This window comes from Coffea eugenioides, chromosome 1, assembly GCF_003713205.1.
Source record: "Coffea eugenioides isolate CCC68of chromosome 1, Ceug_1.0, whole genome shotgun sequence".
NCBI lineage: Eukaryota > Viridiplantae > Streptophyta > Magnoliopsida > Gentianales > Rubiaceae > Coffea > Coffea eugenioides.
Genome location: NC_040035.1, coordinates 31,439,483 through 31,511,571, shown reverse-complemented (window position 1 = coordinate 31,511,571; position 72,089 = coordinate 31,439,483).

Sequence of the window (72,089 nt, the reverse complement as noted above, 5' to 3'; positions counted from 1 at the left end):
CATGACACCTCCTTATATATGTACATCCTTTATCCCATATTCCCTTCTATTTATATCCCTTACTACGTATTCCCCCTTATATGTATATTACTTACCCCTTTGTATGAAACATGACATTAGATTTGCATTTCATCTAAGCATTAGATCTAGGGTAGTGCATCTGCTTGATTAGATAGGGAAATAATCCCTTGGATATGGGATATGGACGAGTTTGGCTTTTCTAGCCTTAGCACGCTCGTATTCCCTCTATTAAAGGGAACATCGAAAGTCACGATTATAGGTCCCCCGCACCCATTATAATGCATTCCTTTAGGTCATACACATTTGTATATTATTATTTTCTTTACTTTATTTTTTCTTTCTTTTGAGTCTCATGATTTGCATTATTCGTGACCTCTCCAGAGAGTCATTATTGGGCATTACAATTAATGTGATTGGCACCATTCAAGTTTTGAAGAGAAATTTTGCCCCGATACCCTCCTAGGTCTAGGGTTTGCATTCATATAGTATATTCCAAATGTGATAAATTCTTTGGTTAAAACAAGAAAATAAATCTTTGACTAAATCACGCAACTAGCCTTGGCTAGGTCGAAGGGGTGCCTTGGATTTCATCCTTGCCTTCCCCTTCGTCAAATGTGACTCCCGAACCTTTTTCTTTGATTTACGTAGACTAAGAGTCGTTTAAAAGGGGTTTTTTCTACTTTCTCCTTTGAAAACTCATTTTAGGTGACTTGGTACACCTTAACTCTATACCGAGTGGCGACTCCATTTTTCATTCAATAAACCCTTTTTAAACTATATTTTGGGTCAAATCGTCGCAATTTCATGTCCCATTTAGACCCATATTTTTTTCATTTTCTTTTTCAAATCAAAAAATTCATTTTTCAATTAAAAATTGAATCAAAAGCCATTTTCTAAACTCGTCTTTTATTTTCTTATTTTCAAAAAAATGGGGCGCGACAAGAATTGAGTTCCGTTTGTTGCATTTTAAACTAGGTAAATTTCAGACCCTGTTTCGGTCTGTGAAATTTATGGTGATTTTTCAAAGTTGACTGAAATATTGTACATGTTCTGTCTTCCACTGGATAAAGCAGCAACTTGAGGCTTGAATTTGACTGACTTGTGTTCCGAATCTTATGAGGGTATTCTCTGGAAAGTTATAGCCCTTTGAATTTATTTTCCAACGGTATAACTTTTATTAATTTTAGACTTACAAAACTTGAGATATGATTTTTCATATAGGGTTGCGCGAAACTGGAAAATCCTGTTTTTCTAGTATTGACCTTACTTTCATTTTCTACTTCAAATTTGGAGTTGGTCAATCATTGTAGGTAGAGTTTTGAGGTTATTCATGCCTTTAGGACTAATTGTTACCTTTTCACTCCGAAGTCACCTCTTTGCTTTGCATTAATGGTTCTTTTGACTAGGCATATGGCTCGTAACCGAGTCTCACTTGCGAATTCCATACTAGGTCTTGGAGTCGAGTCTTAAGTGTTTGCCTTGATTGTTCTAGGAGGTGCCGGCGAGTAAAGCCACACTTGGGAAGGAAACTTTTGAAATTATCCTTGTTTGATCAGGTGAGTGTACCACTCCCTTGCATTGTTGCTATTTGAGTTATCTGTACTTGAAATTTATGACATGAATGACTATGAATTCTGTTTAGATTGTATGAGACGAGGGTGTACTTTATCACACTCGTTCTCTTGCCTGTACTGAACACACTGGGCTCTACTACTTGTACTTGGACTTGTTACTTGCACTTGTTATGAGATCGTTTGGAAGTGTGTCCAACGATCGTCCTGTTAAACTAGATCGTCCTGTTACACTTGAGCTCAACCTCATGGGGAGTTAATTAAATCGAGCCAGTAAGGGCTTGGTCGAGATAATTGACAATCCATGGGTACCTGTTCCTGGGGAATCTTTGGGTATTGAGACTCTTGATTCCGGTATACTCGAGTATTACCATTCCTGTTCCTGTTTGGCGTTTGGGCCCGGTAAGGGGTATGTTTGGTGAACGGGGTTTTGGCGTTAAAGTGGTGTTCTACTGGACTGGTTTCTTTATTGAACGTTGACGGAGGGTCAACGATGCTGGATCAAGTATAGCAACGGGGATTTGGCTCCTGAGAGCCACCTGTATCCTTTACATTGTGATGTTCATTCATTTCTTGTATTTGATGTGAATATGTGCCTCCAAAGTGCTTTCTCATGGATTCTACTGTTTATACTGTTGGTACCTCATTGAGCTTTTAGCTCACCCCGTTCCGTTATCCTTGTTTTTCTTACAGGAAACCACCTTTTGGAGACTCTGATATTTTGAAGCATGAGTTGAGCTAGTTTTAATCTTCTTTTGTGTAGCTCCTCGATGTATGGAAAATCTTAAATGTATCTTGGTCCAACGTTTTCCTTTTGAATTGTAAATTTGCAAACATGTGTATATAAAAGTGTTTAAACATGTTCATGAGTTAGTTTGGTTTGGAAATGTTTTTTCTAGGGTTATCTAAAGTTGTTGTGCTTGTTTGGGTTTCAGACAGTGAATGTTATCTTTTCGAAGTTCTTTTGAGTGGTTGGTAGGGTTTACGCTCGTTCGGAATCCGTAGTCCCGGCGAGAGTTGGGCAAGCGGTCCGCCGAACCCTTTGGTTCGCCTTAGGGGGAGGTGGGGCTGTCACAGTATGCAAGGAAATGTGCGATTGACATCGTGTATGATGATTGACCCATTTCAATAGTACAACTACCTATTTTCATACAATAAATGGTCACAACTAATCCAAGAATAGCTATAGTTTGTCAGCACCATCTGCAAAGCTTTGTGGGATGCACAGTCTTTTACTATGTATTTCAAGCATTTGGACCTGTGATCGAGACATTCAGACACCTTAAACCCTGATTTGTATTAATGGCACATTTCTGAAGGAGACAAACAAAGCAAAATTATTAATAACAGTCAGATTTGATGCCAACAATCACCAATTCCTGCTTGCTTTTGTATGTGTGGATGAAAAGACTAATCAGAGTTGGTCATGATTTATGTCGCAATTGTGACATCACTTGTGCTGAGATGTCGAGAATATATACATAATTTCGGATCGGCACAAAGGGACAATGCATGCAATAAAGACCTTATTAGAGTGGAAGGAACCGATGGCCATGTATCGATATTATTTGGTACACGTGCAAAGCAATTTCCCACAGAAGTTTAGAAATCTGATGTAGAAATTAAATTCTTCGCTCTATTGGTTAGATTAATCAATGTTATGAAACCAAGTTTAAACGCTTTTACATTTTTCCTATACTTAAGGATTTTGTATGGACTGCCGGGACTACAAATCAAGCCAAAAAGTAAGAAGCATTCATGGAATAGATTTGGTTGTCAAACGAAGAGGCATATAAATAGATGAATGGCGAATTTGTTAAACCAAAATAAGGGGCATTATGCAAGGATAGCGGGATATCGATGGAGCCACAAGTCTACGAACATAGCGGAATGTTTCAACATCTGTTGCGCAATGCTCGATTATTATCAATCACAGCTTGCGTATAGTTCACTTTCAACCAAACCGTTGAGTTTTTCACACAATAAAATGAAAGAAGACTTTCAATACGATAACCTTTTTCCCAAGAAAATATAAGAAAAGATCGTAGCAAATGAGTTTAAGACAAGGACATATTCAGTGCAAGTCTACGATTACAAAAATAGAATTTACTACATAATGGGCTAGTGCGATAATGGGAAGGGGGCAACACACAAATTGACCACTTTTGGAATGACAAATGTACGTATGACAAGTGGATAGAACTTCAATTTTCATGCTCACACGTTATTGCATCTTGTTATCGATCGGGAACAAATTCATATCATCTAGCAGGTTCGGCACACATATTTTTAGCATGATAGGCTTCTCTGCAAGGGCAAATTTTTCCGTTGCAGGATACAACTTACTAGGTCGCTGTGAATTTGCAATTTAATTACGATTATCCCAAAATTAAGCAAAAGTGACTGAACCCTAAGGTCGTAGGCAAAATACATAACCAAGTGGATCATCAATACTTAGATGCTTCTCATTGATGTAACCATTGTCTGCAGACGGGACACAATGCCTCCAATTATCCTTACTCTAACCATTTTTATGTGTAGTAGAGGATTTTAAAAACTTTGAAACATAAGTTGCAGCTATGCATGATCGTTATGCATTATATTTGAATATTTATTGTAATGTTTATCCATTCCATGACACAAGAATAATGTTTTGATTTTATTTCACTTCAATCTATGCATTACCATTACCAAAATTCCATTTTCAAATGTAACTATTTTTAAACTTATCATTTGAATTTTTTTTATTTGCAGATGTTTGTAGATATGGACTGTAGACACCAAATTTTTAGTGTTAGTTTTGTATTGTTTTCTTGTATTTTCTTTAGTTTTTTATTTTATGTTATTTTATTTTGTTTTATTTTATTTTATTTTTGAGTAATTTTAGCGTAGGAATTTATTGAAAAGAAAAAGAAAAATCCTTCACAAAAATATATTTTATTCCTTTTCAAATGCAAGTTATTGTTTATCAATTAAAAAAAAAAGAGAAAAGAAAAAGAAAAGAAAATTAGCATTTCATTTTTATCTTAATTAGCATTTCTTCATTAGATATTTTTATTAATTAGTTATCTATATTAATTATTAATTAGTTATTATAATTTATTTTAAAAAAAAAAAAAAAGGGGGGGGGGCCACGGCACGCAAGCTGCATATTTTTGCAGCTTGCAAAGGACGATCACAGAGGCCCCATCGGAGGGCTGGATGTGGAGGGAAGGACAAACCTTTCATCCTCACCATTGGGGTGAGGGTTTAAGAGCCTGGAAGTTCATATAAAAGCAAAGGAATAAGCAGCAGCAAAAGGGTTTTTTTAGAGAATGGAGGGCTGTGAAAAAGGCTAGAGCTTTGAGAGAGGAAAAAGATGAGGAAAAAGAGAGCAGGGGGACGGACGGCAGAGGAAAACAAAAAGAAGGACGGCTGCAAAAATCTGGAAGAGGGAACCAAAAACAAAAAAAGGCAGCCGAGAGCAAGGGGAGGAGATAACCATTTTGAGAGATAGAAAACGGGGGAGGTTTTGGAGTTGACGGGAGAGAGTTTCTGAGGACGGCAAAAGAAAAACACAAAAGGCTGAGATTAGAGAGAGGGGAGTGAGAGTGAGGGACTGCATAGAGCAACCCGAAAAATAAGAAGAAGGAGAAGGTTTTTCTTTGGTAACAACTGCTGAGAGGAGTGGCGGCTGGGCAAAAGCTGCGATTTCTGGTCAAACCAAAAGAACAAGAGGGAGCTACGGAAGTTTGGTGGTTTCAGTCCAAGCTCAAGCTTTCTCTTTGCCATCGCTAACTCTACCGACATAGCATTGTAAGGTTCTTTTAACCCTGTCCTGTAGACAATCTCTGTTAATAACTCTTGCCTATGAGAGTTAAGGATTTACTTTACTTGATGTTTATCTTGGCTTTGAGTCGATGCGTATGGAAAAATCTGGTTGCAGTAGTTATCTCCTTACCGTTAGTTGTAAAGCTGCGGCCTTTTATTGTTGTGCTACATGATAAGCTTTGTTAGGGTGCCAAATCTGTTTGCCTTTGTTTTATTTTGTCCCCAAGCTGTGTTTTAGTGGCAAAGTTGTTAACTTTGAAAAGGAAATGACATTTCAGCAGCCTTGCACTTTCGGTTGGCTGAAGTTTTTGCATTGTTGAAGTGTGTGATTTGTTTGCCATGTGATTCGAATACCGTGTGCACGTATGCCATGAGGTAGAATCATGTTTTGAAGTAGAGTTCAGTTGCATGTTTGGGGCTGAAATGTTTGGACAAGGATCAATTGCTTGCTGGAAAATGAATTTCAGATTGCCGAAAGCTTCATAGCTTGCTGAAATTTTGTTGCAGCATGTTACGTTGCTTGGCATGAATATTTCCTTGATTTCGCATCATTTCTCTCTGCGTTTTACTGGTTTGAATATCAAAGCTGTGTAGTTGAATCGGAAATTTAAGTTTGAAATCAAAGTGCAGCAATTTTCATTTTTCGGTTGTTGAAGCTTAGAAGTCAGTTGCACAAGTTTCTTGTCCTCGTTCATTGTAAGTCTTCCAAGAGTCCTGTTGTTAATGGGTGGCTAGCTATGTTTGTTTGGAAATGGTTTAAAGTCTTGCATGTTTCTTTGTTTGCCGAGAGTCTGCATGTTAGCAGAAAATTGCAGCTGGCTTTGGTGCTAAAAGTCTTCATGAATTATCGAAGCTTACTGTTGCAGAAACTCTCTTCGAATCTTGCATAAAGGTCTCATTAGAATTTGCATGATTTTCTGCTATGCTTTCGGTTGTTGTTTGTGAAAGCTTTGGCTTTGCTGTTTAGTTTGAAGTTCGGCTAAACCTCCACTTGCGAGATGGAAAATGCAGTAGATGTTCATTTGGGTAGCAGGGACTGTGTCCGTAGCTTTTGCATGAAGATTGCATGGAAAAATCCTCAAAAATTGCCTTTTAATCCCCCAAGTCTCTCCTTGTTCCACTAGGACCCACTCAATTAAATAATTTCATCAATTTGGTCCTTGGTAATTTTAACTTGTGCAACTTCATTGCTTGTTTGCTTCAATTAACTACCATGCCTTGTTTCAATTGCGCTTAAGTCATGACTTTAGGGACTTTACGATCAAGTGAGCTTTGTTTTGCACATTTCTTTTAATTTTTCTTAAATAAAGTGGTACCTTGACCTTTTTATTGTTTTGAAGCCATTTTTACTTCATTTGGTTACAAACGGGGGGAGGTACAACTTCTTTTATCCCTTTTTGTCTCTCCTATGTGATCCTACGTGTTATGTGAATATGCATGTCTACTTTGCTTTCCTTGCCTTTCTTTAATTCCTTTCATTTATTTCATTTACTTTTGCTCTTTCTTTAAGTTATTCATTATGGGGTATGCGTACACCTCTTGGCTTGTAATTGATAGGGCTTGGAGAGCATTTTATCCATTTCCCCTTCCCCTTTTGTTTTAGTTAGCAAATGTAATGGGTTTATTGCTTGTTTTTGTTGCTACGTGTTTAATCGCTTTATTAGGCCCTTGCATCTAGTCGAGCATGCTAAGTGTTATGTGCTACGTGTTTATAGATGATTTGCATGTCTACTTGCTTTCTATAGTCATGAATGAATGTGATGGATGAATGGACGTCACCACACTAGTCCAATGCTAGTTGTGGCCCCCTTTCTCGTCACCACACTAGTCCAACGCTAGTTGTGGTTCATTGTCCCGTTTTCCACTAGTCCAACGCTAGTAGGAAATTCTTAGAAAGGGCTAGTCCAACACTAGACCCAATAGGCCGTCCCCCTTTCGTTAGTGCATATTTGCATGTTCACTACATTTCATGCATTTTTCTTAGTTTTTTATCATTTGGCATGCTCCTCGAACCCCTTTTCCCCTCATTTTAAGATTTTTGCACCTCATGCTAGTTATAGGGTACATTTGCTTGAAGAGTCCCCTTTCGACAAGGGAAACGAGCGAGTGTGGCTCCACAAATAGCCTTAGCACGCTAGTTCCCCCTTCTAATCAAAGGGAAGATTAAAGTCACAAAGTTAGGACTCCCCGTTCCCGTCTTGATGCATTCCTATAGGATTCATGCATTTTATTCATTCACTACCACATACGCCTACTTTATATTCTATCTCTTTTTCTACATTTCACTTCACACTACTTTAATTTTGCACGTTTTTTCATTCAACTACTTACACTTTATGTAATACCATTCGCACACATGCACTTTATGTGTAATGTGACAGCCCCACCTTACCCTAAGGCGAACCAAAGGGTTCGGCGGACCGCCTGCCCAGCTCTCGCCAGGACTACGGAGTCGAATCACACCAATCCGATATTACACGAGATAGGACCCAAAAGAATTGAATGATTGAAAACCGCTAAGCTTAACAGTAACTTACCAAAATCACATGGAAAAAAAAATATTTTCATATATACATGTCGCTAGGTTTACAATTCAGATGGAACCAGTGAAACGAAGTACATTTAGAGTTTGCTTCCCCTCGAGGAGCTATACAAAAGAACAAAAGATTATCTAACTAGCTCAACTCGCTTTTCAAAATCATGATTTCCAAAAGAGGTTCCTGTAAGGAAAACAAAAGGAACAGAAAGGGGTGCGCTTGCGCTCAATGAGGTACCAGACATATAGCAGAAAAATCATGGCATTTCACATTTAACAAATCAGATACACATGCTAGATGTAAAGTAAAGTAACTAATGATTCACATAGGAAGGATACAGGTGGCTCTCAGGAGCCAAATTCCCATTTGCGTCACCGAAGCTTGATCGAAGTTGACACTCCGCCAACGTATATAGAACCAACGTCCGTAGACCCCTCTTTACACCGAACCCCGTTCACCAAACACCCCTTTACCGGGCCCTCTCACTGCAAACGAACAGAAATGGTAATACTCGAGTATACCTGGAATCAAGGGTCTCATACCCAAAATCCCCGAACAGACTACCGTGGTTCGTTATCTAATCGTCCAGGCCCTTGCCGGCCCGACTCGAATAACTTAGCCACAGGATTGAGCTCATAGGTCATAGAAATCTGAACAGATGCAGACACAGATAACAGATTCAAATTTTGCATGGTAAATTGGCATATGAACAGACAAGAGAACGAGTGTGATAAAGTACACTCTCGTCTTAAACAAATTAAACAGAATGCAGAGCAGAAATCAAGTTAAACAGCAATGGAGGGGAGTGGTACACTCACCGGCTCAACTTCAAAAGTTTTCACTTCAGATTGGCCTTAATCGCCAAGAAACCCTAAAATATTCAAAATAAACCAATTGAAGGTTTCATATCCAAATCGAGCAAACGGAATGCACAAGTGAGGCTCGACTACACGTCGTATGCCTTGCCAAATAAATACTAATGCAAGGGTGCAAAAACATGATTTTCTTGGAAACAAAAAGGTAACATGAAGACTTAGGCGCAAACAACCCAAAAGCCTTTCATTTCTACCAAAAGGCAAATCCAACTTAAAGGAACCAAACGGCCTAGAAAATCGGGCAGCACTTCCCCTAAATTTCTTACTTTTCCAGCCCTTAAGGCTTCACTATTACCTCAAATCAGTCCCAACATCTCACACAAAAGTCATCTCATTTCCCAAAAGCCGTTCACTAGGCTCAAAGTAGTACAAGTACAAAAGTTAGCTAGGAAATGATCGGAATGAAAACAAGCCTTAAAATTATTCAAATAAACACAATAAGATACTTTTACAAGTCATAAACCAAGGCCAAGTATTACCAAAATAAGGTTCCATAAGAATATATAAGCATTAAAGGAAACCAGAAAATCCGGAAATGGAAATAAGCTTTAACCCAAGAAAACAATTTTTGACGTCATTTTGTGGTTTTGGCACCAAAGACACTACGATTGTCGGATGAGGGTGCAAGACCTACCATTTCGAAGCTAAAAGATGGGGCTACAACATCACAGAAGGTCACTCAGCCCAGTTTTGAGTGCAAACAGGCCAAAAATACAAGATACTTCATCAACAACGTAAAACAGATTCACCAAAACGCATTCAAGCGGAAACATCATAACTCAGGCTCTACAAGTCCAAATCCAGAAATTCCAAAACCAGTTGAAAGCTAAGAAACAGGGATAAATTTCATCAGAAGACCTCAACAACCAATTCGGAAGCAATTCCAGCCAAAACAACCAATTACAGTGTCAAATCCCAATTTCGGGTAAACCAGAACAGCAATAGTAATTTCAACTTTTCTCACTCTACACAACTCCGATTGACCTGAAATTTTGTAGGCACCTCTAAAATGTCATTCCCTACAAAGGATCATTATTGGGCATTACAATTAATGTGATTGGCACCACTCAAGCTTTGAAGAGAAATTTCCCCCCGATGTCCCCCTAGGTCTAGGTTTGTGCATTCATATAGTTCGTCCAACATGCGATACATACCTTGGGTAGAAGAAATTAGGAAAAGAGGGGCTAAATCACGCAACTAGCTCTTGCTAGGGTAAGGGAGTGCCTTAGGCTTTGCCTTTGCCTTCTCCCTTATCAAATGTGACCCCCGATCCCTGTTTTTTGGTTACGTAGACCTAAAAGTTCTTAAAAGGGTTTGTCTACTTTTTCGTTTAAAAATACTAAACTCATTTTTGGGTGACTTGGTACACCCTAACTCTATACCAAGTGGCGACTCCATTTTTCATTAAAAACCCTTTTTGAACTTTGTTTGGCCAAATCGTCGCATTCTCAAGTCCCATGGCCTTTTTACTTTTCATTTTACACACGTTCACATTCCACTACTCACACACCACACATTCATTTTCAAAAAGTGGGGCGCGACATGGACTATTGGCCTAGGCATATTGCCAATCCTATCCAGGGCCCATACATTGAATATATCTTATACTTGTAGGCCACACATAAATTGGGAACTGTATTTTTGGGCCACGAGAGAGATCTCAATATTAAACGAGCTAACAGATTTTTTTGGGACCTAGTCCACAATGACTTGAACCCGTGAATAGCACACCATCTGCGACAAGCAAGTTTCTAGGGTATCTTTTAAGCCCAAAAACAACCAAAGAGGGAGGGTGAATTAGGTTATCCACATAAATCAAATAAATAAAACAAGTTTTCACCCAATAAAAGTACGACAACTATTGGCACAAATTCACAATGGTAAAGCAAGTGTAGAGCAATAGAGATTGTACAATTAAGTAACAAAAATAAAAGCAAGAGATAGAATTCAAACCAAAACTTTCAAGTTTCCTCCAAACTTAAAAGTTAACTCCAATCCAATAGCCTGTTCAATTGATGGTGTTGCAAACCACCTTGTACATAAGAAGGATCACTTTTTGCTCACCCTAAATACTTTTCAGTTGAGTCAAAGAGTTTTACAACACTCTTAGTTAGCCCTCACTATGCAGCAATTGATTGCCACTAACCAACCAACTGAGAGCTATTATACAAGTGAGACTCACCTACACAAGGTTTTAGTTCTCCTCTTGACAGACTCACAAACACAACTTTTCCACACCCATACAACAATCAAATGATTTTCTACCCAAGAATCACTCTTAGGAAGTTTGTATTTTGTGTAGGCAAAGTTTTACATTCTTCTCATACTTGGGGGTATTTATAGATGGTGAAACTATACCCCAAAAGCTCCTCCAACTGATGCGACAAGGAAAATTAGCAACACCCTTCATGTGTCAATCAAAGTTTAATACTGATTTTGAATCTTTAAGGTGCTGTAATCCGAGTCTTTGATTCAAGTGTAGAAATTTGAGAGTTAGCTCGAGTGCTTGAAATTCAAAGTTAGTTGGTTTAATTGTTTAGCAAGTTAGGTCGTTTAATTGGTGTTGTTAAGCAAGGGTTTAATCATCAATTTTCCTTGCTAATTTAGTTGTTTATTGGAGCTAAATAATTCGGTCAGATTTTGTTCTTAAGTGGCCAAATTTCTAATGGTTACTTTTAGGAAAATAAATGATTCCAAATCACATTAGGATTTCTAGACAATTCCAAAACACATTAGAATTTTGAATCCATTGTAGACACCAAATTTTTGACTTTTAACTTTATTTGTTTAATTAATTTAATTTTAGCTTTATTTGTTTCAATTTTAGGTTTTTCAATTTTTTTATTATTTTTATTTTATTTTTGTTATTTATTTTATTTTTGTTCTAGTTTATTTTTGTCTTCATAATTAAATTTCAGAAAAAACAAAAAGAGTAAAAAAACAGAAAAAGAAGGAAAAGATTGGGGATGACCGGAAAAGGAAAAAAGTAAGAAAAGGGCAAGCGGATGAAAAGAAAAAAAGGGCAGAGAGCTACGGTTGAGGGAAAAAAGGAGAGAAAAGGGGAGAGGGAGCTTCAGCAGGCAAAAAAGAAGAAAAACAAGAGCAGAAAGCAAAAGGGGAGCTTCATCGGAGGGGAAAGGAAAAAAATGGAAAAAAGCTAAAGAAAAGGCAGAGAGGGCTTCGTGGGATAGAGGAGGAAGGAAACGAACAAGGAACAATAAAACAAAAGAGCAAAAAGAAGGGAAGGGGCGGCGGAGAAAGTGAAAGGCAAGGGGGTTTTACGGGTAAGAAGGAAAAATCAGAGGGGAAAGGGAGCCAAAAACAGAGGAAGAAAGGGAACCCATTTTTCTGGCTTCGAGAGATTGATGTAGAGCCAGAAGAAATTGATTGGAAAATTGATTTCATCGTGAAGAAGGGAGGAAACAAAAACAACAACGGGGAGAGCAAGAAAACTCCTGGTGGCGGCTAGGTTCTGAGGGTTGAGAGAAAGGAAAACGTAACTTTGAAGTGGAAGGAAGTAGACCGCGGCTAGGGAAGGAAACCAGAGAGGAGAGCTTCAGCAAGAGCAGAAAGAAATCTGGAAATTGGAGGGGTTTCCTTCAGAGGATCCGAACGAAAGCCATAGCAAGGAAAGGTCATAGCCGCTGCCACCACCAGAATTGTCCACCGCCACCACTGCAATTTGTCATTACCACCAGAATCTTCCAAGCAAGAGCATTGTAAGTTTTTTTGCCTCTTTAAATTTCTTATCCGTTTTTAGAACTGGGACTGCCGGGGCTTCATCTAGTGCAATTTTCCTGCTAATCGGCCTCAGTTTTCGAATATACATGTTCTATGTGTTGATTGGGTCGGATTTTTTTGGGTTCCTGATAAACTTGGGGCTAATTAACTTCAGATTGAACAAAGAATCGGTGAAATTTCTTATGCTCATTTGGTGTTCGACGAAATGTCTAGCTAAAAATTCTTATTGAAAGATGCTTTGTTTTTGCATTTTTTTTTCTCATGCGAAGACATCGGTTAAGTCGGCCAATTCCTTTTCTCACGTTTGAGAATTTTCAATGCATTGCTGCCTTACAATTTTGCTATTCCCTTCATTTCTATCGTATGAATTTGGATTAAGGTTGGGAGGGAAATTCTTGTGGGTTTCATTGTCTGATTGCAAAGGGTTGGAATTGAAACTAAATTTTGGTGTTGCTGATCGAAAGAAAGCTGAAATGTTAATGATTCTTTGCTCCTTTTTCTATTTAGTTGTTGTGATTGAATCTCATGGGATAGATGATCATGCTTGGATAATGTTATTTGACTGCGTTGAAACTTTGTTGATTGTTGATTGATAAATTAGAGAGTTTTGCTTGGTTTTTGCACTTAATCTACCTGGTAGAATAAGGAAGGAGGTTGCAGCAGAAAGTTGCAGCAAAACTTCATTTTTGTTTGTTGAATGTTTTGGATTGTTCGAAGAGTTTGATTTGCTTGTGGCTGGAGGTGCTTGGTATTTGAACCATAATTGGTTTACATACTACTACATTGGACATCATGAAGTTATGTCACAAGCTTTGCTAAGTTGCAGATGATCTAATAACAAGATGGCCAGTCATTTTTGCGCAATTTCCTTCTAAGTTCTGCTTGTTTGGATGTGGAATATGTGTGCGTTATTACTTAATTTCAGTTTTGAAGTCTAGACAAAAAGTTTTGATCAAAGTTTGTCTGGAATCCTCATTTGAGATGAAAGTGCCGCATAGCAGCAAGCCGTAACATGGCATTGGTTTCTTGCAGCAGCAGGCTTTGCCTGCAAGTTTTGAAACATTAGCTGAAGTTTTTTTTTTGTGTTCATAGGTAGTAGTTCTAGGTGTGGTTTCCACTTTGGATGTGCATAGCCTTTCCCCTTTCCTCACATTTTTGAATTCGATGCTTGAGTATGACTATGCTTGTAGCGTTGAAATAATTTTTCTTCCTTAATCAGAAATTCGTAAGGAACCTGGAATTTTGAAGCTACATTGTTCTTTCTATTGCTTTTCTGTCCTAGTCTTGGGTTTCATTCTTTTGTTCATTTCATGAGTTGAGTTGGGTCAAAGTTTTGCAGCAAGTGTTCATATCATTTTGTGGTGTTTTATCCTTCCCCTCTCCCTACCTCAAGAGCGTGCCTTTGGGTTCTTGCATTTGGGCTGCTCTACCTGAATCTATTTAGGCTGAATAAGGGGGATGCTGCAATAGAAAGTTGCAGAAGCTTTTCTCACGTTATTTTGTATAAAGCTGCATTAGTTTCATGTTTTTATTCCCGTAACAGCTCACAAGTTGGTTTCATCACTTTGTTTGTACATTTAAATCTTGTGTCAATGATGGTTGCAACTTCTCTAGTTTGTTCACAAGCTGCAACTTCGCAGCAGAAAATGGTAGAAGCAAAGCAAGCGTCAGTTTGCTGGAAGCTTTCATTGGCATGCATGGATAATTTCTGAAAAATTGTGTTTTGGCCCCTAAGTCTCCCTTTGTTTCTACTATGGCCCAAATAGATTAAAAATCAATCAAATTGCCCCCTCGAACTTTCTTTTTCCTTTCAATTGGATCCTAATCTTGTGAATATGGGCTGTTTAGGCATTTGAGTGCATTTAATGATTCAATTTCGTATTATTTGAGATGCCTTGACCTTTTCTTTTATTTTGGAGGGTAAATAAGTGATTTCACTCCACTAGGGCACCATTGCAAGGGAGGTAACCTCTATTTCCTTGATTTTATTTTTCCTATGTGCTCCTATATGTTTTGTGTGAATATGCATGCTTTAATTCGCTTTTCATTGTTTTTAATGATTTACTTGCTTGTTTCGCCTGCTTTTATATTGCTTTTATTAATTAAGCAAGTTATTCGTGGGCATTTGAACCCCAATTTGTAATAGTTAGGTATTTCTTTCAATCATTTATTATTTATTCCCCTTTTAGATTGTAGTAGGCTTCCTCCCAAGTGTAATAGTTAGGGGTTTCTTTGCTTTATTTGCCTCGTGTGTTTTTGCATGCCTATGTGTTATGTGTTACTCGCTTTCCTAGGGTCTTGCATCTAGACATTATGCTTAAGTGTTATGTGTTTTATGTGGTTTATGTGTTTATTTGCTTTATTATACCTTACATGATTTATTTGATTGTAATAAATGTGTGACGTCACCACACTAGTCCAACGCTAGTTGTGGTCTCTCTCTCGTCACCACACTAGTCCAATGCTAGTTGTGGCCCTTTGTTCTGATTTTTTTCACTAGTCCAATGCTAGTGGGAAATTGTAGACATGGGCTAGTCCAACGCTAGACCCTTAGGAGCCCCTCAAGCGTTAGCTCATGGTTGTGTGATAAAATCACTTCATTTCATGCATATTTTCACTTTTTAGGGTCTTTTTTGCATGACATCCCTCCTTATACGTTTATCCCTTCCCCTATATTTGCCCTTATATGTATATTCCTTACCCCTCTGTATGAAACATGACATTGGACTTGCATTTTACCTAAGTATTAGACCTAGGATTAGTACATTTGCTTGACTAGATTAGGAAAAACCCCTTGGATATGGGATATGGACGAGTTTGGCTTCTCTAGCCTTAGCACGCTCGTATTCCCTCTATTGAAGGGAACATTGAAGTCACGAGTATAAGTTCCCCGCACCCATTATGATGCATTCCTTTAGGTCATACATATTTGTATACTATTATTTTCTTTACTTTTTCTTTCTTTCGAGTCTCATGACTGACATTTTTCGTGACTTTTTCGAAGAGTCTTTATTGGGCGTTACAATTAATGTGATTGGTACCAAGGAAGCTTTGAAGATACATCTCGACCCCCGACACCCTCCTAGATCTAGGGTATGCATTCATATAGTACATCCAAATGTGATAAATCTTAAGGCTAAAATAAGAAAATCTTTGACTAAATCGCGCAACTAGCCTTGGCTAGGTTGAAAGGGTGCCTTGGATTCTTATCCTTGCCTTCCCTTTCTTCAAATGTGACTCCCGAATCTTTTTCTCTGATTTTCGTAGACTTCGAGTCGTTTAAAAAAGGGTTTTCCTACTTTTTCTTTAAAAATTCATTTTTAGGTGACTTGGTACACCTCAACTCTATACCAAGTGGCGACTCTATTTTCATTTATAACCCATTTTAAACTATATTTTGGGTCAAATCGTCGCATTTTCAAGTCCCATTTAGACCCATGTTTTCATTTTCTGTTTAAATCAAAAAATTCATTTTCCAATCAAAATTGAATCAAAAATCATTTTTCTAAACTCGTATTTTATTTATTCTTATTTCAAAAAAATGGGGCGCGACAGCTGGCGACTCCACTGGGGACTTAGAGGGTCCGGGCATTTGATTTAGTCAACCTTTTTCTTCTTTTAACCTTTTCATATATCGAATATGAATGTTTAGGGTTGCATTTTTCCTTTTTAGGACTTTTTGCATTTCACGCGTATCAACTCACTTCCCTTACCAATTGGCGTACGATTGATTTGATGGATGGATGGATGGATGGCTTAATTATGTGATATGATCTCGCGCCTTGCATTGCATTGGGTGGGGGGACATTTCCCTAGAGCCTCGCGTTGGTTCTCGATCCCTCCCCTCCAAACGAGCACTAGCATACGTGCATAAGCTTTATTTTTGTCCCTCATTTATTTTTTTTCTTTAGTGGCTTGTCACGCCACTCCACCCTATTAGGATTTTAGGCGACTCACTTGGACTTGTGATCGCGACACGATGTGTGCGTAGCATGATCCGAGGGGTCACTCAACCTTCCATTTTAAGCTTTGGGTTCATAGTCTTTAGCTTTAGTCGAAGGTTGAGGATTTTTCGATAAATTCACTCAAACATGTAGCCGTGACACGATGTGTACGTAGCGGTGTTTGGGGAATCGCTCGAGCCACCGACAAGGAGCCTTGGGGGTAATGACCCTTGGTTTCCAAGTCTGAAGGCTCGGGGACCTAAGACCTATTGAGTCTAGATGCATTAGTGAGCCAATACCTCATGCATCCATGATAGTTTGCCTAGGGTAGAGTATGCCTTACCCTATTAGGGACATTATTCACGAGGGGAGGGTCCAATCCCTCTGTTCCTTTTATTGTTTTACCTCTTTGTATTGTTTTGCTGTAAATGTGTTATATGTATTTGTATGATTGAACTAACCTTTTGTGATTTTTGTCTCCATTGCATTCATAAGCTTAGAAAATAAGAGTCCTGGCATGGTACTCCTCTAAGAACCTACCCTATTTAATATGACATGTTTAAAATTCAATGTTTTGCATTTGCACCATGAATCCATTTCATTTTAGGCTCACCCCGGCATACAAAAAGGGGTTCCTTTAGGACACGTTTCATTTGTATACTGCATGTTTACTCGCTTTCATAAAATGGCATCATGCATTCACCTTAGAAGGGAATGCCATTTAGGGGATCCCGTGTTAGGAGTAAATCGCCCTGTGTCTCGGAAATATAATCCAATGAAACTTGCACGTTTATATATTTTTTTTGAACCATCCAAAGGGGTAGTGCACAAGGTAAGGTAGGATCCGATCATCTTCATAGAGCGATCTTTGGAATATGAGCGTCTAATAATCACTTTTTGGCCATTTTAAACAAAAATTGGTAAAAATCCTTTGCGTAAAGGACGTTAATTTGAAGAAATTCACAAATGATTCCTCATTGTTGAGACGACAAATAAATTGAGGCCAGAATTTGATTTTAGAAGGCTCATAGATTAATGCATCGCAAACTACCAGTGGATAGATTGATTTTTAAATAAACCATCAATTTCATTCAATCCATTGGACCATTTTGTTCATCAATTTCATCCAATCCATTTTGTCAATTCATTCAAATTTAGGACAATCTAATCATTTTTGAATAAATCATTAACTCCATTTCATTCATTTGGCCAATTCACCCATTTTTAGGGCAATCGAACCGATCAAATTTCAATCAATTCATTTGACCAATTTACCCTTTTTGGGTGATTTGGTCGATTTTTGAACAAATCATCAGTTTCAATCAATTCATTTGACCAATTTACCCTTTTTGGGTGATCTGGTCGATTTTTGAATAAAGCATCAATCAATTTCAATTCATTTGACCAATTTACCCTTTTTGGGTGATCTAGTTGATTTTTGAATAAATAATCAAATTTCATACATTTGACCATTTTACCCTTTTTAAGGTAATCTAGTCAATTTTGAATAAATCATCAATTTCATCCTATCCATTTGACCCGCTTATTCCCTTTTAGGGTGTAAGTCTAAGGTTCACTGAATAAATTAGTCGAGACATTGCAACCCTTTCAAGAGCAGGCTTTCTTTCACATATCATATGTTGATCAAAGGAAGCAATCCATTCGGACTTTGTCCTCATTTTTCAGACAAATGTCTCTTCTCACTCCAATTAGCCAAGTTTTTCAAATCATTTTTTCACTCAATCAGTTGATCGGATCCATCAGGTATTGTATGGTGCCTACCCTAGAGGATTGCATTTTCATGCTAGGCCTACCCTTGGCATAAAAGGGTTCCCCCCATAGGACATGCATATCGATTTTGTAGTTTTGCCTACTAATTCGGGGTATTTTTCTTTTGTTTTTCCCCCTTCTCTGCATTCATAAAAATGCTTTAATAAGGTGAAAATATTTTTCTATGTCTGCTAAAATTTGAAAATTACAAGTATTACTTGATTCTTGGGCAGATCTTACAATGTAAAGCATGAAGGATCTATTTGGAAGCGTTAGGCTAAAGCGTCTAAGACTTCATAATTGTTTGTCAAAGAAAATTTTTGTTTGTTAATACATTTTTGTTCCAAAAGAAAAGGATACAAAAAGTGTATTTGTGGAGTTTTTTAGAGATTTTTCTCATTTGTATTGTAATTGAGCAAGGAATTTTGTTTCAAACTTTTTCAGCAATAAAGTTTGTATATAATCATGTACATTTCATTCTTTGTTTTGCTCATTGGAGATTTCATGATGAATTTTAAGAAATAAGACCAAGTTGAGATTTTTCAACCTCTTAATTCACAAGATTAGTGATCCAAACTGTACAATAAGAGTGCCCGGAATTAAAAGAAGCCACTCAAACTGATCGGTCACTCAAAAGGTCCAATGAGATACCTTTTTTCCTTCACGAAAGCACCCCAAAATAAATTCAGTCACATTGATTGATAAATTGCAAATTGGGGCAACCTTGGCTTGAAAATGTCAACTGTGTCTAATTAGATTCAACCTACATCTCAGTGAAAGCAAAATGGTGCATTATCCTGGTTTATTTTGAAAATTTGGAATGATACTCCAAGTGTTCGTTTCTCTACCCATATAGATTTTGTCATTTGCTCTCCCATTTGAGCCTTCAAAAGAATAATTTCATTTCAAATAAGCGTCTTGATGATCACTACCTTACATTGGAAAATTTTCAAATATCCAAAAAGGGAATGGATTCTCAATGAGCATTCGTTACTTTGGTTGTCATGAAGCGTAAGAATGATGCTTGGCCATCGTTTCTACAATCTAAAGACTATTTACCCCTTGCATCCTCATTTGAGCTAAAATCGGTGGTTCTTTTCAGAAGGCACCTATGATCACACCCCACATTGGGGAAGGAGATTGGAGAATTTTGCGAAAAAGGGGTAGAAAAAGCAAAAATTCTAAAATTAAAAAAAGAAGAAGAGAGAGAACCCCAAATGGGGAAAATTTGATTCTACCATCGATATCTGGGCTTCAATTTTGAAAAGAAGAAAGAAAAGAAAAAGAGAAAAAGGAAGAGTTGTGTCCGGCGGATCATTTATGTTTCACAGATATAGATGAGCAAGAATCTTCCTCAATCAATTAATTCAGATGCATGCAAGACATTTCGCATTAATGAAAGTTTCCTTTCAGAGTTAATGTAAGAAACAAAATAAAAGTCAGGCCCTCTTCTTTTCCAATCAAACATTCTATCCCTAGTTATCCCTTTTGAGCCATCAGAATGAAATACTTCGTTTGGCAACTCTTGAGAATCGCAAACCCCACACTGGGGCAAGTTTGAGTTGAAAAAGAAAGAAAAGTCCCAAGAGGTGAAAAGTGATAAAGCAACAAAATCAAAACAAAAAAGAAAAGAGAACCTCGGTTGAGCATAAATTGGGGCAAATTTTTGGAAAAGTTCAAAAGAATGGCAGAAGGCCGAAAAGAGAACAAAATGAAAGAGAAAAGAGCCTCAATTGAGAATAAACTGGGGCAAGTTTTGATTTAGCCCTCAAACAGGATTGGCAATAATGCGATCTCAGGTCATTTAAACCACTTTCAGAAATTCGCCTTCAAGCCTTAACTTTTATAAGCACCCCACCAAACCCCATTACAAAAGTCAAAAGCCCTGACTTCTGTTCTTTGCAATATCTCTGTCAAGAAATTTTTTACATTAATTGGCAGGTGATGCTCCTATACTGATGTTAAGAAATTTTTTAGATGTATTTTTGAATTGATTAGATGAGGTTGACACTGCTCATCATCTGAAAATCCGCCAGGGCACCTTTGAAAAGAAAAGAAAAGAAAAAGCAAAAATAAATGCAAAGGAAATGAAAAGATTTGATGGTGAAGTCCCCGTTAAGTGATAATGAAAGTCACCAAGTCTAAGATCTTTGAGTTCAAAATAGGGGCAATTTTGGAAAAAATGCGATCTTCGGTGCAACGTCCTTGAAAGTCTTATTCTTCAACTATCGTTTTCAAGCCACATTACAAGCTCATAAAGTCCATCATTGACTTATCCCTCATGACAACTCGAAGTGAAGATTATGCTTCTGAGGAATCTCTCAATCATTTGTGATCATAAGGGTATAACCAGTTTCTACATGTTTAGCTATCGTTTCTACCCATATGTTGCAAGCTTAAAGCTTATATGTTGACTAAATTTTCTTAAGAAATAGGGGTGACAAACTATTTGCTTTCACTAAGATGTGGTATTGAAGGGATTACATACAATTTGAGCACAAGAATAAGATAAATCTTGACCTCCCATTTCCCTTAGCCATTTCCAAATCAGAAATAACGCCCACTTGACTGGTCCTGAAAGATGAGCCAACAAGAAGTGGTGACCCGCTATTCTAAGCACAGATGCTAAAAGTGAGGAAGAAATTTTCTGTAATTTGGGTTATTCTGAGAGATTCATCATGAAATTTTTGCATGAGTTCAAACTCAACGTTCAAATTTCTTCACGTTGTATATATGATTACATTCTAAGTTTTAGAAAGTGCGATTTCTCTTTGTTCAAATAAATGGGGAATCATCTGAACAAATTTTTTGCAATCAAAGGAGCCCATACTGGGGCAAATTTTTGTTTGTGAGATTTTCGTAAAATAAAGCCCACACTGGGGCAAATTTGTTGTAACACATTTGAGGATTTCATCCAAGAGTCAAATAATACATTTTTGAATCAATCACGCTACTCTTTCCATGAGTAGTAGTTGCATTAAGTTAAGTGCATGTTGTACATTGGTAAACCCCTTGTGCAGGAATCCATGGCTTGAAATCGATGAAGAAGCGTAAGTCAGAATCTTGCGAATCAAGGCCTTAAGGAGGAGCAACCTTGCCGTAACACAAATCAAATGATCGGCTGCACAATAATTGGTGGAAATTGGGGCAAATTGTTTTGAGAAGATTCTCCCAAATGGAAATTGGAAAAAATCAAAAAATCAAGAAGAATCAAGAAAAAATCAAAAGAAAAAGAAGAAAAGAAAGAAAGAAGCACAAGACAAAACAAAAGGGGTGGAAGCGACTTTAGCGAAAACCCGAAAGGGCACTAAGTGCTTTAACCAACACCAAATTCCGGAACAGAGATATTTGAAAGGGTCAAGGATGACGTTTCATGCCAAAGGTTTTGCACAGTGTATGATCATAATCATGGGATTTGGGCAAGTGACAATCTTTTGATTTACTAAAAGCGCATTCGAATCTGTTCATCCCCGGGAAAGCACAATGGAACAACGAACAGTTGACGATCTTGATTTCAAACAAAGAAGTTTGTTTCAATGGAATGTCAGAAATTGAAAGCCTCAAAGTGGCTTGATGTGAAAATAGCTTGCCGAACAAAAATGAAGATCGCGTTAGGCTTGGACTTGGTGCCACCCGCCAACATCAAGATATTCCGTTGGGCCTGGATTCTGTGCCGCCAACATCCCGTTGGACTTGGACTTTATGCCGCCAATGCAACCAAGGAAGGGTCGGGTGTTATCCCACTGACCGACCGATTATCATGGCAGGCTCGGGTCCTACCCCATTGATTGACCAATAATTTCGGCAAGCTTGAGTTCTATCCCACTGACCGATCGATTATCATGGCAGACTCGGGTCCTACCCCACTGATCGACCAATAATTTCGGCAAGCTTGAGTTCTATCCCACTGACTGACTAATTCTCATGGCAGGCTCGGGTTTAATCCCACTGACCAATTCATCATACTGGGGCAAATTATTTTTGGAAAGCTTTTCAAAAAATCAAAAAAAAAAATCAAAATCAAATCAAATCAAAATAAAAAAAAAGAAACAAAAAAAAATCAATCAAAAACAAAATTAAAAAAAAAGGGGTCAAAATCAAAAATCAAATCAAGCTTTATCACAGCAGGCTCGGGTTTGATCCCACTGACCGATTGTCAAGGCATTTCACTTGCGCTGCCACTAGTCGTAGGTCAGTCCCACTAGTGTGCGTGATTTTAAATTTAGTTCGGGTCAGTCCCATCATTTCAAATTTTGTTCGGGTCAGTCACATGATTTCAAATTTTGTTCGGGTCAGTCCCGTGATTTCAAATTTTGTTCGGGTCTGTCCCGTGATTTCAAATTTTGTTCGAGTCAGTCCCGTGATTTTAAATTATGTTCGGGTCAGTCCCGCGATTTTAAATTTTCTGTCCGGGTCAGTCCCGTTTAAATTCCTGTTTCGGGTCAGTCCCGATTTTCAATTTCTGTTCGGGTCAGTTCCGATTTTTTAAATTTCCTATTGGGTCAGTCCCGTTTAAATTCCTGTCCGGCTCAGTCCCGATTTTAAATTTTCTGTTCGGGTCAGTCCCGTTTAAATTCCTGTTTCGGGTCAGTCCCGATTTTCAATTTCTGTTCGGGTCAGTCCCGTTTTTTCCATTTCCTGTTTCGGGTCAGTCCCGATTTCACATTTTCTGTTTGGGTCAGTCCCGTTTAAATTTCCTGTTTCGGGTCAGTCCCGATTTTAAATTTCTTGTTTGGGTCAGTCCCATTTTAAAATTGTTGTCAAAAAGGGGTCAGTCCCCATTTCCAAAGCGTCCAGCGTTCGAGACGTTGCAGCCGAATAACATAGGTGAGTATTTGGTACCTATTTCTTTGTCTCAAGTTTTTTCAAAACTCAGACAAAGAGGGCAAACTGTAGACACCAAATTTTTGACTTTTAACTTTATTTGTTTAATTAATTTAATTTTATCCTTATTTGTTTCAATTTTAGGTTTTTCAATTTTTTTATTATTTTTATTTTATTTTTGTTATTTATTTTATTTTTGTCTTCATAATTATATTTCAGAAAAAACAAAAAGAGTAAAAAAACAGAAAAAAAAGGAAAAGATTGGGGATGACCGGAAAAGGAAAAAAGAAAGAAAAGGGCAAGCGGATAAAAAGAAAAAAAGGGCAGAGAGCTACGGTTGGGGGAAAAAAGGAGAGAAAAGGGGAGAGGGAGCTTCAGCAGGCAAAAAAGAAGAAAAACATGAGCAGAAAGCAAAAGGGGAGCTTCATCGGAGGGGAAAGGAAAAAAATGGAAAAAAGCTAAAGAAAAGGCAGAGAGGGCTTCGTGGGATAGAGGAGGAAGGAAACGAACAAGGAACAATAAAACAAAAGAGCAAAAAGAAGGGAAGGGGCGGCGGAGAAAGTGAAAGGCAGGGGGGTTTTACGGGTAAGAAGGAAAAATCAGAGGGGAAAGGGAGCTAAAAACAGAGGAAGAAGGGGAACCCATTTTTCTGGCTTCGAGAGATTGATGTAGAGCCAGAATAAATTGATTGGAAAATTGATTTCATCGTGAAGAAGGGAGGAAACAAAAACAACAACGAGGAGAGCAAGAAAACTCCTGGTGGCGGCTAGGTTCTGAGGGTTGAGAGAAAGGAAAACGCAACTTTGAAGTGGAAGGAAGTAGACAGCGGCTAGGGAAGGAAACCAGAGAGGAGAGCTTCAGCAAGAGCAGAAAGAAATCTGGAAATTGGAGGGGTTTCCTTCAGAGGATCCGAACGAAAGCCATAGCAAGGAAAGGTCATAGCCGCTGCCACTACCAGAATTGTCCACCGCCACCACTGCAATTTGTCATTACCACCAGAATCTTCCAAGCAAGAGCATTGTAAGTTTTTTTGCCTCTTTAAATTTCTTATCCATTTTTAGAACTGGGACTGCCGGGGCTTCATCTAGTGCAATTTTCCTGCTAATCGGCCTCAGTTTTCGAATATACATGTTCTATGTGTTGATTGGGTCAGATTTTTTTGGGTTCCTGATAAACTTGGGGCTAATTAACTTCAGATTGAACAAAGAATCGGTGAAATTTCTTATGCTCATTTGGTGTTCGACGAAATGTCTAGCTAAAAATTCTTATTGAAAGATGCTTTGTTTTTGCATTTTTTTTTCTCATGCGAAGACATCGGTTAAGTCGGCCAATTCCTTTTCTCACGTTTGAGAATTTTCAATGCATTGCTGCCTTACAATTTTGCTATTCCCTTCATTTCTATCGTATGAATTTGGATTAAGGTTGGGAGGGAAATTCTTGTGGGTTTCATTGTCTGATTGCAAATGGTTGGAATTGAAACTAAATTTTGGTGTTGCTGATCGAAAGAAAGCTGAAATGTTAATGATTCTTTGCTCCTTTTTCTATTTAGTTGTTGTGATTGGATCTCATGGGATAGATGATCATGCTTGGATAATGTTATTTGACTGGGTTGAAACTTTGTTGATTGTTGATTGATAAATTAGAGAGTTTTGCTTGGTTTTTGCACTTAATCTACCTGGTAGAATAAGGAAGGAGGTTGCAGCAGAAAGTTGCAGCAAAACTTCATTTTTGTTTGTTGAATGTTTTGGATTGTTAGAAGAGTTTGATTTGCTTGTGGCTGGAGGTGCTTGGTATTTGAACCATAATTGGTTTACATACTACTACATTGGACATCATGAAGTTATGTCACAAGCTTTGCTAAGTTGCAGATGATCTAATAACAAGTTGGCCAGTCATTTTTGCATGAAAATTTCTTAAGAACTTGCGCAATTTCCTTCTAAGTTCTGCTTGTTTGGATGTGGAATATGTGTGCGTTATTACTTAATTTCAGTTTTGAAGTCCAGACAAAAAGTTTTGATCAAAGTTTGTCTGGAATCCTCATTTGAGATGAAAGTGCCGCATAGCAGCAAGCCGTAACATGGCATTGGTTTCTTGCAGCAGCAGGCTTTGCCTGCAAGTTTTGAAACATTAGCTGAAGTTTTTTTTTTGTGTTCATAGGTAGTAGTTCTAGGTGTGGTTTCCACTTTGGATGTGCATAGCCTTTCCCCTTTCCTCTCATGTTGAATTCGATGCTTGAGTATGACTATGCTTGTAGCGTTGAAATAATTTTTCTTCCTTAATCAAAAATTCGTAAGGAACCTGGAATTTTGAAGCTACATTGTTCTTTCTATTGCTTTTCTGTCCTAGTCTTGGGTTTCATTCTTTTGTTCATTTCATGAGTTGAGTTGGGTCAAAGTTTTGCAGCAAATGTTCATATCATTTTGTGGTGTTTTATCCTTCCCCTCTCCCTACCTCAAGAGCGTGCCTTTGGGTTCTTGCATTTGGGCTGCTCTACCTGAATCCGTTTAGGCTGAATAAGGGGGATGCTGCAATAGAAAGTTGCAGAAGCTTTTCTCACGTTATTTTGTATAAAGCTGCATTAGTTTCATGTTTTTATTCCCGCAACAGCTCACAAGTTGGTTTCATCACTTTGTTTGTACATTTAAATCTTGTGTCAATGATGGTTGCTATTTCTCTGGTTTGTTCACAAGCTGCAACTTCGCAGCAGAAAATGGTAGAAGCAAAGCAAGCGTCAGTTTGCTGGAAGCTTTCATTGGCATGCATGGATAATTTCTGAAAAATTGTGTTTTGGCCCCTAAGTCTCCCTTTGTTTCTACTATGGCCCAAATAGATTAAAAATCAATCAAATTGCCCCCTCGAACTTTCTTTTTCCTTTCAATTGGATCCTAATCTTGTGAATATGGGCTGTTTAGGCATTTGAGTGCATTTAATGATTCAATTTCGTATTATTTGAGATGCCTTGACCTTTTCTTTTATTTTGGAGGGTAAATAAGTGATTTCACTCCACTAGGGCACCATTGCAAGGGAGGTAACCTCTATCTCCTTGATTTTATTTTTCCTATGTGCTCCTATATGTTTTGTGTGAATATGCATGCTTTAATTCGCTTTTCATTGTTTTTAATGATTTACTTGCTTGTTTCGCCTTCTTTTATATTGCTTTCATTAATTAAGCAAGTTATTCGTGGGCATTTGAACCCCAATTTGTAATAGTTAGGTATTTCTTTCAATCATTTATTATTTATTCCCCTTTTAGATTGTAGTAGGCTTCCTCCCAAGTGTAATAGTTAGGGGTTTCTTTGCTTTATTTGCCTCGTTTGTTTTTGCATGCCTATGTGTTATGTGTTACTCGCTTTCCTAGGGTCTTGCATCTAGACATTATGCTTAAGTGTTATGTGTTTTATGTGGTTTATGTGTTTATTTGCCTTATTATACCTTACATGAATGTGTGACGTCACCACACTAGTCCAACGCTAGTTGTGGTCTCTCTCTCGTCACCACATTAGTCCAATGCTAGTTGTGGCCCTTTGTTCTGATTTTTCTCACTAGTCCAATGCTAGTGGGAAATTGTAGACATGGGCTAGTCCAACGCTAGATCCTTAGGAGCCCCTCAAGCGTTAGCTCATGGTTGTGTGATAAAATCACTTCATTTCATGCATATTTTCACTTTTTAGGGTCTTTTTTGCATGACATCCCTCCTTATACGTATATCCCTTCCCCCATATTTGCCCTTATATGTATATTCCTTACCCCTCTTATGAAACACGACATTAGACTTGCATTTTACCTAAGTATTAGACCTAGGATTAGTACATTTGCTTGACTAGACTAGGAAAAACCCCTTGGATATGAGATATGGACGAGTTTGGCTTCTCTAGCCTTAGCACGCTGGTATTCCCTCTATTAAAGGGAACATTGAAGTCACGAGTATAAGTTCCCCGCACCTATTATGATGCATTCCTTTAGGTCATACATATTTGTATACTATTATTTTCTTTACTTTTTCTTTCTTTCGAGTCTCATGACTGACGTTTTTCGTGACTTTTTCGAAGAGTCTTTATTGGGCGTCACAATTAATGTGATTGGTACCAAGGAAGCTTTGAAGATACATGTCGACCCCCGACACCCTCCTAGGTCTAGGGTATGCATTCATATAGTACATCCAAATGTGATAAATCTTAAGGCTAAAATAAGAAAATCTTTGACTAAATCGCGCAACTAGCCTTGGCTAGGTTGAAAGGGTGCCTTGGATTCTTATCCTTGCCTTCCCTTTCTTTAAATGTGACTCCCGAATCTTTTTCTCTGATTTTCGTAGACTTCGAGTCATTTAAAAAAGGGTTTTCCTACTTTTTCTTTAAAAATTCATTTTTAGGTGATTTGGTACACCTCAATTCTATACCAAGTGGCGATTCCATTTTCATTTAAAACCCTTTTTAAACTATAATAAGGTAACAACTTCTAACCTTCAATTTGAAAGTGATGATGAAACTGATGATGATCTTGAATCTTTCGTTGAAAAATTGCATGATAGTTTGAAAAAATTATATGCTACAAATAAGGAATTAAAACACAAAATTAGTTTTCTTATTCAAGATAATGCACTTCTTTTTCAAGAAAATAAAAAGTTGAAAACTGAAAATGATTGCTTGAAAAAGGGTGATGTTGATCTACAAAATGAGTTCGATAGAAAAATAAAACTTTATGAAATGTTCAAAAAGGAGCAAGGTGATTTTAAAAGAAGAATGGATAATTTAAATGAGTTGCTTCAACATAAAAAATAAAACTGCTTTCATGGAAATAAAACAAAGACTCATTTTGGCACTCATGAGAAGAAGTTAAATTGTGGTGCAAATGATTTTGTTGTCTATAAGAGAAGACAAGTAAGATTTATTAAACCTATTTATGTATATAACTCTTTGGTTATATGTAATTTTTGTTGTCAAAAAGGTCACATGAAAAGTGATTGTTATATGAGAAAAAACATGAGAAGAGACATGAAATGCATGGGATAGTTAGACATGATACTAACTCTCAAGGACCCAAAAATTTATGGGTACCAAATATTAGTTCTTAAACTTTTGAGTAGATGAATCTGGTGAATATTATTAAGGAATTAAAGTGGTTCATAGACAGCGAATGTTCAAGACACATCACCGGTGATCTATCACAATTCATCAAATTCAATCCAAAGTCCAGTAGCATAGTGACATTTGGAGATGATATGTTTGTATCTCAAGACCATTGGAGTTTCTACATCTTGATTTGTTTGGTCCTACACAAATTGCTAGATTGGGTGGTAAGAGATATTGCTTACTCATTATTGATGATTATTCTAGATACACTTGGATGGTTTTTCTTGCTCACAAAGATAATACTTTCAAAAATTTTGTTTCCTTATTTGTAAAAGTTCAAAATCTACTTGGTTTAAATATTGTTAATATCAGAAGTGTCAATTGTTTGGAATCTAAATATTGTGACTTTTCAAAATTTTGTGATTATATTTTAGGCACTTTAGGGTCATTTGTACTTCATATTATGATGCATCTTTTATATTTTTCTTTTTTGATGTTTCAAGTACTCTGTATTAATGGATCTTGGTTAACATTGATGGTTTTTAGTTGAATTGCTAGTGTATTTTGATTGATATGTCTCTGTTTGATACTTTTTTTGGTATTAATTCTCTATTTTTGGCTAATAATTGATGTTGATATGTTGATGATTACTAAATTCTGGTATCATTTCTCTGTTTTTGATTGGTATTTTGGATTCTCTGTTATGGCAACTATATTATGGATTATGATTGTTGAATTTTACTCTCATCTTAAAATGACAAAAAGGGGGAGAAATGAATGTTATGTGAAAGGGAGAGTTTTTCTGAAATTTTTGATGTAATGAGTGAGGGGGAGCTTATGCTCACATGCTCAATCTTTTTCTTTTTTCTGTTCATTGTTTTGTCATCATCGAAAAAGGGGAGAATGTTGATCTTAGTCCCTAACTTTTGATGTTTACAAAACAAATGGATGATACTAATATCTCTTCAAGATATACTTTCAGTTATGAAGCAAATCAGATTTAAAGATCAAGTGCAATTGAAACAAACAAAGGTTACTGAAAGCTGTCGGACGCTTGTGAAGATAGGATCGGATGTCCGATAATCATTGCACAACTTCGGACGCATAAAGAACTCTATCACCGGGCGTCCGAAGGAATTAAGACATTCCACCTAACTCACTGACCTCTTTCAGACGCAAACATCAGACGTCCTATAGAATACTTCAAACTCCTTGACTGCTATCGGACAAAAGTACCGGATGTCTGATAGGATTCTTCAAACTCGATGAAAGCAATCAGACGCTCACAAAGACAATACCGGACGTCCGATAGAATTGAAGAAGATTTTTCAAACTCACTGCCTGCTGTCGGACGCATGCTTCGGATATACCGTACGTCCGATACTCCCAACGGCTAGTTGACTCTTCAGCTACTTTCTATCCATTGAAAGTATTAATGAAGCATTTTCTTGGACTCCTATAAATAGAGCATGGTCAGAAATTTCAAATAACTTTTTTACGCTGAAGATACAAAAGATCTAGAGTAGTTTTATTGAGAAAACAATCTCCAAAGAAGATTTGTAGTCATGGTGGTGTGAAGTTCATTGTAAACTTTTCATTTGTAAGTAAATACTTCATGAGTATAGCTCTGTGAGGGTTGTCCTGAGGAATAGTAAAACTTCTTAACTTGACCTAGTGAAACTTGGGGCAAGGAGGAAGTGAGCCTTCCTTTCTACATAAGAGTGATTGTAATTCATCAACTTGAAGAAACTTGTTTGAATTGATCTACAAGTTCAAAGGAGCTGTGTAGTCAATTGGTTTGCAAATCTTTCCTTCTCATTTACTTATTGTTACGTTTGTGATCTTTATTGCTTATATCTTCTAATTCTCTTAAGTGATATTGTCCATTGATTAATTCATTGTGTAATCACTTAGAAAAGGGGGTAAATTTTGTATTAAACAAAAAGTACCTATAACTTGGTTAGCTTTCTAATCAACATAATTCACTCCCTCTTAGGTTGTTTTCGATCCTTACAGCCTAAAACATATTAATACTTCAAGAACAATCACGAACAAAGTTCAAACATTTCATCAAATACATGATAGGTATACTAACTAACCCAACTACCACTTGTTTAATTCAAGAGGATTAACCCCAAATCTCATCCAAACAACTTATAGTTTGTCATTAAAACTTAAAGTACATGATATAACACTATAAAATCAAGATTTAAAGATTAGTTACCTCTCTTATAAGAAGCTTGAACGACCAAAACAATCCACCAAGATGAAAGCTTCAAGCTTGAAACAAACGCTAGGTTTGGAAGAAATTCCCTCAACTAACTCAAGATTTTTCTTTTTTGATTTTTGCTCTTAATCAACTAGGGTTAGAAAGCAAGAAAATGGAGTTCTCTCTCTTTCTTGAGAAGCTTCAAGGTGGCCGGCCAACACAAAGAAAAATAGGGCCAAGTTTGGTTTAAATTTTGTTCTAACCTTTGGTCAAACAAAATACTTGGCTAGGATTTTGCCACATAGCTCAATTCTTGTCCAAAAACTTCTCTTACTCTTTGACTAATTGTGTTTTAACCCTTCCAAATGTACCAAAACCTATTTAACACCTCTAATCTCTCACATAAAGTCCCAACCACAATTAAATGACACTTGATAAAGTATAAGTGGTGAGATAAAATAAAATCACTTTAGGAAATGTATTAATTCAAGTAAAAGGAAATGAAATGTAATGTATGGAAAATGTTGTAACACATATGGAATATAATGCAAGGGCATATTATACGTGGTCTAATTCTTAGAATAAGGCATGTAATTAAGAAAAATTGTGTTTTAAAGTGAGCGTTCTCACACTCTCTCCCCCTTAAAGAATTTTATCATCGAAATTCTCACCTTGGTCACTGAATAACTCAGGATACTTGGCGCAAATGTCCTCTTCCACTTCCCAAGTCGCTTCCTCCATCTCATAATTTCTCCATAAAACCTTTACCAAGGGTGTGAGAACCCGTAAAACCCTAAATATTTTCCCTAGGGTTTATTTCCCCTTAATTGCATGTTTTCTGCATTTTCTGGCTTAGGAATATTTTCCTGGTGAATTTTATGAGTAATTATAGTTTTAAGATGAGTTTTCTCGTATTGGATAATTTTTAGAAAATTAAGAATATCTATTGGACGTGGGACCCACGAGTGCGAAAAGTTCGGGAAAATTCGGCCAATACGGTTAAGTTTCGGATACTGTGGAAAAATTATCGGATGTTACGAGATAAGTAGAGAGTGAGATTTGATTGATGTGAGAGAGAAAAGAAAGGATAGGAATGCATTTATTAGAGTGCCAAGTGTCAATTTTCCATTGGTTTGACTTTAAGAGTTACTATTCACTATTTTGACCTTTGACCAAAATTGGTTAAATATCTCCAAAAATTCACAAAATTCACCATTTTCTTCCCTTGTGTTGGCCGAACCTCTCATCAAAGAAGAAAGAAAAACTCTTCCAAGTTTAAGCTTCCAACAAGCTCAAATCACCCAACTCAAGTCCTTAAACTAGAATCTACTCCATGAAATTCCTTCCTTTGGTGCTCTTGAGTGTATTAGTGAAGTTGATTTGAAGAGCTAAGGTGTCCACACTCCCTATCTCTCTTGATTGCTTGGTAAGTGATGCTTGAACACCCTACTACATCTAATGATGGTTATATTATGCTTAGAAGTGGCTTGAGTGTTGGAAAATGTGATTTATTTCTTGATTTGAAGAGTTTTGGTGAAGTTTTCCATTTTATGATGACTTTTCTGGTTTCATATGATTTTGATGTTTTGGACTAGTATGATGGTTGGTAATAAGGGGCTTTGGCTCTAGTAGGTGTGAATTGTGGTTAAATGCAACCAATTTTGGATTTGGAATGAAATGTGAAAAGTTAGGGTTCTTGAACCCCTATTCTGTCCGAAATTTTAGGTCATAGTTAGAGGCCGAATTGGACTTTACTCAAAACATGAAAGTTGTAGGTATTGATGAGTTTAGTGTGCCTACAAAATTTCAGGGCATTTGGAGTAGTATAGAGAGAGTTATGCCGTTTTTACTGTTGCTGTTTTTGGTGCACAGAATGTCCGAACTGCGATAGGAATTGCCTGTTTTGACTGGAATTGGTTTGGATTTTGAAGTTAGTGTCTTCTGATGAAATGTATCTGAATGTCTTAGCTAACATATGCCTTTGGAATTTCGGCATTTGGACTTGTAGGGACTGAGATATACCGATTACAGTTTTCTGTGTTTTGCAAACCTGTTTTGGGAATTCTGGTATAGTATTTCGTATATTTGACCTAGTTGTGTTAGGAACTGGATTGAGTGACCTTCTACATTGTTGTAGTTCTGTTTCTTGGCTTCGAAATGGTGGATCTTACACCCCCATCCGATAATTGTAGTGAGAGTTGTGCCATTACCGCTTTTGGAGGCCAAAAACTGTTTTTGTAGTTGGGACGAATGAGTTCCAATGCTTGATTTTTCTGGTTTGCTATTATGCTTGTTTATGCATATGAAACCCTATTGGGTTATAATTGGCTTGGCTTTGTGACTCGTTATCGAGTCTTATGGTAATTGTTCACTTGTTCTAGGAGGAAACGGTGGTGCACAACGTTCTTTTGACTAAAGTGTTTGAAACCGCATTGTGCTAGCTTGGTGAGTGTACTACTCACTTATGTGCTATTACATGGCTTTGATCTTTGTACTTGAGATGTTGAATGTTGATTGATCCAGGTGAGAGTGTACTTTATCACTTTCACATATTGTTCCGCATGTTATTGGAAAGTTATATGAAATGTTATATGAAATGAAATACATGACTTCAAATATTATCCATGAGCTCAACCCCATTGGTTATTGATTGAATCGAGCCGGCGAGGGTTTGGTCGTGCCAATTAATGTGCCTTGGGGCAACATCATAGGGAATCTTGTAGTATGAGAGACTCTTGATTCCGGTTTACTCGAGTAATACCACAATGCAAGTGTTTGGATTTCGGGCCCGGTTGAGGAATGTTAGGAGGAAGGGAATGGAAGTTAAGAGGAGTCTACGGTTGGTTACCTTTCAGACATTGACGGAGAGTCAATGAGACCTGATCAAGAATTCAAACGAGGAAAAGGGCTCTTGAGAGCCACCCGTATCCTTTTATCCTCATTATTAATGTGTGGCTTTATTTATTTTGGTAAATTGGACTGTTAAGCTTGATGTATCCATGAACTTGGTTGCTTGAGTTGTATTCTCACTGGGCAATTAGCTCACCCCGTTCCTTTTGTTTTCCTTACAGGAATATGACTCTTTTGGAATGAATTTTGATAAATGGTTGCCAAATGAACTAGATGAATGACTCTTTTGTATTGTATATAAAATGGGACCCTAAATGTATCATTAGGGCCGTTTTCACTTTTATTTTGGCAAACCATATATGTAGTGACTTTTGTATCACTTTTAAATGTCATTTTGGTTTGTAAAGGCTAAATGTTATGGGGTATATGTAATTCGATGTTTGGTTGGGTTCGGACGAGTCGGTTACTATTCATGGCCGACTCCGGATTTCATTTTCTTTTATTTTGGGTTATTTTGCCCTTTTGCCTTAATTGCGCGCGTTATAAGTTCCGGAACGTGAAAGATCGCTCTATACTGCACCGTTAGTCCTGGCGAGAGCTGGGCAAGCAGTCCGCTAACCTCTTTGGTTCGCCTTAGGGGAAAGTGGGGCTGTCACAGGTGGTATCAGAGCCACTTCGCGTGGTCTCTGCGCGGAGTGAGCCTAGGGCCAAGTGGTGTTATGGTCCTGATTTCATGGAGACGTCTAAGTGCTCGTTTGAGCGTAAGTTATGAATGGGGCATGTTATAAGTGTAAAAATCTTTATTATGCAACTTGAGGAAGATAGATATGTATGTCGGGTAGGAATCTATTAGATGGATGATTTACGCTTGGGACCGGCCGGCTCGAGTTGTGAATTATCTTAGATGGGATTCTTGTGTCCGGATACGGAAGAGATGAGAGCCTAGGTAGGCAATTTGGGCTAGTCATTTGCTTGATCCGTTGGGTACCTTAGATTTGAGGGATTCCGCTGATAAGGAATTTCGAGGACGAAATTCTTTTAAGGGGGAGAGAGTGTGAGAACCCGTAAAACCCTAAATATTTTCCCTAGGGTTTATTTCCCCTTAATTGCATGTTTTCTGCATTTTCTGGCTTAGGAATATTTTCCTGGTGAATTTTATGAGTAATTATAGTTTTAAGATGAGTTTTCTCGTATTGGATAGTTTTTAGAAAATTAAGAATATCTATTGGACGTGGGACCCACGAGTGCGAAAAGTTCGGGAAAATTCGGCCAATACGGTTAAGTTTCGGATACTGTGGAAAAATTATCGGATGTTACGAGATAAGTAGAGAGTGAGATTTGATTGATGTGAGAGAGAAAAGAAAGGATAGGAATGCATTTATTAGAGTGCCAAGTGTCAATTTTCCATTGGTTTGACTTTAAGAGTTACTATTCACTATTTTGACCTTTGACCAAAATTGGTTAAATATCTCCAAAAATTCACAAAATTCACCATTTTCTTCCCTTGTGTTGGCCGAACCTCTCATCAAAGAAGAAAGAAAAAACTCTTCCAAGTTTAAGCTTCCAACAAGCTCAAATCACCCAACTCAAGTCCTTAAACTAGAATCTACTCCATGAAATTCCTTCCTTTGGTGCTCTTGAGTGTATTAGTGAAGTTGATTTGAAGAGCTAAGGTGTCCACACTCCCTATCTCTCTTGATTGCTTGGTAAGTGATGCTTGAACACCCTACTACATCTAATGATGGTTATATTATGCTTAGAAGTGGCTTGAGTGTTGGAAAATGTGATTTATTTCTTGATTTGAAGAGTTTTGGTGAAGTTTTCCATTTTATGATGAATTTTCTGGTTTCATATGATTTTGATGTTTTGGACTAGTATGATGGTTGGTAATAAGGGGCTTTGGCTCTAGTAGGTGTGAATTGTGGTTAAATGCAACCAATTTTGGATTTGGAATGAAATGTGAAAAGTTAGGGTTCTTGAACCCCTATTCTGTCCGAAATTTTAGGTCATAGTTAGAGGCCGAATTGGACTTTGCTCAAAACATGAAAGTTGTAGGTATTGATGAGTTTAGTGTGCCTACAAAATTTCAGGGCATTTGGAGTAGTATAGAGAGAGTTATGCCGTTTTTACTGTTGCTGTTTTTGGTGCACAGAATGTCCGAACTGCGATAGGAATTGCCTGTTTTGACTGGAATTGGTTTGGATTTTGAAGTTAGTGTCTTCTGATGAAATGTATCTGAATGTCTTAGCTAACATATGCCTTTGGAATTTCGGCATTTGGACTTGTAGGGACTGAGATATACCGATTACAGTTTTCTGTGTTTTGCAAACCTGTTTTGGGAATTCTGGTATAGTATTTCGTATATTTGACCTAGTTGTGTTAGGAACTGGATTGAGTGACCTTCTACATTGTTGTAGTTCTGTTTCTTGGCTTCGAAATGGTGGGTCTTACACCCCCATCCGATAATTGTAGTGAGAGTTGTGCCATTACCGCTTTTGGAGGCCAAAAACTGTTTTTGTAGTTGGGACGAATGAGTTCCAATGCTTGATTTTTCTGGTTTGCTATTATGCTTGTTTATGCATATGAAACCCTATTGGGTTATAATTGGCTTGGCTTGTGACTCGTTATCGAGTCTTATGGTAATTGTTCACTTGTTCTAGGAGGAAACGGTGGTGCACAACGTTCTTTTGACTAAAGTGTTTGAAACCGCATTGTGCTAGCTTGGTGAGTGTACTACTCACTTATGTGCTATTACATGGCTTTGATCTTTGTACTTGAGATGTTGAATGTTGATTGATCCAGGTGAGAGTGTACTTTATCACTTTCACATATTGTTCCGCATGTTATTGGAAAGTTATATGAAATGTTATATGAAATGTTATATGAAATGAAATACATGACTTCAAATATTATCCATGAGCTCAACCCCATTGGTTATTGATTGAATCGAGCCGGCGAGGGCTTGGTCGTGCCAATTAATGTGCCTTGGGGCAACATCATAGGGAATCTTGTAGTATGAGAGACTCTTGATTCCGGTTTACTCGAGTAATACCACAATGCAAGTGTTTGGATTTCGGGCCCGGTTGAGGAATGTTAGGAGGAAGGGAATGGAAGTTAAGAGGAGTCTACGGTTGGTTACCTTTCAGACATTGACGGAGAGTCAATGAGACCTGATCAAGAATTCAAACGAGGAAAAGGGCTCTTGAGAGCCACCCGTATCCTTTTATCCTCATTATTAATGTGTGGCTTTATTTATTTTGGTAAATTGGACTGTTAAGCTTGATGTATCCATGAACTTGGTTGCTTGAGTTGTATTCTCACTGGGCAATTAGCTCACCCCGTTCCTTTTGTTTTCCTTACAGGAATATGACTCTTTTGGAATGAATTTTGATAAATGGTTGCCAAATGAACTAGATGAATGACTCTTTTGTATTGTATATAAAATGGGACCCTAAATGTATCATTAGGGCCGTTTTCACTTTTATTTTGGCAAACCATATATGTAGTGACTTTTGTATCACTTTTAAATGTCATTTTGGTTTGTAAAGGCTAAATGTTATGGGGTATATGTAATTCGATGTTTGGTTGGGTTCGGACGAGTCGGTTACTATTCATGGCCGACTCCGGATTTCATTTTCTTTTATTTTGGGTTATTTTGCCCTTTTGCCTTAATTGCGCGCGTTATAAGTTCCGGAACGTGAAAGATCGCTCTATACTGCACCGTTAGTCCTGGCGAGAGCTGGGCAGGCAGTCCGCTAACCTCTTTGGTTCGCCTTAGGGGAAAGTGGGGCTGTCACAGGTGGTATCAGAGCCACTTCGCGTGGTCTCTGCGCGGAGTGAGCCTAGGGCCAAGTGGTGTTATGGTCCTGATTTCATGGAGACGTCTAAGTGCTCGTTTGAGCGTAAGTTATGAATGGGGCATGTTATAAGTGTAAAAATCTTTATTATGCAACTTGAGGAAGATAGATATGTATGTCGGGTAGGAATCTATAATATGGATGATTTACGCTTGGGACCGGCCGGCTCGAGTTGTGAATTATCTTAGATGGGATTCTTGTGTCCGGATACGGAAGAGATGAGAGCCTAGGTAGGCAATTTGGGCTAGTCATTTGCTTGATCCGTTGGGTACCTTAGATTTGAGGGATTCCGCTGATAAGGAATTTCGAGGACGAAATTCTTTTAAGGGGGAGAGAGTGTGAGAACCCGTAAAACCCTAAATATTTTCCCTAGGGTTTATTTCCCCTTAATTGCATGTTTTCTGCATTTTCTGGCTTAGGAATATTTTCCTGGTGAATTTTATGAGTAATTATAGTTTTAAGATGAGTTTTCTCGTATTGGATAGTTTTTAGAAAATTAAGAATATCTATTGGACGTGGGACCCACGAGTGCGAAAAGTTCGGGAAAATTCGGCCAATACGGTTAAGTTTCGGATACTGTGGAAAAATTATCGGATGTTACGAGATAAGTAGAGAGTGAGATTTGATTGATGTGAGAGAGAAAAGAAAGGATAGGAATGCATTTATTAGAGTGCCAAGTGTCAATTTTCCATTGGTTTGACTTTAAGAGTTACTATTCACTATTTTGACCTTTGACCAAAATTGGTTAAATATCTCCAAAAATTCACAAAATTCACCATTTTCTTCCCTTGTGTTGGCCGAACCTCTCATCAAAGAAGAAAGAAAAACTCTTCCAAGTTTAAGCTTCCAACAAGCTCAAATCACCCAACTCAAGTCCTTAAACTAGAATCTACTCCATGAAATTCCTTCCTTTGGTGCTCTTGAGTGTATTAGTGAAGTTGATTTGAAGAGCTAAGGTGTCCACACTCCCTATCTCTCTTGATTGCTTGGTAAGTGATGCTTGAACACCCTACTACATCTAATGATGGTTATATTATGCTTAGAAGTGGCTTGAGTGTTGGAAAATGTGATTTATTTCTTGATTTGAAGAGTTTTGGTGAAGTTTTCCATTTTATGATGAATTTTCTGGTTTCATATGATTTTGATGTTTTGGACTAGTATGATGGTTGGTAATAAGGGGCTTTGGCTCTAGTAGGTGTGAATTGTGGTTAAATGCAACCAATTTTGGATTTGGAATGAAATGTGAAAAGTTAGGGTTCTTGAACCCCTATTCTGTCCGAAATTTTAGGTCATAGTTAGAGGCCGAATTGGACTTTGCTCAAAACATGAAAGTTGTAGGTATTGATGAGTTTAGTGTGGCTACAAAATTTCAGGGCATTTGGAGTAGTATAGAGAGAGTTATGCCGTTTTTACTGTTGCTGTTTTTGGTGCACAGAATGTCCGAACTGCGATAGGAATTGCCTGTTTTGACTGGAATTGGTTTGGATTTTGAAGTTAGTGTCTTCTGATGAAATGTATCTGAATGTCTTAGCTAACATATGCCTTTGGAATTTCGGCATTTGGACTTGTAGGGACTGAGATATACCGATTACAGTTTTCTGTGTTTTGCAAACCTGTTTTGGGAATTCTGGTATAGTATTTCGTATATTTGACCTAGTTGTGTTAGGAACTGGATTGAGTGACCTTCTACATTGTTGTAGTTCTGTTTCTTGGCTTCGAAATGGTGGGTCTTACACCCCCATCCGATAATTGTAGTGAGAGTTGTGCCATTACCGCTTTTGGAGGCCAAAAACTGTTTTTGTAGTTGGGACGAATGAGTTCCAATGCTTGATTTTTCTGGTTTGCTATTATGCTTGTTTATGCATATGAAACCCTATTGGGTTATAATTGGCTTGGCTTTGTGACTCGTTATCGAGTCTTATGGTAATTGTTCACTTGTTCTAGGAGGAAACGGTGGTGCACAACGTTCTTTTGACTAAAGTGTTTGAAACCGCATTGTGCTAGCTTGGTGAGTGTACTACTCACTTATGTGCTATTACATGGCTTTGATCTTTGTACTTGAGATGTTGAATGTTGATTGATCCAGGTGAGAGTGTACTTTATCACTTTCACATATTGTTCCGCATGTTATTGGAAAGTTATATGAAATGTTATATGAAATGTTATATGAAATGAAATACATGACTTCAAATATTATCCATGAGCTCAACCCCATTGGTTATTGATTGAATCGAGCCGGCGAGGGCTTGGTCGTGCCAATTAATGTGCCTTGGGGCAACATCATAGGGAATCTTGTAGTATGAGAGACTCTTGATTCCGGTTTACTCGAGTAATACCACAATGCAAGTGTTTGGATTTCGGGCCCGGTTGAGGAATGTTAGGAGGAAGGGAATGGAAGTTAAGAGGAGTCTACGGTTGGTTACCTTTCAGACATTGACGGAGAGTCAATGAGACCTGATCAAGAATTCAAACGAGGAAAAGGGCTCTTGAGAGCCACCCGTATCCTTTTATCCTCATTATTAATGTGTGGCTTTATTTATTTTGGTAAATTGGACTGTTAAGCTTGATGTATCCATGAACTTGGTTGCTTGAGTTGTATTCTCACTGGGCAATTAGCTCACCCCGTTCCTTTTGTTTTCCTTACAGGAATATGACTCTTTTGGAATGAATTTTGATAAATGGTTGCCAAATGAACTAGATGAATGACTCTTTTGTATTGTATATAAAATGGGACCCTAAATGTATCATTAGGGCCGTTTTCACTTTTATTTTGGCAAACCATATATGTAGTGACTTTTGTATCACTTTTAAATGTCATTTTGGTTTGTAAAGGCTAAATGTTATGGGGTATATGTAATTCGATGTTTGGTTGGGTTCGGACGAGTCGGTTACTATTCATGGCCGACTCCGGATTTCATTTTCTTTTATTTTGGGTTATTTTGCCCTTTTGCCTTAATTGCACGCGTTATAAGTTCCGGAACGTGAAAGATCGCTCTATACTGCACCGTTAGTCCTGGCGAGAGCTGGGCAGGCAGTCCGCTAACCTCTTTGGTTCGCCTTAGGGGAAAGTGGGGCTGTCACAAAGGGTATTTGCTTAGTTCTCAATTCCTTCACCTTTCCATCTAAGATCCGTACAGGCCTTTCCTCATAACTTAGAGATTTATCAATATCACTTCTGGCTTCAGCACATGAGTGGGGTCTGGATGATACTTCTTCAACATAGAAATATGAAATATATCGTGAATCCTGGATAGACTTGCTGGTAACTCCAACCGGTATGCCACATTTCTTACTCATTGAAGGATCTTGAAAGGTCCTACATATCTCGGTTGAAGCTTCTTTCCTTTTTCCGTCGTGAGACTTCGAAGTGGTGTAACTTTCAGGAATACCTTATCTCCAACTTCAAATTCCAAATCCTTTCGTCGATTATTGGTGTAGCTCTTCTGTCGACTTTGAGCCGTCTGAAGCCTCTGACGTATCACTTTTACCTTTTCATAAGCATTCTCGATCCATGGCACCGTAGTTGGGTCTAAAACCCTTCGTTCCCCTACTTCGTCCCAGAATATTGGTGACTGACACTTATTAAGGACTCGAAAATTATTTTTATTTTATTTCTTTGAATGTATTTTCTTACTTTACTTTATTACCACAATTTTCTAAATATTTTTATAAGTGAGTCAAGATTTTTATCATTTTTCTTCTATATGTTAATACATGTTAAGTTCGTAGTGCGTTTTGGAAGTGGGATCCACTAGTGAGATACGTAGTAAATTTAGTAAACCAAAAACGGGTATTTTTATAAGAGAGTTTATGTTTTTAAGAGAGTTTAAGAGTGTTATTAGAGGAAAACAATATGGATTAGTGAAGAGAGACAAAGAGGTAGACTTGGATTGGATGGGTGCCACTTGTCAGCCATCTAAGAAGTCTTGCCAAGACTTTGACCAAGACTTTTTCTTAGTCTTTACCTTGTATTTTCACCAAAATTCCTTCATTTCTTCCTTCACATTGGCTAAAACTAGAGAGGAGAAAGGGAGAGAAAAGCTTCCATGTTCTAGCCTTGATTCCTTACTTAATCCATGAGAAATCCAAAGAAAAACACTAATCCATTCCGATAAATCTTGAGGTAAGCTTGAAGGGAAGCTTTTTGTGAAGTTTTGGAAAAAGAAAATCTTGCATCCCTCTTGATTTGCTTCTCTTCTTTGGGTTGGAGGTTAAGAGGTAAACTTTGATAGAAAACTTAAGTTTCTTGATGTTAATATGATGATCTGCTAATTTTACTTGAGAAACTACTAGTTTTCTTGATATATGATGATTTCCTAAGTTTATTTGATGAACTATCAGATGTTTCTATTAGGTTTTGAGTTTACTTGATATATGTTGCCTTGGGGTGAAAAAGGCATGACTTTTATGGAAAACTTCATGGTTTTCAAGCTTATATTGGAATTTCCAGCTTTAATGTTTAATTTCCAGCCTTGATATGCATTTTTCAATCTTGAGAAGAATTTTCAACTTTAATAGGAGATGTTCAAGCTTTGGTATACAATTTCTAGCTTTGATATGAAAATTTCCAGCTTTGATGTAGTTTAGTTAGTGTGACAGCCCCACCTCTCCCTAGGGCAAACCCTAGGGTATCAGCGGACTGCCTGCCCAACTCTCGCCAGGACTCAGTCGTTCAAAGTACTAGTATCATCAATGAAACGAATGTAACATTTGACAATGCAGGGGATTGAAACACTAACTCAAACATAATCACTAATCCAACAATTCAGCTTAGTACATATATCATAGCATGCCAACTTACCACGCTTCACTCAAAATTACATAATATAAATCACCCTTAAGGATTTAAACTTACAAGTCTGCTGAAATGAAAGTTACAACCTCAAAACGCAAGAGCGGCAAAATAAAGCTAAGAAAGCCCCCGATCAAATCCCTTCCCGATCTGTTAAGGAAAACAAAGGGAATGGGGTGAGCTAAAGCCCAGTGAGGTTCCAGGTAAACAAGTAAACACATAGCCACATAAAATCACAAAATAGCCAACTAAACACCGTACAGTAAAATAACAGTTTAATCACAGTTCAATTCAAGGATACGGGTGGCTTTCAAAAGCCAAAGGTCCACTTGAGCTTGATCATAATTGCCTCCTGTTGACACTCCGTCAACACTTGTAACAGTATATAGGTCCGTAGAACACCACTTTCACCAATTTCCGTCCACCAAACAACCTCCCACCGGGCCCGCACTCCATAAACAGTAGTTTGGTAATACTCGAGTATACCGGTTTCAGTGAACAGTAAACAGTCCTCAAGGTTTATCGGCCTTCTCGACCAAGTCCTGGCTGGCTCGATAGAACCGACTCACCTATGAGGTTGGGTACCCAAACAGTAGTAGTAGTTGATGGGATATCACCCAAACAACTCAAGTACAGTCACATATAGAGAGTTCACATTTCACAATAACAGTATACAGAGCCTCAGTGGAAGTGAAGGAGGACGAGTGCGATAAAGTACACACTCGCCTCCATTTTTATCAAATTAGGGTTTGGCTCAAACAGTCGTAAATCAAGTATTCAGATATTTCACATAAGCAGGTAGCAGGTAGTGGAACACTCACCTGTCAAGCAAAAGTAATAATCGACGTCAAACGTCTCAGTTACGATCACCGTCGTTGCCCAAACCTAGGTCAACGAGTGAAAACATTAATAATTAGATTCGTTCCCTACTAAAGTATAGGTTCATTAAGAGGCCAAGTGAGTAGCTTAAGCTACTTAATCCGGCATGCAAATAGGGTCTAAACCACGGTGAAAGTTCATGGAAAACAAGTCTAGTATGTACATGAAAGTTTGGCAAAAGAAAAGTTTCACTAAAGCTCAAAGGCTTCATTACGGGTTAAACTGTCTCGCCCGGCCAGCCTCGGGAAAACGGTCATTGCTCATTGTGGGAAAGTCAGAATTAGGTTCCGTCAGTTGCATTGGAAACTAGGTTCATAAGGATAAATTTGTCTAGAAGAAACCATTTCCAAAATCCCAACATAAGTGGCTCAAAATTAAGAAACCAAATGAACTTTCTGGACTGTCTCGGATGAACAGTTCCCCCGGACAGCCAACTTTCCAGACTCGCCACGGATCGCTCGGGATGAACCAGAAAATGATCTTTGTACCATTTTAAAGCTCTAAGAGTCTACTTTCAATTGCCACAAATGGCACTCAATTCTGATCAGTGAGTAACACGTTATGACCTTAACAAGATTGCTGGGCAGAAAATTTCTGGACCTAGTCCAGTTTTCCTCCTTTGTTTATAACTCGAAATTTATTCAACCAAATTGGCTAATTTTTTGTAGACAACCTCCACACACATAACCCAACATATAACACTCACATTTGTAGCCAAAATGTGCATGAAAATATCAAGGAAAAACCAGGCAGCAAGCTTAAAAAGTTTCGGTCAGCACACTTTAAAAATTTCTAACTTCTACTCTTCTTGTTATTTTCATTCCTTGCACATAACAAGTATTAGATCCAACTAAATAGGGGTTTAAAACATATCAATACATGCATATTAGTAAACCTAACCATTACTTGATTAACTCAAGAAACTAACCCCAAATTCAACCATAACAAGTTGTTTTTCACCATTTCAACCTCAAGTAGATGATATAACATCATAAACCCAAATTTTAAAGATTACATACCTTACTTACAAGTTGCTTTGGTCACCAAACAAACCACCACAATAGAAGCTTTAGGCTTGAAACAACCTCAAAGATTGAAGGAAATTTTCTCACAAACTCTAGATCTTTCTCTTTTGGTTTTTGTTCAAGATCAAACTAAGGTTGTCATAGCAAGAAGATGGAGTTTTCTTCCTTCCCTTGGAAGCCCTTAAGGTGGACGAAATTTTGGAGGAAAATGAAGCAAAGTTGGTTTAAAATTCCTCTAATCCTTTGGTCAAACAAGATACATGGCTAGGGTTTTGCCACATGGTTCCATTATTGTCCTAACCTTTCTTAATCTTTGACTAATGCCATTCTTACCTTTCCAAATGCACCAATAATTAGTCAACACCTCTAATCTCTCACATAAAGTCTCTACCACTAATAAAATAACACTTGGACAATTACAAGTAGTGAATTATTTACAACCTAGCTCAAGGAAATATTTTACTTCAAGTAAAATGAATTGAAATGAAATGCATGGAAATTATTATAACACATAGAAAATAATTTGTAAGGGCATATATTAAATGGTCTAGATCTTATAATAAGGCATGTAAATAAGAAAATTGTGTTTTAAAGTGAGGCTCAATACAAGGGATTTGTTGTAACACATTGTGAAATATAATGTTAGGGCATATAAGAGGTGGTTTAAATCTTGGTGCAAGGCATGTAGTTTGGGGAAATTGTATTTTAAAAATAAGGGTTCTCACAGTTAGAGCTTTATATATGTATAAAGTTGATGGCTTTCTTTGTCTAGAATGTAGACTATTTACCTTATAACATGTGATCTTGATTATTAGTAACTTTCCCATGAAAATATGGTTGAAATTGGAGGGTTAATTTGAGAAACTTGGTTGGACAAGTTGGTGAACTTTGGTTTGGATGATTGTTTGAAAGAGGGAGAGCTATTTTGACTTATTCTTGCACCTCTTATTATGCTTGTCCGAGTCACTTGCCAAAACCATGATTCGTATATGTATGTTAGAGTTGAGATACAGTAAGTGTAGTCCATAGCTTAGTTTCAAGCTTTACATATATGTGTGATTACGATAGCTTTCCTTGTCAAGAACATATGCTATATGTCTCATGTTTGGTAGCCATGATTTCTTGTGTTTTTGTCATGAAGCTAAGGGGAAATTTGGAAGTTTAGATGGAGGAATTGGGGGTTAAGTGTTACTAAGTTGTGCTTGGTTGGCCGGATGAGCGTGGGCTAGAATGTTGTTTCATTACCGGAATTTGTATGATGATTTTGACATACTTTTGTCTAAGATACTTGCCAAGACTTTGATTTTAACATGTGAGTAGGTGTTGAGCCAAAACAAGAGATTTATACAAAAGGAAATGAGTTTTCTGCAAATCGTTTTCTAGTCGGACATTTCCAACATTGCACTTCGAAAGTCTTGTCCTGTTTTCTTTATAAGTCTTGACTATAGTCGACATGTTCTTGCATCGTATCATGCTCACAATATTGATCGATCATGCATTAGGTTTCTTCCCCCAGATTTGAACAGAAAAACTGTGCACTTTTGAAAGCTATACAGGGGTTAAGCTTGCGAATTATTTTATTGGTTAAGTGAACTTTCGAAATTCATAATTTGTATTTATATTGGCATGTAATGGATAAACTCTTGATAGCTTATATGACCACAGGACTTGAGAGAACCAACCAGGGTTTGAAGTGGAAAGATTGAGAATCTTTGGTGAATATTCCAATTGCATGTTCCATGCTACATGTTGCTAAAATTGCTAGGCACTTGATTTATCATTTCTTAGGTGAGCGTGTACTTTATCACACTGTTGCGCCACATTTTTTCGCGATTAGAAAAGATAAGGTGTTTACAAAAAATGTAATTTTATTTAAAAATAAGTGAAAAGGACCTAGAATGGGACTTTCAAGAATGCGACAATTTGGGTCCACAATTTAGTCTAAAAGGGTTTTTAAGAAAAAATAGGAGCCACCACTTGGTATGGAGTTTTGGTGTACCAAGTCACCAAAAAAGTGTTTTAACAAAAATAAAGTAAAATAAAAAAAAAACCTTTTTGACAACTCCAGGTCTTTGACAACAAGAGAAAACGAGTTCGGGAGTCGCGTTTGAAGAAAGGGAAGGCAAAGATTCGATTAATTCCAACCTAAGGCACCCTTTCAACCTAATCTAAGCTAGTTGCTAGGTTTAGTCAAAATTTTTCTAATCTAACCCTTAATTTTATCACATTTGGATGTTTCCTACATGGATGCAAATACAAATATCGAGAGGGGCAAAATATCCATTAAAGGGTTTAATTGAAACCAAGCGTATTAATTACGAAGGCCAAAATAATCCCTTGAAGGGTGTCACGAATATATGAATGATGAAATTTAATGAAAAGAAAAGAAAATTAAATTATATGCGTAGATATAAGTGATCAAAGAATAGGGATGCATCATAATGGGTACGGGAAACAACAAAAAAAAACTCGTGACATAATTTTCTTATACAGGGATCGATGGGGTATTTAAACTAAAAAGTTATAATCACCCATTTTCCATTTTTGAAGAATAATTCTCCTAACATAGACAAGCAAATGAACTAACTTAAATGAGATGCAATTCTAAATGACATGATTAACACACATAGAGGGTAGGAGGTAGAGGGTATTATATATAAAATACCATGCAAATGAAAGAGTCCTAAAAAAATAAATATGCATGGAAATGTGATGAATATCACACAAAAATGAATCTAATGCACGAAGGATCTAAGGGTCTAGCGTTGGACTAACCTATTTCTAAAAATGCTTGCTAGCGTTGGACTAACAAGTAAACGGAGAGAGAAATCACAACTAGCATTGGACTAGTGTGGTAACGTCATGCATTAATAATATATAGTAAAACAAATAAGGTATGAATTAAAACAAATAAACACATAAAAGCACATAGCACATAACACGTAGGCATAATATTTAGATGCAAAAATCCTAAGGAAAGCGGGTAAGACATATAACACATAAGTCACATAAACACACAACCTACCTATTACATCGAGGAGAGCCTAACTACAATTCTAAAAGGGAATAATATAATAAAACAAATCTAATTATCCTATCTATTACATTTTTGAGGTATTTAAATGTCTCTCAAATAATTATAAAATTAACTAAAAAACATAAGAAAATTTGGATGAACATTTAAATCAAATAAATAAAGCATATAAAAACATATAAACACATAGGAGCACATAAGAGCACATAATTGACATTGAAATAATAATAATAGGGGTACCTCCCTTTTGAAGTGGCGACTATATGGAGTATAAACACATAGGAGCACATAAGAGCACATAATTGACGTTGAAATAATAATAATAGGGGTACCTCCCTTTTGAAGTGGCGACTATATGGAGTCGAATTACCCTATTTATAATCAAAATGAACAAATGAATCATGGCACCAATTTAATTGAAAATAATAATAATAATAATAAAAGTACTAAATTCACCTTAACATGTCAAAGGTACAGAAATTTAAGAACATCTAAAAATTACAAGTTAAATATACTCAAAAGTAACATGATTAGCTATTAAAGAAAAGAAACAATTATAATAAGAGGAATCAAAATTCATTAGGGACTGAATTGCAAAAATTGAAAACTTTTAGAGGCAAAAATAAAATTTCTCCAAATTTAGGGGCCAAAATTAAATAAAAGACAAAGTTCAAGGACCAAAATGCAATTAATTTAAGGACCTAAGTAAAACAAATTTAAAATGTTCTGGGCCATAGTGAAAATACTTGAAACTACAGGGACTAATATGCAAAAATATTTTCTTATTCCTTAACAAACCAGGCCACTGGGCCATTGTTTTATTTATTTAGGCCGAACATTACCTAAGCCCAGTTGAAAAATCCAGAGAAGCGAGCAGGCCAACCCATCTTCTTATCACTCAAACTCAATCAAAAAAAAAAAAATACATGGGCTTTGACCTCCTAACTCAATCAAAAGCCAAAAGAAATAAACCAAAACCCAACCAAAAAAATAAATTCAAACCCACCAGAACAAAAAACATTAGCCCATTCTTTTTTCTTCTTTTTTTTCCTTTCTTTTCTTTTCTTCTTCCTCCCCTTCTTCTCTACCGAGGAGCTGAAGCTCCCTTCTAGCTGGCAGCTGCCGGCAACCTCTCCGGTTACCAAATTTCACCAAAATACATCTCCTCACTCGATTTTTCGCGTAGAATCCATTTTTGAAGTTACTTTTTACAAAAAAATAACCTGAAAGTGGCCAAAAAAGCAAAAGACAGACCAGTGGTTATTTTTCCAAATCACCATATCTTTCACTAAAAATTATAAAAAATATACTACAACACTCCTTGTGATTTTTACAATCTAACTATGAACTGAAATCAATAAAAGCAACAACAAATGTGACAAAATTAAAATAAAACAGTCCAAAATGAAGAAAAATTATTCACATGCTTCTAAGGTTCAAACTCCCAAAACGCTTGAGCAACCTCACGTTTTCAGGCCTTGCACTAACCATAATCATCTATTTTAACAAACAAAATGCACGATAATGGGTACTTTAATTCGGTTTTTGATTTAGGCATTTTTTCAAACACCTAACATGCATATACAAAATCTATCTCCCTTTTCCCTAATCTAGCTCAAGCTATTTCCCAAATTTTCATCCATACAACACCAACAAAAACCAGCAAAAATAAGCAACAAAAAAGGTAACCACACATACATTCAATCTAGTTAATTAAAAAAAGAAAAGCTGGAAAAAAGGGAGATAAATACCTCAATGAAGAGTTTGGTCCCTTTGCCAAGGTTTTTGATGAAATTGCCAAGCTCCAATCCAACCGATTGCTGCCTTGTTGTGTGCAAATGTGTTGGAAAAAAATTGGGAGAGAGGAGAGTCGAGAGGGAGAGAGGAGTTTTTCTTTTTTTTCTTCTTCTTTTCAGTTGAGACAAGAGAGAGAGCCGAGAGAGTTTTTTAGGATGAAGAATGCCTTGCTTCTTCTCTTTTTTTTTTTTTGTGTTTTGTCTGTTGGGAGCCAAGAGTAAAACCAAGTGGAGAGCAAGAGTGGAGTGTCTTTCTTTTTGGCTTGTCTGTTGAGTTCCCCAGCCGCAAGAGAGAGCCGAGAGAGTGTATTTTTTAGCCAAAGTGGAGTTTTTTTTTTCTTGTCCCCTTGGAAGCAAACCAAAAAGGCCGATAGATCTATTTTGAGCCCCAAAAAGGTGGAGTGTTTGGTTAATCAAAAAATAATGAGTTTTCCACCAAATGACAAGAAAGATGCATGGACATTGAGTGCAAAAATGGATGAATAGTGTATTTGGTGAAGAGAGAAATAATTAGAGGAGGATTTTATCTTCTATTTATCTTCTTTTCTTGTTTTTGTCTTTTTTTTTGTCTTTGTTTTTTTTTTTGTTTTCCTTCTCTTTTTTTTTTTGTTTTTCTTTTCCAAAATAAACCTGCAAAAATGTGAAAATACACATTAAAATCCAAGAAAATAAACAACTCACTAAATAGAAAAAATTCTAGAAAATATTAAAATTTGACAAAAATTTGGTATCTACAACTTGCCCTTCTTTGTCTAAAATTTCAAAAAAATTCAAGACAAAGACGTAGACACCAAATTACTTACCTGTTTCTGCGCCAACATTTGGCTAAATTTATTAGACAAAATGCTGCAATAATGTTACAGAAAATGTGACCGAACTCATGTAGAGTTGCCTACGTATCCCGCCATGGGAATCAGGTCCAACGTAGTTCGAATACAAGTGAACCACAATGAAACATGTGCATTGACCATCTGTGATCTTTGCAAAGTCGAAGAAGTCCGAGCTCTCAGAACTTCTAACACGAAACACAAGATAACTGAGAAAGCACAATTATTAGCCAAAACAGTCAAGAAAAGTATATTGTCATAATTAGAAAAAGACGCGCGGAGGTACGCGGTTACGCTCCAAAAGGAATTTAAATACGATTGTCGTGAAGGGAGGTAGAAGGGTGTGCGGCGGATGCTGAAACCTCACCAACAAGAAATTAAATTTGATTTTTTGATTTTTGAAAAAGATGTGCGGAGGGACGCAGTTACGCTCCAACAGGAAATTGAATCTATCAAGAAGGGAGGTAGAAGAGTGCGTGGCGGACGCTGAGACTCACCCACAAGAAATTAAATTTTCAAGAAGGGGAGATAGAAGGGTGCGTGGTGGACGCTGAGACTCACCAACAGGAATTTAAATTTGATCTTCTGATCTGTCAAGAAGGGAGATAGAAGGGTGCGCGGTGGACACTAAGATTCACCAACAGGAAATTAAATTTGATTTTCTGATTTGTCAAGAACTGGAGAAGAATGGTGTGCAGTGGACGCTGAGACTCACCAATAGGAATTTAAATTGTCAAGAAAAATATGCGCGGAGAGACGCAATTACGCTCCAACAGGAAATTAAATTTGATCTTTTGATCTGTCAAGAATGGGGGTAGAAGGGTGCGCGGTGGACGCTGAGTCTCACCAACAGGAATTTAAGTTTGATATTTTGATCTGTCAAGAGTGGGGGTAGAAGGGTGCGCGGTGGACGCTGAGACTGACCAACAGGAAATTAAATTGTCAAGAAAGGAGATAGAAGGGTGCGCAGTGGACGCTGAAACTCACCAACAAGAAATTAAATTTGATCTTTTGATCTGTCAAGAAGGGAGATAGAAGGGTGCGCAGTGGATGCTGAAACTCACCAACAGGAAATGAAATTGTCAAGAAGGGGAGATGGAAGGGTGCGCGGTGGACGCTGAGACTCACCAACAAAAATTTAAATTTGTCAAAAGGGAGATAGAAGGGTGCGCGGTGGACGCTGAGACTCACCAACAGGAATTTAAATTTTAAATTGTTCAATGGGACTGAATCCAGACCCAGACCTCTGTTAAGAGAGTAAAAATATGCTCGAAACTTGGTGAACCTTTTTTTTAACTTTAGAAGAAGAAGAAATGGAAGAAACACTCATTTTTCTTTTTTTTTCAAAAGTGACAAATTTTAAAATTTGAAAAATACCAATGGCAACTCTCCCTTCAAAGGATTTGAGAGGCACATACATAGGTCACTATCCTCTCGACTCTTAAAAGTCCCCTTTTTTTTTTTGAAGAAATCAAAAGTGACAACTTTAATTTTGGAAAAAAACCAGTCTCCTTTCAAAGGATTTGAGAGGCACATACATATGTCATTATCCTCTCGACTCTTAAAAGCCCCCTTTTTTTTTGAAAAAATCAAAAGTGACAAACTTTAAATTTTGAAAAATACCAGTCTCCTTTCAAAGGATTTGAGAGACACATACATATGTCATTATCCTCTCGACTCTTGAAAACTTCTTTTTTTTTTCTTTTTTTTTTTAAAGATGATTTGGAATGCATTGCCAAAATTGGAGCTCACTCCTTTTGATATTTGCTCCAGTGTAAATCATATTTAACAAAGGTCACATTTTTTATGTTTTTTCGAAGAGGTAGAAAGAGTGATCGCATAACACCACCACCATATGATCTCTTGTGATCCCTTTGGCCTTGAGAACCATGCAAGCATGATATTTAGATGTCAAAACTGCTCCCCAAGAGTTGTGCTGTAACTTTTGTTGAATTTTCTCAATTTCCTAGCATCAGTCAGCCATACTCCACTTTGTATCACAAATCAACTTTTTCTAATTACCAGATTTGAATGAATGGCCCTTGAAAAAGAAAGAGGTCACATTTGATCCCTTTTGATGTCACTCATCTTGATGACCTTAACCTTTCGGATTTTCATTGAGGCTACAACCTTTTTTTTTCTTTTCTTTTTCTTCTCTCTTTTTTTAGTTTTTTTAATTCTCTTTTTTTTTCTTGTTTTTTTTCTTTCTCTCTCTCCCCTTTTTTTTCTCTCTCTCCTTTTTTCTTTTTGTTTGTTTTTCTTTTTTTTTATTATTTTTCTTTCTCTTTCTCTTTTTTTTAAGGTGCCCTTTTGGGTTTTCACCTAATGAACAAATTTTGTCGATAGCCCTTATCAACCAAAACATATGTTTTAAGAAATGATGGCATTAGTACGACAATTCTTCCCATGCAAAATTGGCGAAGGTGTATTGAGATCATTTGCCATTTGATTAAGTGATTTTTATTAGAAATACCACTAAGGCGGAGGTCGGGACTTCCATGATTTTTATGATGGGCTCAGATGGGGTGGAGAAATATTAAAGGTTGAAAGAAAAATCTTCAAAAAGGTTTCAAAACCCTAAGATCACGTTCTATCAATATTTGCTCCAGTATGAGGGTATTAATACTGAAAAAAATTGCCCCAGTTTGGCTTTTGAATCCTTTTTTTTCTTTTTCTTTTTCTTTTTTTTGGACAAATAGGAGATAAAAATTTACCCCAGTGTGGGGTTTGCAATCTTTAGGAAGGCTATCAAATGAAGGATTAAATTATTCTGGAGGTTCAATGGGAAAACTAGGGGTAAATGTTCAAAGAGAAAAGAAGAAGGCCCGCCTTTGATCCGCCATAGATGGTATTTCAAGAAGAAAAATCACATAATCAGATAAAGAATTTATTACACATGTCTGAATTGATTAGTAGAGGAAAAACCTGTCCATCCAGTTCTGTGAGAGTGGGCGTTCCTCCGGATAGTACTCTTTGAACAACAAATGACCCTTGCCAAGTTGGAGCAAACTTTCCTTTAACCACCTCTTGAATCGGAAGAATTTACTTCAAAACTTTATCCCTCACTTCAAATAAGCGAGATTTGTCTTTCTTGCCATTGCCAATGAACCATCCTTTGTTGATAGCATTGCCCATGACAGGTAACATTCAACTTTTTTTTTTATCCATTGGGGACATCAGCTCATTGTGCTCCTTGATCTATTTAATTTTTTTCTACCTGAGCCTTTGTCAAAATGTGCAAGGACGGGATCTCAATTTGGTAGGTATTATCACTTCTATTTCGAAGCATAAGAGGGTAAGGGGTTGCCCCAATTTAAAAATGTAATCTCCAAGTGAAATGCTCCCAGAGTTCAATTGTAAAATTTGCAAAATTAAATGAAAAACTCTTGTCTTTTTCCTTTTTTTTTCCCTTTTTCTTTTCTCTTGTCTTTTTTTTTTCTTTTTCTCCTTTTTTTTACTCCCCTTTTTCTTTCTCTCTTTTTTTTTCTCTTTTTCTCTCTTTTTTTTAAATCTTTTTTTTATAAAAAATTCCCCCTTTTTCTTTTCTTTTTTTTTTTCCTTTTTTTTTATTTTTCTTTTCTCTTTTTTTATTCCCCTTTTTCATTCCCCTTTTTATTCTATTCCCCCTGTTTTCTCTTTTTTTCTTCTTCTTTTTCTTTTTTCTTTTCTCTTTTTTTATTCCCTCTTTTTTCTTTTCTCTCTTTTTTTTTCAGGTTGGCTACCGAAATATGTACTCCTTTTGAGAAAATAGCCGATCCTCCACTTTGCAATGTAGCATTATTGCCCCTTTTTTATTCATGATTGATCTCCAAATTTGCAAGTTTTGAGTTGCGTCTTTTCCTCGATTTTAAACATAAACACCTGCACAAGGGGGAATTTTTCAAAACAGTTGAATTTTTCAGAATTCTTTTTCTTTTCTTGTGTTTTTTCTTTCTTTTCTTTCTTTCTTTTTTTTTTTGAGCCATGATATAACAATTAAGATTTATGCAAAGTATTGACTTATCAAGATTTGAAAAAGATATGCTTGACCTTGGACATACCCTACAAATATATTATAAAAATTTGCCTCAATTTGAATTTATTTGGTGAAATCTCATAAATATATTGCAAAAATTTTTTCCTTTGCCCTAGTTTGGGCTTATTTTAGTTGCAAAATAATCACATCCAATGTGAATAGAAACTACATTTTTCAAATGAAGAATTTAAATATCATATCCAAAATCATATGGAAGATTACATGATAAATCTCTCAAAATAAGACCAAATTGTAAACGATCTCTTCCTCATTTTGAGATCGGTGTTGAGGGAAAAATGGTCCTCTTCTTATTGGCTCATCTTTTAGGACCAATCAAATGGGTCTATTCATGATTTTGAGGTGGCTCAGGGAGATGGTATATTAGGATCTGTCTTGTTTGTATCTAACACATTCAATATCACATCTTAGTGAAAGCAAATAGTTTATCACTCTTATTTCTTGAGAAAACTCAGTCAACATATAAACTCTATAGGCTTGTAATGTATCGGTAGAAACGATAGCTAAATATATGAAAACAGGTTATGACCTTATAATCATGAGTGATTGGTAGATTCCTTATAGACATGATCTTTACTTCAAATTGTCATGAAAGATAAGTCAGCAATGGACTTTATAAACTTGTAATGTGGCTTGACAATGATAGCTAAAAGAAATAAAATTTTCAAGGACAATGCACTTAAGATCGCATTCGTTCCCAAAATTGCTCCAATTTTGGACTCAAAACCCGGAATCCCATTTTGACTCCCTTTTTCTTATCAATCCTCCCTTTTTTTTTTATCAATCACTAGAGGGAATTCAGTTTTGGATATCTTAGCATTTTTCTTTTCATTTTATTATTTTTTCATTTTTTTCACATTTTTCATTTTTCTCTTTTTCTTTCTTTTTTTGGTTTTTTACCAATATTGATATCCCAATGTCAATGATAGAATTGAAAACTCCCTAATTTTGGAGTGTAGATGGCCCCTCTTTCTTTCCGATATTGAAGACCAAATATCAATGGTAGAGTCAAATTCCCCCAACTTGTAGCATTTTCTCCTTTCTTCTTCTTTTTTTCTTTTTCTTTTTTCTTTTCAAATCTCCTTCCCCAATGTGGGGATGCGATCATAAGTGCTTTTGAAACAAACCACCAATTTAGGCTCAAATGAGGATGCAAGGGATAAACAGTGTTTAGATAATAGAAACGATGGCTAAAGCATCATTCTTATTTCTCATGACAACCAAAGTAAAGAATTGCCCGTTGAGAATCCATTCCCTTTTGACATTTCAAAATTTTTTTATGAAGTTTCATGATCATTGAGGCTTTTATTTGAAATGAAATTCTATTTTTTTTAAAGTCTCAAATGGGAAAACAAATGATAGAATCTGTATAGATAGAGAAACAAAAACCTAAAGTATCATTCCAAATTTTCAAAACAAATAAGAAATAATGTATATTTTTGCTTTCACTCAGATGTGGATTGAATCTGGTTAGACACCCAGGACATTTTCACGGTAAAAAATTGTCTCACTTTGAAACTAGTCAACCAATGCGACTGACTTTGGAGGTTCAATAGAAGTGGACAAATCGTAAAAATGAGAGAGAAAAGTGTCAGGGTTGATCTTTTATGACAAACTATCAAATTTGAGTGACCCCTCTTTATTTTCAACTACTCCCATTGAGTAGTTTAGACCACAAATCTAGTGCATGCAAAGAATTCTGGAAATTGGGCGTACACTCCTGAATTTTCAAACAAGGGGTTGAAAAATCTCAATTTAGTCTTCTTTCTTAGAATTCATCATGAAATCTCCCAATGAGCAAATAAAGAATGAATATATACAAAACAATAATTATCTGAATAAAAAATTTATTATTCAAATGTTTGAAATTTTTTTTTTAATCAAATTTAATACATAAAATAAAAATCTCTAAAGAATACACTTTCAAATTAAAAAATATACACACTTTCTCTTTTTATCTTTTGAGACAAAATGTATTAAAAACAATGAATCAAGAGATTTTTGAGATGCTTTACACTGGCATTTTAAAATGAATTTTTCATTCATTTTTAAAATTTTTTTTTTACATTGTAGGATCTGTCCAAAATCAAGTAACACTTGTAATTTTCAAAATTTATCAGATCAAAAATATTATCAGATATAGGAAAAATATTTTTACCTTGTTGAAACAACTTTTATAAAGGCAAGGGAGGGGAAAAAAATAACCAGAATTAGTTAGTAAAACTGCAAAATCGGTATGCATGTCCTATAGGGGAGCCCTTTTATGCCAAGGGTTGGCCTAGTATGAAAAATGCAACCCTCTGGAGTAGGCACCATACAATACCTGATGGATCCGATCGACTTATTGAGATTCAATTGAAGTGCATTTGAAAAAAAATTGGACTAATTGGATTTTTTTTCGAAAATGATAGATAACTAACAAAATGAGGACAAAGTCCGAATGGATTGATTGTTTTGATTAACACATAAAGTGATGTTAAAAATCAATTTAGTGTGAAAAATTTATTTTTGAAAAAATTGAAATGTCTCGACTAGTTTATGAAGCTTGGATAGAAATCTTAAAAGAAAATAACTGATCAAATGAATTGGATGGAATTGATGATTAGTTCAAAAATTGACCAAATTGTCTTAAAATGAATAAAACTGGTCAAATAAATTGGATGAAATTGATGGTTTATTTGAAAATTGATTGTATTGTCCTAAAAATGAATGAATGGATTGAGTTAATGATTTATTCGAAAATGAATGAATTGTTCAAATAGATGAAAAAAAGCTAATAATTTATTCAAAAATGACTGGATTGATAAAATAGAATGGATGAAATTGATAAATAAATTGATCAAATGGATTGAATGAAATTGATGATTTATTCAAAAAAATGAAATTAGATGAAATTAAAAATAAACAAAATTGTATGGAGTGGATGGTCTATCCCAAAACAAAATCGACTCAATCATCCTAGATTTAAAAATGGGATGGATGGAAATGATGGTTTATTTGAAAATTGATGAAATTGTCTACCCATTTGTAGTTTCAAAATTTTGCATTAGTCTATGAGTCTTCTAAAATCAAGATTTGGCCTCTACATATTTATCATCTTAACAATGAGGAATCATTTGTAAATTTCTTCAATTTAATGGCCAAAAAATGATTATTAAAGGCTCATATTCTAATGCGTAAAAACTGTTTCATCATTCTCAATGTCATCATCGTGAAAGGGACCAGATCATACCTTACCTTGTGCACTACCTTTGGATGGTACAAGAAATATAGACGTGCAAGTCTCATTAGATTACATATCCGAGACACAAGGTGGTTCATTCTTAACACGGAATTCCCTAAATGGCATTCCCTCTAGAATTAATGCATGATGCCAATTTATTAAACGAATAAATATACAATACGATAATTGAAACATGATCTAAAGGTACCCCATTTAGATACCGGGGTAAGCCTAAAATGGCATGCGTATATGTATACATGTGATGGACTGAAATTTAGACGTGCTATTTACAAAAGGCGGTCTGTCCTTAACGAGTACCACGTCAGGACTCTTATTTCTAAGATTTGTGTATGCAGAAAGAGAGAAAACAAGGAGAGGTTAGTTCAACAAATAACATATAGCATGTTGGGGCAACAAAATAATACAGAAATATAAGATAAAGAAAAGAAAACGGGATAGAATCCCTCCCCTCGAGTCTAGTGTTCTTAATAGGGTAGATGAAGGCTCTACCTTAGGTGATTTCTAAATGGATGCATGAGGTTGAGCTCACTAATGCATCTAGACTCGATAAAGTTCAGGCTCCCAAGCCTTCAGACCAGGAGGTGAAGGGTCATCAATCCCAAAACCTTCGGTCGGTGGCTCGAGTGATTCCCCAGACATTGCTACGTGCACGTCGTGCCACGGCCACATGTCCAAGTGAGTCGATCCTAATCCTAACAGGAAGGAGTGGTGTGACAACCACTAAAAAGAAAATAAGATATAGGGTTGTAAATAAATAGCGTATGCACATATGAAGTGCTCCTTTGAGGGGAGGGATTAACATTAAATGCACGTGAAGGCTCTAAGGTAAAATTTCCCACCCCAAATGCAAAGCGCGATACAAATAAGTAAATAAATAAACCATTCATCACATACACGAGGAACGATGAACGAATACGAGTGTGAAATGTAAAACATCCTAAAAAAGAAAAATGCAATCTAAAACATCCAAATATGATAAATAAAAGGGTTAAAAAGAGAAAAGACAACTAAACCAAGTGCTTGGACTCGCTAGCGTCCCTAGTGGAGTCGTCAAGTTATCGTGACCCATTTTTTTGCGATTGGAAAAGAAAAGGTGTTTACAAAAAATGTAATTTTATTTAAAAATAAGTGAAAAGGACCTAGAATGGGACTTTCAAGAATGCGACAATTTGGGTCCACAATTTAGTCTAAAAGGATTTTTAAGAAAAAATAGGAGTCACCACTTGGTATAGAGTTTTGGTGTACCAAGTCACCCAAAAAGTGGTTTTTAACAAAAATAAAGTAAAATAAGATAAAAAAACCCGTTGACAACTCCAGGTCTTTGACAACAAGAGAAAATGAGTTCGGGAGTTACGTGTGAAGAAAGAGAAGGCAAAGATTCGATTAATTCAAACCTAAGGCACCCTTTCAACCTAGTCTAAGCTAGTTGCTAGGTTTAGTCAAAATTTTTCTAATCTAACCCTTAATTTTATCACATTTGGATGTTTCCTACATGGATGCAAATACAAATATCGAGAGGGGCAAAATATCCATTAAAGGGTTTAATTGAAACCAAGCGTATTAATTACGAAGGCCAAAATAATCCCTTGAAGGGTGTCACGAATATATGAATGATGAAATTTAATGAAAAGAAAAGAAAATTAAATTATATACGTAGATATAAGTGATCAAAGAATAGGGATGCATCATAATGGGTACGGGAAACAATAAAAAAAAAACTCGTGACATAATTTTCTTATACAGGAATCGATGGGGTATTTAAACTAAAAAATTATAATCACCCATTTCCCATTTTTGAAGAATAATTCTCCTAACATAGACAAGCAAATGAACTAACTTAAATGAGATGCAATTCTAAATGACATGATTAACACATATAGAGGGTAGGAGGTAGAGGGTATTATATATAAAATATCATGCAAATGAAAGAATCCTAAAAAAATAAATATGCATGGAAATGTGCTGAATATCACACAAAAATGAATCTAATGCACGAAGGATCTAAGGGTCTAGCGTTGGACTAGCCCATTTCTAAAAATGCTTGCTAGCGTTGGACTAACAAGTAAACGGAGAGAGAAACCACAACTAGCATTGGACTAGTGTGGTGACGTTATACATTAATAATATATAGTAAAACAAATAAGGTATGAATTAAAACAAATAAACACATAAAAGTACATAGCACATAACACGTAGGCATAATATTTAGATGCAAAAATCCTAAGGAAAGCGGGTAAGACATATAACACATAAGTCACATAAACACACAACCTACCTATTACATCGGGGAGAGCCTAACTACAATTCTAAAAGGGAATAATATAATAAAACAAATCTAATTATCCTATCAATTACATTTTTGAGGTATTTAAATGCCTCTCAAATAATTATAAAATTAACTAAAAAACATAAGAAAATTTGGATGAACATTTAAATCAAATAAATAAAGCATATAAAAACATATAAACACATAGGAGCACATAAGAGCACATAATTGACATTGAAATAATAATAATATGGGTACCTCCCTTTTGAAGTGGCGACTATATGAAGTCGAATTACTCTATTTATACTCAAAATGAACAAAAGAATCATGAAACCAATTTAATTGAAAATAATAATAATAATAATAGTACTAAATTCACCTTAACATGTCAAAGGTACAGAAATTTAAGAACATCTAAAAATTACAAGTTAAATATACTCAAAAGTAACATGATTAGCTATTAAAGAAAAGAAACAATTATAATAAGAGGAATCAAAATTCATTAGGGACTGAATTGCAAAAATTGAAAACTTTTAGAGGCACAAATATAATTTCTCCAAAATTTAGGGGCCAAAATTAAATAAAAGATAAAGTTTAAGGACCAAAATACAATTAATTTAAGGACCTAGGTGAAAGAAATTTAAAATGTTCTGGGCCATAGTGAAAATACTTGAAAGTACAGGGACTGATATGCAAAAATATTTTCTTATTCCTTAACAAACCGGGCCACTGGGCCATTGTTTTATTTCTTTGGGCCGAACATTACCTAAACCCAGTCGAAAAATCAAGAGAAGCGAGCAGGCCAGCCCGTCTTCTTATCACTGAAATCCAACAAAAAAAAAAAAAAATTCATGGGCTCTGACCTCCTAACCCAACCGAAACCCAAAAGAAATAAACCCAAACCCAACCAAAAAAATAAACTCAAACTCACCAGAACAAAAAACATTAGCCCATTCTTTTTTCTTCTTTTTTTTTTCTTTCTTTTTTTTTCTTCTTCCTCCCCTTCTTCTCTACCGAGGAGCTGAAGCTCCCTTCTGCCTGGCGGCTATGGCGGCGCCACCGGCGGTCGCCGGCAACCTCTCCGGTTACCAAATTTCATCAAAATGCATCACCTTACTCGATTTTTCACGTAGAATCCATTTCTTAAGTTACTTTTTACAAAAAATAATCCGAAAGTGGCCAAAAAAGCAAAAGACAGACCAGTGGTTATTTTTCCAAATCACCATATCTTTCACTAAAAATTATAAAAAATATACTACAACACTCCTTGTGATTTTTACAACCTAACTATGAACTAAAATCAATAAAAGCAACAACAAATGTGACAAAATTAAAATAAAACAGTCCAAAATGAAGAAAAATTATTCACATGCTTCTAAAGTTCAAACTCCCAAAATGCTTGAGCAACCTCACGTTTTCAGGCCTTGCACTAACCGTAATAATCTATTTTAACAAACAAAATGCACGATAATGGGTACTTTAATTCGGTTTTTGATTTAGGCATTTTTTCAAACACCTAACATGCATATACAAAATCTATCTCCCTTTTCCCTAATCTAGCTCAAGCTATTTCTCAAATTTTCATCCATACAACACCAACAAAAAACCAACAAAAATAAGCAACAAAAAAAGTAACCACACATACATTCAATCTAGTTAATTAAAAAAAGAAAAGCTGGAAAAAAGGGAGATAAATACCTCAATGAAGAGTTTGGTCCCTTTGCCAAGGTTTTTGATGAAATTGCCAAGCTCCAATCCAACCGATTGCTGCCTTGTTGTGTGCAAATGTGTTGGAAAAAATTTGGGAGAGAGAAGAGTCGAGAGGGAGAGAGGAGTTTTTCTTTTTTTTTTCTTCTTCTTTTCAGTTGAGACAAGAGAGAGAGCCGAGAGAGTTTTTTAGGATGAAGAATGCCTTGCTTCTTCTCTTTTTTTTTTTTTGTGTTTTGTCTGTTGGGAGCCAAGAGTAAAACCAAGTGGAGAGCAAGAGTGGAGTCTCTTTCTTTTTGGCTTGTCTGTTGAGTTCCCCAGCCGCAAGAGAAAGCCAAGAAAGTGTATTTTTTAGCCAAAGTGGAGTTTTTTTTTTCTTGTACCCTTGGAAGCAAACCAAAAAGGCCGATAGATCTATTTTGAGCCCCAAAAAGGTGGAGTGTTTGGTTAATAAAAAAATAATGAGTTTTCCACCAAATGAAAAGAAAGATGCATGGACATTGAGTGCAAAAATGGATGAATAGTGTATTTGGTGAAGAGAGAAATAATTAGAGGAGGATTTTATCTTCTATTTATCTTCTTTTCTTGTTTTTGTCTTTTTTTTTGTCTTTTTTTTTGTTTTCTTTCTCATTTTTCTTTTGTTTTTCATTTCCAAAACAAACCTGCAAAAATGTGAAAATACACATTAAAATGCAAGAAAATAAAAAACTCATTAAATAGAAAAATTCAAGGAAACATTAAAATTTGACCAAAATTTGGTATCTACACGCACTTAATCAATCTCGACTAAACTTTTGATAACGTGTTCATGCATATATAAGTAATTTGATTTATAAATGATGTGAGAACCCGTATTTTTCATTTTCTAGGTTATATATTTTTCATGGCTTGTTTTCTGCATTTTCGTGATTAGAAAAATTTCTAGATGAATTTAAGGAGCAGATATAATTTTTAGATGTTTTTTCTAGTATCGAATGGATTTTGAGAAATTAAGAGCGTATACCGGACGTGGGACCCACTAGTGCGAAAAGTTCGGAAAAATTCGACCAACTAGGTTAAGTTTTGGATACTGGATGTAATTTACCGGGTGTTAAGAGATAAGTAGAGGTTGCAATTTGGATTGGTGTGAGAGGAAACAAAGTGATAGACTTGCATTAAATGAAGTGACACATGTCACCATTTGAGTGGTTGAACCTTAAGACCACTATTCATGGTCTTACCATTTGACTTAAATAAACCAAAAATGACCCAAAAATCATCAAAAAATCCTCCATGGTAGCCGGCCCTCTCTTTCTCTCTTTCTCTCTCTCTTACTCTAAGCACAAGGAAGAAAACTCTTCAAGCTTGCTCCAAATCATAAAAACCAACCATCCAACCTTGATTTTGCTCCATAAAACCACTTAAGGAGGTGTTGGTGAGTTGTTGTGTGAAGTTATTTGGAAAGTTAAGGTGTCCAATAGCTCTCTCTCTCTTGTTTTAAGGTAAGTTGTGAAGAACCACCCTCCTCCCTTAATTGATGCTTAAATCATGCTTAGTGGTAGTATGAGATGCAAGTTTATGGATTAATTCTTGATTTGTGGTTGTAGTGATGAAGTTTTATTATTTTTGGGGATTTTTCTGTTTTAATATAAGCATGATTGTGTGGCTAGCTATGATGGTTGGAATTGGTATATAATGACTCTAGGAGGCGGAAAAAGTGATTAATTGCAACCAATTTCTGGTTTGGAAGAAATTTCAGAAAATTAGGGTTCTTGAGGGAGCATTCTGTCCGAATTTTTAGCTCCTAGTTAGAGGCCGAATTGGCCTTGGCTTAAAACATGAAAGTTGTAGGGAATGACATTTTAGAGGTTCCTACAAAATTTCAGGTCAATCGGAGTAGTGTAGAATGAGAAAAGTCAAAATTACTATTGCTATTCTGGTTTTACCCGAATGTAAGAATTGCGCCTGTAATTGGTTGTTTTGGCTGGAATTGCTTCCGAATTGGTTGTTGAGCCCTTCTGATGAAATTTAACCCTGTTTCTTAGCTTTCAGTTGGTTTTGGAATTTCTGGATTTGGACTTGGAGAGCCTGAGTTACGAGGTTTCCGCTAGAATGCATTTTGGTGAACCTGTTTTACGTTTTTGATGTAGTATCTTGCATTTTTGACCTGTTTGCACTCAAAACTGGGTTGAGTGACCTTCTGTGATGTTGTAGCCCTGTCTTTTAGCTTCGAAATGGTGGGTCTTTTACCCTCATCCGATAATCGTAGTGAAATTGGTGCTATTACCGCAAAATGAGGACAAAAACTGTTTTTTTTTTTCAGGGCCAAAGCTAGTTACATTTCCGAAATTTCTGGTTTCCTTTAATGTTTGTATATGCTTATGGAACCCTATTGGGGTCATGTTTGGCCTTGGTTTATGACTCGTTATCGAGTCTCATTGTATTTGTTTGCATGTTTTAGGACGTGACCGTGGTGCACAACGTTCTTTTGACGAAAGTGACGTGCGACGGATCTAGACGAACACCAAGTTGAGTGGGTTTGCGGAACTTTGACCCTTCTAGAATCACGAGCCACGAACTAAGGATAATCCTTAACCCAAGACTAGCAAATTTAGTGAACCAAAAGTATAGATAGAAGAACGCCACAATCAAGGAGACTACTTGATTGATAAGTTCGATGAACAGCTTGAGATTGATTCTCAAGTATTCAAAGGAAATTCTCTTGAGGCAAGAGAGAGTGAATAAACTCACGAATATTTTATAAAATCTGAATTGTCCTTCAATGAATGAAAACCTAGGCTATATATAGCCTTACAGGACTCAAACCCTAGAATGTCCAATGGACGACCTTGCCCTTCATTAAGGGTGAAAATATCTAACAACTAGTTAACTAAAATTAAGACTCTAATTCGGCCAAAGTGAAGGAAAAAGTGACCGAAATTATTAATGCTAACAAACAACTAATAATGGTAATTAAAGCCCTAATTAGCAAGCTAGTACTCCATGAACTAGTCTTCATTTGGCTCTTCCATTTGAAGGAAAGTGTAGAGAGTAGTTTCTCCATTATGTAATCCTTCAATGGTCCTCAAGTCATCACCAACTCGTTCTTGAATCGTGCAAACAAGAGCTTGAAGTGAATCTTGAATTCTCCTAGCACGCGCTCTTGTAATTGGACCACTGGGTATTTGCATGACCTGAGCACTAGAAGTTTGAGCAGCCATGAGCCCCTCCTCATTAGTCCCCTCCTCTTGAAGGCGATTTGTCCTCAAATCAAACTCATCGTCTGCATGAAAAGGACTCAAGTCAGATACATTAAAAGTAGCATGTACCCCATACTCACCTGGAAGTTCAAGTTTGTAGGCATTGTCATTTATACGCTCCAGGACTTGGAATGGACCATCTCCCCTTGGAAGTAGCTTACTACGTCGTTTGACTGGGAACCTCTCTTTGCGCATGTGTATCCATACCCAATCGCCAGGCTCAAAGACCATCTTGCGGCGCCCCTTGTTGGCACTTTGGATGTATTGAAGTGTACGCTTCTCGATGTTGGCCCGCACCTTAGTGTGTAACTCACGTACATATGCCGCCTTGGTCTTACCATCCAAGTTAACTCTCTCATGAACAGGTAAAGGAGTTAAATCCAAAGGCGTGAGAGGGTTAAAACCATACACAATTTCAAACGGTGAATAACGTGTAGCAGAATGGACAGTGCGATTGTATGCAAATTCCACATGTGGTAAGCAATCTTCCCAAGATTTTATGTTCTTCTTAATAATTGCGCGCAATAGGGTAGATAAAGTCCTATTAACAACCTCGGTTTGACCATCAGTTTGTGGGTGGCTAGAAGTAGAAAATAGCAATTTAGTACCTAGTTTACACCACAAAGTTTTCCAAAAATAGCTAAGGAATTTGGCGTCCCTATCAGAAACAATGGTGCGTGGCATGCCATGTAATCTAACTATCTCACGAAAGAATAAATCTGCAACATGCTTAGCATCATCTGTTTTAAGACAAGGAATAAAATGGGCCATTTTGGAGAAACGGTCAACTACCACATAGATTGAATCATGTCCTTTTCTAGTCCTAGGTAGTCCAAGCACAAAATCCATTGACAGATCAACCCATGGTTCATGTGGAATTGGCAAAGGCGTATAGAGACCATAAGGGTGTACCTTTGATTTTGCTTGGTGACAAGTCACGCACCTCTCAATGTGGCGTTCCACGTCCCTCCTCATGCGTGGCCAGAAGAAATGTTCTTGGAGAATCATTAAGGTCTTGGCAATGCCGAAGTGTCCCATTAGCCCTCCTCCATGAGATTCTCTTACTAAGAGTGTGCGCATGGAGCTCTTGGGAATGCAAAGCTTGTCCTTGTAGTATAAGAACCCCTGAGAGATGAAATAATGCTCACGAGAGTGTCGTGGCAAGGAGGAAAAAATCTCACCAAAATCTGAGTCAGTTGCATAAAGTTCTTTAAGGAATTCAAAACCAAGCAACTTAGCATCTAATGTAGTGATAAGTGTGTGCCTTCGCGAGAGTGCATCAGCCACTACATTCGTCTTACCTGTCTTGTATTTGATTACAAAGGTAAAACTGTCAATGAAGGTAATCCATCGTGCATGTCGCTTACTCAACTTGTCTTGGGACTTGATATGCTTGAGCGACTCATGATCGGTATGCAAGACAAACTCACGAGGGCGAAGGTAATGTTGCCATGTTTGTAGAGCTCGCACTAAGGCCATTAGTTCCTTATCATATGTTGAGTAGTTTAGAGCAGCTCCATTCAACTTCTCGCTAAAGTAGGCAACCGGGCGACCCTCTTGGAGTAAAACAGCTCCAATACCTATACCAGAAGCATCACACTCTACTTCAAAAGCTTTGTCAAAATTAGGTAAACTAAGAACAGGTGCATGTGTGAGCTTGTGTTTAAGTAATTGGAAAGACTTAGCTTGTTCCTCTCCTTAATGAAATTGCACATCTTTCTTGACAATTGACGTAAGTGGGGCAGCAATCGTGCTAAAATCCTTGACAAAACGCCTATAGAAGCTTGCCAAGCCATGGAAACTTCTCACCTCACTTACAGTGGTAGGGGTTGGCCATTCACTAATAGCCTTCACCTTGTCTTGATCAACATGAATTCCCTGCTCACTTACAACATAGCCTAGGAAAACCAATTGATTTGTGCCAAAGGTACACTTCTTAAGGTTAGCGTAGAGGCTCGCCTTGCGAAGTGCATCTAGGACCATTTGTAAATGCACAACATGCTCATCTAGACTCTTACTATAGATCAAAATGTCATCAAAGTAAACGACCACAAATTTACCAATGAAAGAACGTAAAACATGATTCATGAGTCTCATAAAAGTACTTGGTGCATTGGTTAGCCCAAAAGGCATGACCAACCACTCAAAAAGTCCATGTTTTGTCTTAAATGCAGTTTTCCATTCATCTCCTTCTTTCATGCGAATTTGATGGTAACCACTTTTCAAATCAATCTTAGTAAAAATGATTGCACCATGTAATTCATCAAGCATGTCATCTAGACGAGGTATGGGATGGCGGTACTTTACCGTGATGGCATTAATTGCCCTACAATCAGTGCACATTCTCCACCCTCCATCTTTCTTTGGAACAAGTAGAACTGGTACAGCACAAGGGCTTAGACTCTCCTTAATCCAACCCTTACTAGGCAACTCCTCCACTTGTCGTTGTTGCTCCTTGGTTTCCTCAGGATTGGTCCTATATGGTGCCTTGTTTGGAAGGGAAGATCCAGGAATGAAATCAATTTGATGTTCAATTCCCCTTAATGGAGGCAATCCATTAGGTATATCCTCAGGAAAGACGTCTTGATACTCCTGTAAGAGGTTAGTAATAATACTAGGCAAGGAAGCATCAAGAGCATTAGTGAGTAAGGATTCCTTGCAAAATAAAATAAATAAAACCTGATTAGAATGCAAGGCCTGTCTCACATCTTTCACTTTGGCAAGCATGCTGGGTTTTCTCTCCTGTGTGGGCTCTAAGGCCGAATGAGAGTGATCCAACTTGCTTGAAGAAGGGTCGGCCGTCACTAATTTCTTAGCTTTGGCGTTGCCCTTCTTGGTGGTAGTATGCAAGTCATACTCTTTTTGGAGACTAACTTGATCCTCATGCACTTGTTGAGGTGTAAGAGGTGCAAGTGTAATCTTTTTACAATTATGTATGAAAGAGTATTTGTTCAAGAAACCATCAAAAGTGACTCTTTTGTCAAATTGCCAAGGACGCCCTAAGAGTATATGTGCAGCTTGCATTGGTACTACATCACACATGACATCATCTTCATACCTACCAATGCGAAAAGTAACCAAAACTTGTTTATGAACACGTACCTCGCCACTGTTGTTTAACCACTGAAGCTTGTAGGGACGGGGGTGCTCACTAGTTGGCAAGTTTAGTTTTTCCACCATCAATGCACTAGCAACATTAGTGCAACTTCCGGGGTCAATCACCAAGCTGCATACCTTGTTGGTCACATGGCACCTAGTGTAAAAGATGTTGTCACGTTGAAGCTCATCCTTACTAGCTTGAGTAGCTAGTGCCCTTCTTGCTACCAATCCAACTTTGTCTAGAGTTGGAACTTCCTCTATCTCATCTTCCTCTTCAACCAAGGGAGGCATGTCTTTGTACTCCTCCTCTTCATCATCAGTGACAATGTCTCCATTTGGTAGCACAAGCATGGTCCTTGGATTTGGACATTGGCTTGCAATGTGCCCAACTCCTTGACACCTCCAACATTTGGTGTCACGATTCCTAGGTTTTGAAGTTTCAATTGTTGGTTTTGAAACAACCTTGGAGTCGGTTTTGGTAAAAGGTGGCCGTGAGCTTGGCCCTTGATCTTGCTTCGGCTTTGGAGTGGTCCAAGTATTCGAACCTCTCTCTTCCCTTCTAGGCTGGAATGGTCGAGTAAATGTGTGTGGATGAGGGTTATAATTTCTGGTTGTACCCCTCCTCTTGAGCCTTTGCTCAATCTTGATAGCCTTCTCCACCATATCTTCTATCTCCACATAGTATTGAAGCTCCAGTTGATCGGCTATTTCAACCCTCAGACCATTGAGAAATCTTGCCATTGTAGCCTCTCTATCTTCTTGAATATCAGCTCTTAACATGGAGATTTTCATGTCCTTGTAGTAGTCCTCAACTGAGCGTTGACCTTGTGTCAAGGTTTGAAGTTTTTGGTACAAGTCTCTATGGTAGTGACTTGGTACAAATCGCTTCTTCATCAGTCTCTTGAGCTCAGTCCAAGTGGTTATAGGTGGGTCTCCACACCTTCTCCTGCTTGTAACCACTTGTTCCCACCAAACTATGGCATAGTCGGTGAATTCTACTACGGCAAGTCTCAACTTTTGGGCATCGGTGTAGTCATTACAACCGAATACTAGCTCCACTCGACTCTCCCATTCAAGGTATGTATCCGGATCAGATTTGCCTTGGAAAGGAGGAATCTGCATCTTAATCCCCTTGATGGCATCACCGTTTGCTCTTGTGTTTCTCTTTGGTCTTCTTTGCTCGTATGCCTCATGTTCCGAATCAGTGTTGGAGTCACTAGATTCCCCCAGGGTGGATTTTCCTCTAGATTTCCTAGAAGAAGCCCTAGATGAACTTAGTTGATCAATTTGCTCATGGATTGTTTCCAACCTTTGGTCAAATCTCTGCTGCATTTCCTTCCACATATTATCCATTTTAAGTGATAACTGAGCAATGGTAAGTTCATTTTCCTGAGACATGGTGAAACCTGCAAAACTTGACAAATTGTTAGTAGAAAATGCCTCACTTGCTCCCGTAAGTGTTTCACTCCTCTCGTGTTTTCACTCAAGTGTTTATGGCACTCTAATGCTCTCACCAATTCACTTCTCAAACCACTTGTTTGTTTCCTTTGAAGAAATCAGAAATTTTCTCAAGGAAGTTCAATCAAACTTTAATCAAAATAGCTCCCAATTGTATCAAAAGAACAAGGAAACAAAAAGTAGAAATGGAAAGCTCAAGTAATGAATAAGGAATGGAAGAGGAAAGAATTGATGTACAAAGAAAAAAAGAAAGTCCAAGTACGATGATGGAGTTCCCAAGTGCTTTACTTAATTGCCCAATTGATTTTTGGAAACAAGTTAGGTGTTGGACTTATTTGGAAATTTCCTTAAAGTCGGCTAACCAAACAGAATTATTACCAAAATTTTTCCAGATTCCCTCTCCAAAAGCCTTCCTAAAGTCGGCTATAACAAATCAGAATTGTTCCCAAAAAAATTCCAGATTTCCTTCTCTTTTGAAACCTCCCAAAGTCGGCTGCAAAACAGAATTTGGTAGCTAAAAAATTTCCAGATTTCTGCTCCTTTTAAACCTTCCAAAGTCGGCTGCAAAACAGAATTTGGTAGCTTCCTAACCGCTGAAAAGTTCCAGATTTGTTACCTTATCAAATCAGAATTGCTTCCACGAAAAAAAAATTCCAGATTTCTTGTCTTCTTGAATTCCCCTCAAAGTTGGCTGGAATTTCCTAAAAATTTTTCCAGATTTGGTAGCTTCCTAACCCCAAAATTTTCCAGAATTACCTCTTCTTAAATCCCCTCAAAATTTTCGTCCCTTACTCTCCCTCAAGAACAACAATTCGGCCCTCCCCTCTTTGCTCCACACAAGGACAGTTTTGACGCTTGGTGCTAAACAATGGCTTCACAAGATGACACAAGCAACGTCACCCAAGAATACCCCAAGCGGCCTGCTCAAGAAACTCCCAAGAGGTTTACTCCTAAGCCAAGAAAGCCCCGTATGGATGCAAGGACGTACAAGAAACTGTTTATACGTAGGGAGGTGCAAATATTCAAGAACCAAGATGGTCAAGTTCCTCAAAAATCTCAACGGGTGATACAAGTGATCAAGACCCAAGGTGTGCAAGATTTTCAAGAGGAGGTTGGTCAAAACTTTTGAGTATGCTTTTCTTGATGTAATTTTCTGGTTTGTTGGAACAATTGCAACAAGACAGAATTGGCAAATAAAAGTGCGGCTTCCTCCTTTGTGGTTTGTCACCCGAATGCCCTTTGTTTTTTTTGTTTTTTTTTTGACTCTAAGAACACACAATTACTCGGCTGTTCTTGGGTAAAATTCCAGAATTTAATGTCAAACCAATGTTCTCCTTCAATCCTCCAACAACTATCAAGACATGTATCAAAGTTTCAAGACTTCAAGATTAGTTTCAAGGAACTCAAGAAACCCTAGATTATTGTAGTCCCTCTTCAAGATTCCAACCCCAAACAAGTTTAACCACAAAAATCAGTTTAGGAAATTAATGAAAACAACTTGGTGGAATAAACTAAAGTTTGGACAGATTCGGTAAGAAACTTGTGCCCAAGGAAAACCCTAGTTGCAAGTGAAAACCCTAGCCGTCGCAGAAATTTTTTTTTTTTGTTTGATATTTAAACAGAATATGCAACGAACAAAACACGGCTACACTTGAAGGCAGGCTTCAAGACAGAATCACACAACAAGTAATGCACGAAGTGGACACGAAGCAAAAGAAATCAAAGAGTGACTCAACAAGACAACAAAGGCGGACAGAAATTTTTTTTTTTTGTAATAATGACCGGACTTGACACAAAGGAAGACACGACCAGAATTGCAAAATAAAATTGACTAGAAAGCTTACGAACAAACTCAACGGAATATACTTGATGTCGTCGACTAGCTCTGGATACCAACTGACGTGCGACGGATCTAGACGAACACCAAGTTGAGTGGGTTTGCGGAACTTTGACCCTTCTAGAATCACGAGCCACGAACTAAGGATAATCCTTAACCCAAGACTAGCAAATTTAGTGAACCAAAAGTATAGATAGAAGAACGCCACAATCAAGGAGACTACTTGATTGATAAGTTCGATGAACAGCTTGAGATTAATTCTCAAGTATTCAAAGGAAATTCTCTTGAGGCAAGAGAGAGTGAATAAACTCACGAATATTTTATAAAATCTGAATTGTCCTTTAATGAATGAAAACCTAGGCTATATATAGCCTTACAGGACTCAAACCCTAGAATGTCCAATGGACGACCTTGCCCTTCATTAAGGGTGAAAATATCTAACAACTAATTAACTAAAATTAAGACTCTAAATTCGGCCAAAGTGAAGGGAAAATTGACCGAAATTATTAATGCTAACAAACAACTAATAATGGTAATTAAAACCCTAATTAGCAAGCTAGTACTCCATGAACTAGTCTTCATTTGGCTCTTCCATTTGAAGGAAAGTGTAGAGAGTAGTTTCTCCATTATGTAATCCTTCAATGGTCCTCAAGTCATCACCAACTCGTTCTTGAATCATGCAAACAAGAGCTTGAAGTGAATCTTGAATTCTCCTAGCACGCGCTCTTGTAATTGGACCACTGGGTATTTGCATGACCTGAGCACTAGAAGTTTGAGCAGCCATGAGCCCCTCCTCATTAAAAAGTGCATGAAACCACATTTGCGAGCTTGGTGAGTGTACTACTCACTTGTGTGTTATTATATGACTTTGATACTTGAACTTGAGATGTTGAATGTTAATTGATTAAAGTGAGAGTGTACTTTATCACTCTCACTTATTGTTTCACATGTTATTGGAAAGTTATTGGAATGTTATATGAAATGAAACACATGACTTGGTGTCGTTTGGACGAGTCTCCAACGACTACAATTGTTATCCTTGAGCTCAACCCCATTGGTAATTGATTGAATCGAGCCGGCGAGGGCTTGGTCGTGCCAATTAATGTGCCTTGGGGCAATGTTATATGGAATCTTGTAGTATGAGAGACTCTTGATTCCGGTTTACTCGAGTAATACCACAATGCAAGTGTTTGGATTTCGGGCCCGGTTGGGGAATGTTAGGTGGAAGGAATGGAAGTAAAGTGGAGTCTACGGTTGGTTATTGTTGAACATTGACGGAGAGTCAATGACATTCGATCAAGAAATGCAAACGAGGAAAAGGGCTCTTGAGAGCCATATGTATCCTTTTATCACCATATTTGACGTGTGCTTATTTTACTATATTGAATGAAAGCTTGATGCTTATATGCAATTGGTTGCTTAAGTGATAGTATCTCACTGGGCAATTAGCTCACACCGTTCCTTTTGTTTTCCTTACAGGCATATGACTACTTTTGGAATGATTCTTGCTAGTTGGTTGCTGAATGAACTAGATGAATATCTCTTTTGTATTGTATATGAAGTGGGACCCTAAATGTATCTTTAGGGCCGTTTTCACTTTAATTTGGCAAACCAAACATGTAGTAACTTTTGGATTACTTTTGTATGCCATTGTGGCTTGTAATTGCAAAATGTCAAGTGTATATGTGTTTTAATGTTTGGTTGGGTTTTGACGGGTCGGTTACTATTCATGGCCGACTCCGGATTTCATTTTTTTTATTTTGGGTTATTTTACC